Below are 54,178 nucleotides of genomic sequence, written 5' to 3' on the forward strand. Positions count from 1 at the left end.
TGATCAATATAGATCACAGCTATGATAATTAATGAAAGGAAGAAAAAACAGTTATTCACTGAAGAGATTTTGTTAATGCTACTGATTTCAAAGGCATAATCCTAGAATAGTAAGCTATTACTTGCTTGGACAGCAGCCCAATCCAAATGAAAGCGGGACAACCGCTCTACCACGGATCTTTCTCTGGCCATGTTAGGGCGAACTAACGTGAGCATCTCCTGCTTCCAATCTGTGTATTTATAATTATGAGTCAAGGAGAGAGACCACAGCTTCGTGGCTTTAGTAACAGAATGTCCCAGAATCCCTGAGACAACATTCATCGGCTGTTTTGAGTCCAACTGTGAGGGACATCCTCTTCTTTTGGGAGGTTAAATGTTGCGCCTCAAGACTTTGGTCCCCTTTGCCTTCTTCCACTCACCAACCAGGCATTTCTCAGAATCACACACACACACACACACACACACACAGTCGAACTCTGTGACTGTTTTCAGCCACTGCCTGCGCTATCTTGATGAATAACATGAGGGATAAGGTGATAACAACAGCTGAGAGAAAGATGAGAGCTGGAATGAAATAAGCCATATGACAAAAGTCATCTATTTGTAAAGAGATCTGCTTCTGTCAGCAGCAGAGCTTAGACTAGAGATGGTGATCAATCTGGGTTTTTGTGTAACATCAGCTAAATGAGCCGAGACTAAACTTGTTTTGAAATGTTTCCTGCCACACAGTTTAAAAACCAGAACTACAGCTACACACTTACATAACTCACACACCAATAAATCCAGAGGGAAAGTCAGCAGGGGGTGTGATGTATGTCCCTGTACCGGGGAGCGGGGAGGGGGACCCTGACAGTGACACATTATTGTTGTACTGATGTTTAGGAATCCAGTGTATTTGTGGTTACAGTGAGAGTACAGTCTCAGAAAATGGGAACAGAGACATTACAAGAGAGTTCTGAAATTAAATCTAAAGAGAGTTCAGCAAAAGCAAGTCTGGGTTGGAAATTTTTTTTTTTTAAAACACTGTTTTTAAGTAGTTTTTAATCACATTTGGCTGCTGATCTAAGATATGATGGTTGTTATTTTTAAATGTTGCTCTGATGACTGAAATTAAACTCAGCAGACAGTGATTTTTGCATAACTATTTTTAAATCCCTGTGGAACAGGTGTTGTGCCAAAAAGTGATTTCCAATGTTTCCGTGTATTTTTTTATGTGTAATATCTTTATGCATGTTGGTAAATAGACTTCGGTGAACAGCGTTTACAAAGGGATTATATAGAATTAAAAAATTATCTGTTTTTTCAAGTATCTTTACAGCTCTGTGTTATTGTACTTACATTATAACCAATCCGGTCCTTTATCCATCCATCCATCCATCTTCATCCGCTTTATCCGGGGCCGGGTCGCGGGGGCAGCAGCCTAAGCAAAGAGGCCCAGACCTCCCTCTCCCCAGCCACCTCCTCCAGCTCATCCGGGGGAACACCAAGGCGTTCCCAGGCCAGCCGAGAGATATAATCTCTCCAGCGTGTCCTGGGTCTGCCCCGGGGCCTCCTCCCGGTGGGACATGCCTGGAACACCTCACCCAGGAGGCGCCCAGGGGGCATCCTTGTCAGATGCCCAAACCACCTCAGCTGGCTCCTTTCGATGTGGAGCAGCAGCGGCTCTACTCTGAGCCCCTCCCGGATAGCCGAACTTCTCACCCTATCTCTAAGGGAGATGCCAGCCACCCTTCGGAGGAAGCTCATTTCCGCCGCTTGTATCCGCGATCTCGTCCTTTCGGTCACTACCCACAGCTCGTGGCCATAGGTGAGGGTAGGGACGTAGATCGACCGGTAAATTGAGAGCTTCGCTTTTACACTCAGCTCCCTCTTCACCACGACGGACCGGTGCAGCGTCTGCATTACTGCAGCCGCAGCCCCAATCCGTCTGTCGATCTCCGGCTCCCTTCTCCCATCACTCGCGAACAAGACCCCGAGATACTTGAACTCCTCCACTTGGGGCAGAACCTCATCCCCGACCCGGAGTGGGCACTCCACCCTTTTCCGGCTGAGAACCATGGCCTCAGATTTGGAGGTGCTGATCCTCATTCCCGCTGCTTCACACTCGGCTGCGAACCGCTCCAGTGCGAGCTGGAGGCCCTCACCCGATGAAGCCAACAGAACCACATCATCCGCAAAGATCAGAGATGAGATCCTGAGGCCACCAAAGCGAAAGCCCTCCGCCACTTGGCTGCGCCTAGAAATCCTGTCCATAAAAATTATGAACAGAACCGGTGACAAAGGGCAGCCCTGGCGGAGCCCATCACCCACCGGGAACGAGTCCGACTTATTGCCGGCAATGCGAACCAAGCTCTTGCAACGGTTGTATAGGGATCGAATGGCCCGTAGCAATGGGCCAGACACCCCGTACTCCCGCAACACCTCCCACAGGACACCCCGAGGGACACGGTCGAATGCCTTCTCCAAGTCCACAAAACACATGTAGACTGGTTGGGCAAACTCCCATGCACCCTCAAGTATCCTCGAGAGGATGAAGAGCTGGTCCAGTGTTCCGCGACCAGGACGAAAACCGCATTGTTCCTCCTGCATCAGAGGTTCGACTAGCGGACGAACTCTCCTTTCTAGCACCCTGGCATAGACTTTCCCGGGGAGGCTGAGGAGTGTGATCCCCCTGTAGTTGGAACACACCCTCCGGTCCCCCTTCTTAAAGATGGGGACCACCACCCCGGTCTGCCAATCCACGGGTACTGCCCCTGATCTCCACGCAACATTGCAGAGGCGTGTCAGCCAGGACAGCCCTACAACGTCCAGAGCCTTCAGGAACTCGGGGCGGACCTCATCAACACCAGGGGCTCTGCCACCAAGGAGTTGTTTAACTGCCTCAGTGACCTCGCCCCCAGAAATTGGCGGGTCATTCCCCTCATCCCCAGACTCTGCTTCCTCCTCGGAAGACGCGTCAGTGGGATTAAGGAGGTCCTCGAAGTATTCCTTCCACCGCCTGACAATTTTCTCAGTCGACGTCAGCAGCGCTCCGCCAGCACTATACACAGTGCAGGTAGAGCACCGCTTTCCCCTCCTGAGACGCCTGACGGTTTGCCAGAACCTCTTCGAGGCAGTCCGAAAGTCTTTTTCCATGGCCTCTCCGAACTCCTCCCACACCCGAGTTTTTGCTTCAGCCACTGCCCGAGCCGCGTTCCGCTTGGCCTGTCGATACCTGTCGGCTGCCTCCGGAGTCCCACAGGCTAACCAAGCCCGATAGGACTCCTTCTTCAGCCTGGTGGCTCCCTTCACCTCTGGTGTCCACCATTTGGTTCGGGGATTACCACCACGGCAGGCACCAACCACCTTGCGGCCGCAGCTCAATGCAGCAGCTTCGGCAATGGAGGCGCTGAACATGGTCCATTCGGACTCGATGTCCCCCGCCTCCCTCGGAATGCTGTTGAAGCTCTGCCGGAGGTGTGAGTTGAAGATCTCGCGGACTGGGGCCTCTGCTAGTCGTTCCCAGCACACCCTCACTACACGTTTAGGTGCACCAGGTCTGTCCAGCGTCCTCCCCCGCCACCTGATCCAACTCACCACCAGGTGGTGATCAGTTGACAGCTCAGCTCCTCTCTTTACCCGAGTGTCCAGAACATATGGTCGCAGGTCTGGTGATACGATTACAAAATCGATCATCGACCTACGGCCTAGAGCGTCCTGGTGCCACGTGCACTTATGGACACTCTTATGTTCGAACAAGGTGTTCGTTATGGCCAAACTGTGATTAGCACAGAAGTCCAATAACAAAGCACCGCTCAGGTTCAGATCAGGGAGGCCGTTCCTCCCAATCACGCCCCTCCAGGTCTCGCTGTCGTTACCCACGTGAGCATTGAAGTCTCCCAGCAGGACAACAGAGTCTCCAGGTGGAGCACCTTCCAGCACCCCCCCCAGGGACTCTAAGAAGGCTGGGTACTCCGAACTGCCACTCGGCGCATAAGCGCAGATGACAGTCAGGACCCGTTCCCCGACCCTAAGGCGCAGGGAACAAACCCTCTCGTCCACCGGGAAAAACCCCAACGTACCGGCAGCAAGCCGAGGGGATATTAGAATACCCACCCCAGCCCGCCGCCTCTCACCAGGGGCAACTCCAGACTGAGACAGAGTCCAGCCCCTCTCCAGGAGACTGGTTCCAGAGCCCAAGCCGTGCGTAGAGGTGAGCCCGACTATATCTAGCCGGTACCTCTCAACCTCACGCACTAACTCAGGCTCCTTCCCCACCAGAGAGGTGACATTCCATGTCCCTATTGCCAGTCTTGGCAGCCGGGGGTCAGTCCGCCAGGGCCTCCGCTCCTGGCCGCCACCCGGCACACAATGCACCCGACCCCTATGGCGCCTCCTGCGGGTGGTGGGCCTGCGGGAGGATGGGCCCATGTCGCCTCTTCGGGCTGTGCCCGGCCGGGCCCCATGGACTAAGGCCCGGCCACCAGACGCTCGCCCTCGGGCACCCTCCCCGGGCCTGGCTCCAGGGCGGGGCCCCGGTAACCCTATCCCGGGCAGGGTAAACTGTTCCCTCTGTGTTTTTTTCATTGGGGTCTTCTGAATCGCTCTTTGTCTGGTCCCTCACCCAGGACCAATTTGCCATGGGAGACCCTACCAGGGGGCAAAAGCCCCCAGACAACATAGCCCCTGGGATCCCTGGGACACACAAACCCCTCCACCACGATAAGGTTGCGATTCACGGAGGTGAATCCTCGCTTAAAATATTTTTACAGAACTATTGTCATATTTGCTGCCATTTCTGCTGTCCTCTTGGCCAGCTTACTCTGACAAAATACATTTTTAATGTTAATGAGATTTTTTTTTAACTGCATAAATAAAGGTTATATAAAAGTCACTGCCAAAAACTGATTGGGGCTTCTACCTTGTTACAAGAATGTTGTTTGTGGCTCAATATGACTTTATGTCATCCATGAGGGATGCATTTGACATATGTTTCACATATTATAGCCCAACAAGTTAATTATAGCAGTTTAAATATGAGCAATCAGTTTTTGGCAAATACCGGAAATCACTTTTTGGCAGACAATCACTTTTTGGCACAACACCGGAACCGCGTAAGCTAGCGCAATAATTTTTTTTGCATATGAAACCGGAGAAGTTGTACTTACATCTTATGCCATCAGCTTGTCCTCGGTCACGGTTTCCTTCCACATATAGCTTTGCAAAAACTGCATAAAAGGCGCTTGCAGGAACAAAAACATAATATTCCAGAAACACGCTTTGCCGATCCGATCAGCTGTTCGTAACACTTCCCACATTGACACAGACATCAGCGCGAACGACGCATGTCCGCTATTTCCTGCCCGAAACCGGAAGTGACATCATTTTCGTGGAAAATGTAGTTTTTTACTTGTAGGCCTTAAAAGCCTATACTGGTGTTTTTATAAGTCATGTTTGACTTTATGCTTTTCTGAATAGTTTCTGGGATGCTTAGGACTCATATTGCACTGCTGGAAATGGTTTATTTTGATGCCCATGTTGTTGTTTTTTTTGCAAATTTGCATCATAGGATTGTTTTTTGTTTTTCCTGCAGTATATAAAAATTGCTGTATCTCAAAAATAAAACTATGAAGACACTCAAAATAAATTTCCTGTTGTTGTAAACTATTTTTTGCAACTTTTTTGTATTTAAAGTTTTGAGGGATAAGCCTCTTAAATTTCTCCAAGTAGAAATATATGTAAAAACAAAACAAAACCAATTTTCAATTTTTTTGGAGTTTATTGCACTTTTTTGCAATTAATGTAGTTACTATGGACTTATTGCATACATATTATTAAAATATGGGCTATAACAATTGTATTGATGTATAGCAACTTGAAATGCTCCCAAAAATGGCACTACAGCATGTAAAAATATAAACTAAGCTCTGGCGGACTTGGTTCTATGGTAGGTCTTAAAGGGTTAAAATAAGTATCCAAAGGCGAGATCCCAAATTCCTCAGAGTGCCACGATCTGTTTGTGCCCTTGGAGTCTGCATGTTATTGAGAACAATTTAAACTGTGGTAAAGATTTTGAGTTTAAGTTAATGTAACATACAAAAATTACCCTTTTAGAAAAGTTGCAATTTTTTTTCATTTTATATAAATTCATTAACAGTTTGTCTCTTTACCAACCACTCAGAAGAAACATACACATATTTGCTGCCATGTTATTTTTAACCTCCTTTTCTCTTGTTTTGAAAACCGATGTCCAGTATGTCCAGACGACTTGTCTTTCTTTTTATAGTTATATTATTGTATAGTTTTTTATAATGTGCTAAGTACGTGTGCACTTTTACTGAGCTGTTTTTAGTCTCATTATACTGTATATAATGACAATAAAGGCTTTAATTCTTTTTTTGTAGCTAGCCAGGCAGTTAGCGAGACTGACATACCCAGGATTGCTGACTTCACTTATCTTAATGTGGGCAATCAGGCTAAGCAGTCACATAAAGGTGGTTATCAACTCGATAAATTAATTCAGGGTTTATCAATCTAGCTATGAGGGGGGGGGTAGTGGAAGAACACACACACACATATGTATATATATATATATATATATGCAGGATCTGGTGGATTCTAATAGTTATTCCGTTAAATTAATATTACTCGTGCATGAGATGGTATTCTCTCAGCTACAGCTCCAGTGGTGTTTGATGATCTAAGAGAACAGATTAAATATAAAAACTTCTAAAAAATTCAAACATAGACTCATAAGATGTGCTTCTTGTTTTGGCCTTGAAGACCCTGTCCACCCTATCTGTTCCCTCCTTTTGGTTGTTTGGCCTCCTTATTTTTTCAAATGTTGAGTTCAGGAAGTTGTAATCTTTAATCCCAAAAGAAATATTTTTGATATAATTTATTTGAATGAATATTTCGTAAATTGCTTGTATATGTGTCGTGACCCTGAAGAAGGTTCCTGATCCCCTTGTTGGGTCTAAAATTACAGTATATGAAGTAAAATAGTCAAATCCTATAGACACATTAATGCTCTGCTGTCTTTGTTCTTTCTCGCATCTTTCACTTTTGCTATATTTAATTATATATATTCAATAACAGATTTAGATTGTGTACCTTTTGCATAAAAATGCGACTATGTTATTTATTTCTTCTCATTGAGTAGATTTAAATTGTTGCTTTGATCGTTTTCATGAAGCAAATGACCTGAAATATTTCTTTTTGTCACTGATTGACAGTAAATTTAAAAAACAAACAAACATACAGTTGTTTCAGACCCTTCTGTCATTCTGGGATAAACACTCTTCATAGCATACACACTGAGAGCCAAATACTGTAAACGTGGACAAAACACTGAGAGGCCAGCACCTGCCTTGTCAATCAGAGAAAAGCTAAGAAAACTACAAGGGGAAGTCTCCACAGTCCCAGAAAAGCATCCCAGCAGGCCTCCGCAGATTATGGTCTCACACTCAATGAATCCCCAGCGACCAATTGTGCTATACATTTCACCACAGCCCCATCATGTTAACATGCAATGAAGTAACATGATCAGATACTTAACAGCCAGGTCGGGGTGGTTGTGGTGGACTGGAATATTACATAGTGATTGCTGAGTGTATAATATAGCATCCCTAAACACACATAGACCAAAGGTCATGGTACAACACTGGTTAGACCGCTCACCGACAGCAGTAAGCAGCAGGTGCTGAAATTTGCTTACATGGCTTACAGTGTGTATGTAGTATTACAGGAACTATCACTAAGCTGCGACTTGCGCCTCATTAAAATTCCTCTTGTAATAACAGTGAGACAGAGTTATTTCCTCTTTGACTGTAATTATTAGGATGTGCCAATAAGTTCAATACTAAAATGTTGCTTACAATTATATATGTAAAAAAAAAAAAAAAAAGTTCCTTTTACCAAACATTATTTCCCCAAAATTGTATATTTAAAGAAAAGAAACCTTTTGGATTGTTAACGTTGTTTTCCACAAAGTGAAATATTTCAGGCTTTTGTCATTTTAATTTGAAGAATTATAATAAAAACAGATCTCTTGAGTCAGTGAGATCAGGTCCAGCTTCTAAAACTCCCTCACCATGTGGTCGGGGCTCCGTCACCATGGATTGTTGCATTGCTTTGAATGTTTTCCGTCCACTGAATGTGTGTTTTCATTGGTAATCAGGCCCATAGACAGAAGTCCAGGTTGCTTTGATAGCAACCCTCAGCTCATGTGTATTTTTGGGTCGGGTGTTCCTCATCTTCCTGTTGACAGTAGCCCATATATTCCATGTCAGGTCAGGCATGTGTGCTGGCCAGTCAAGCTACAGTAATAACATGGTCAGCAAGCCATTTGGTAGTCGCTGTGGCACTGTGCGCTAAGTCTTGCTCGAAAAAGAAATTGGCATCTCCATAAAGCTTGTCAGCACGTGGAAAGCTGAAGGGCTCTAAAATTGGTTGCATTGATTTTGGATTTGATAAAACCACCAACCAACCACCACCAACACCAGCTGATGATATGGCTGCAGACGTTGCAGAGCCTTCACAGATGGACTTCAGACATCATGGATTCAAGGCCTCCCTACTTTCAATCCGTTTCTTTGGACCAATGATTAAGGTCCAGTTCTTTTTCTCCTTCCCCGAGGTAAGATGCTTCTGGATCAGGAGTGGGTTGATATTAGGACAGAACCTTTAAAAGGATGCCTGTGCATGGTGTTTACAACAGTATTAACATATAACTCTACAACACTGTAAAAATGTGTCTTATCTTCAAACACAAAACAGTACACTCAATATACTAACTATAAATGTATGCTAATGTTATATTTAATTATTTAATATAACTGACAGGAAATATGAGTAAAATCTGGACAAACAGACTAATTAGAAATTAGAAATTGCTATTTACAAGCTTTGCTCCAAGTTCTTTGCCACGTGCGCTCGAAGCAACTGCAGATAGATGAGATTTTTGGGTTGACGCCAGCTCCCCGGTGGGTAGACATCTCCCACTCTCTGTACAGAAAATAACCCCCTATAGCTTGTGTTAGTCAGTTTAAGCTGCAGTTCATCGTGTTGCTGAGGTGACAGGACGAGTCCCTTATTTGCCATAGGGTCGCCATAGTGTATGGATCTACACATGTGACTTGGCACAGATTTTTACACCAGATGCTTCCTGATGCAGCCCTTACAGGGATTTGTGTCTCCTCCTGGTCTTTCATGTATTTAGTAGATGACTCCTCTATGATGCCACTACAAGGCTAAGCACTGATATGCCCTGTGGATGTGAGCATATGCCAATTAGCCAAAACATTAACAGGTTGCATGAATAGCACTGAGTTTCATGTTGAAATGCAATGTTCTGGCAGAAAATTTGCACGTTTCCAAATTCATCTTGATGTCATTTTGACATGTTGACCTCACCGCCGCCCTCCTACCATGGCAATGACACTCCCCAAAGGCAGTGGCTTCTACCAGAAAACAAACACAACAAAGTAGCAAAGATTTTGAGTTCCCGACCTGCCAAATCCAATAGATTGACAGAAGCCACATGAGGCAATCCACAGAACACAAAGTATCTGCTTGTCTACATGCGTGACACAAAGAGGTTTGGGCACATTGCTATATTTTTTCCCCCATCCTTTAAACTAGATACTTAAATTTCTCAGTGCTAAACTTTATGTAAGTTCTGGGGTTTACCTCGTGCATGTGCTCAGTCCATGTGTACGCAGATAAGCTTGCATACTTGGGATGTATTTGCTCATCTCCATCAAGCGATCCCAAGAAAGGATCAGGAGTTTCAAGTAACAGGACCATCCCTTTGGATGGCGGTACATCCAACCCAACTTCATGCACCTCCCCTCTCTACTGATTTGGAAGTTAATAAGAGTGACACTCCGGAGATGCACAGGCACTTTCACAGGACGTCGCCGATTGATGCCAAACTGCGCTGTGAGAAACACGAGAATCATGCCCGTACCCAGGAAAGCAGGTAGGAAATCAATCTCACCTGAGTCTTTATGAGCATCGTGACTTCAATATGTCTTTCATGACATTTGAACTGTTGTAGTCAATATTCTAAAGCACGAGTACATTACACTGTGATGCATTTAATGACAAATACGGCAGTTCAAATGTTTGACTTTCAAATGTAATGTGACCCAAATGTTTGTGTTTGATTGGTTTTTTGTGTGTTTTAAATTAATTTTTTTTAAATTTGTGTGTTTTAAATGTGTTTTATTTTTTTTTTATTATTATTTTTTTTTAAATGTGTTTTAAATTAATGCGACCCAAATGTTTGTGTTTGATTGGTTTTTTGTGTGTTTTAAATTAAGGTGACTCAGGAGGTAGAGCAGGTCATCTGCTAATCGTAAAGTTGGCGGTCTGATCTTTGGCTGCAGCAGTCTACATGCCAGATTATCCTTGATACTGAAGCCTGGGCTGCACTTAGGCACAAAAAAAAAGTGCTTTTGTGAATGAGTAAAAAAGCATTATCTAAGAACCAGTTCATTTACCATTCCTTATGGACTTTAAAAATTGTAATTACAGTCTGTCACAGTGTGTTATTACTGATTTATTATGTGTTTTATATGTTGTTTATTTGACGTTGTTAAGTTAACTCACGCTGACCATCCCTGGACGTTAGCTGGGAGCCAGATATCCTTCTTCACCTTGGATTGTGCCAGTTTGTTGTGGTCCATTAGTCATGTCAACAAAGAGCCTCTCGCCGGGTGGTGCTCGTTTCGTCAATGTCACAGCCTCGCCTGCAGTTTCAGTGCTCATATTTCTGTCCGTCTTTCTTGTTTCTGTCCCTAAGCAACGTGACACACCTGTCCAAACACGCCCACGTTGCTTCATTCTCTGTCTCCAGCTAGAGGAAGATATTTCATATCGATTCTCCATATCCTACCTGCTTCTTATGGATTTTTTCAGTGTTTCCAATTCCATAATAGCTTACATAACCCAAGTCACCCGCTCTCCCTCCTTCTCCATCCTCAATTGTTGCTAATCCCTCCTCTGGCTGCCACAGTGATGAAGTGTGAAATGCTGCACAGTAATTCTGGGACCAAAATGCAAACGCTCATCTTGGTGTTATTTATGGCCGTTTGATTTTGCCTTTATGTAACATATAGCACCCGCGGCTTCTGCAGTTTGTTGTCTCCTGGAAGAATTAGTGCCATTAAAAGTTGAATTTGTCACCATAATGTACATGAATGCAAGCGTAATGTGGCAAATCTAACTAACTAATGTGATTAGCTAATCTTTGATGCATAAAAATACTCTAAACATAATTAAATAATTCAAAATGGAAATTTGTTATGGGAGCCTACAGGAGCCCATAAATGAGGCCCTCTTCTACTTGTATTAGCCCTTCAAAAAGGCCTTTTCCTCCTGAGTGTACTTCATGTCCTTCCAATCTCCATCTCACATGTGCGCTCGTCACCCATAGGGCTTCTAGCCAGGAAGTTTTGACACTTGACAGGAACTAGAGGGATGATCCTGGATCTCCCTCCACCTCATCTCACTATCTTCTGATCTTGCTGTCTCAGTGGGATGCTCTGAACCCGATCTGTGCAGATAGCTCTGTCCCACTGAGAGAGGAATCTGGGGAGGGGGTGAAAAAAAGAGGTTTACCTCGTGACACTCCAAAACAAACACTTCTTGTGAAACACCGTGAGAGTCGCCGTTGACCTTTCCAGCTGGACTGAGCTGAGCTCGAGCGCTCTTGGGGAGGGCACCAGAGTTTTAAGTAAAATCTTTCAGGGAATCTTTCTCGTTTTAAAACGGTCAACTTGCTGAAACCCCTCCTGAGAAATGGCTTCCTCCAGATATCCATCCATTACAACCTGCAGCTTAATCATTAGCCGTCCCTTTTATGCCACACACCTCACTCTGTCCCCTCCATGTCTCTATTGCTGTTGTGTCAAGTCATCAATCTTCTGGGGAATCTGTTTATCCCAGCGGGGCTTTCTTGTTCATCTTGCTGAGTGTAGACAGGAATCCAGAGAGGTTTAACCTTCACGGTGCAGCCAGAGATCTGGAATATTTCCAGCAACCCAACTTACTTACTGCTAGCTTGATATCTTGATAGACAAGATTATCGGAGATGTTCAATTTGCCAGACAGTTGCCAGGGACATCATATTTGGAGTTGAATTTAATGACTGTTGGTCCCTTTTTAATCTGTCCAATAGCAATTCCAGTAAAAATCAGAATGAAGGCTTTTCTTGTATCGCGTCCCCATCCCACCTGCTGTGTCCCTTTCTGAAAGAGCTCAAAGGACGAGGGAAAGAAAGACCGATGAAGTGACCTGTCACCAGCGACTTTCTGCTCCCACAGTTTCCAATGATGACTTCATGGCCTTCACAATATCCTGCTTCGTCCTGCCAAATCTCTGTCTGCCCCATCCATCAATGGTGCAGCATTATGCGCAAGCATCAGTCTATTAAAATGTTTGAGCTTGTGCATTGTAAACTGGCAGGCTTGCTGTTGAAGTCAATCATGACATGTGGACAATATCCAAACTCAAACCTCGTCTGTAACTGAATCCTGCTACTCAGTAGGGCTTAATTAATATGTCTGCATGCTCAGCCAATTATCAAATTCGCTGGCCTTAGTGATGTTGATCAGGTAATTGTTCTTGGCGTAATGAGCTCCTGCAAAACAATACCGCAGCATATATTTAGGTTTTAATTAAAGCACTCAGTGACACACATTACTTTACCTATTGAGGAAAAGCCAACACATTTAAAGTTGGCCCACTCCTTTTCTGGAAACCCTACCCTACCTCGGTGCATTAGCCACAGTAAAGAGAAGTGCAAGCCAACACATTTCAGAGAAAGCAATGCCACCCCTTCAATTATATCTGATGTTTGCAGGTGTTATGCCAGGCCATCATTTGTCCTTCTGGTTGTCATGATGCTGGCATCCTCCCCAGTGGAGGGTCACACAGATCGTAGAGGTAAAGTTTCCTCAGGCTCAGATATGTGTCGGATTCTCCTCTTCAGACATAGGGACCCCTGTGGGCTCAGAAGTCACCTTTCTAAAGACACGGGATCCAGTGCATTTGCATTCCTGTTAATAATCTAAACACACAGGAGAACCATTATAATCAAAAACAGCTTTAAAGAGTTTGTAGTTCATCCCATTAACCCTTTAAGACCTACCATAGAACCAAGTCCGCCAGAGCTTACTTTATATTTTTACATGCTGTAGTGCCATTTTTGGGAACATTTCAAGTTGCTATACATCAATACAACCATTATAGCCCAAATTTTAATAATATGTCTGCATTAAGTCCATAGTAATTACATAAATTGCAAAAAAAAAAAAAAGAGCAATAAACTAAAAAAAAAATTGAAAATTGTTTTTGTTTTTTTTACATATATTTCTAGTTAGAGAAATTTAAGAGGTTTATCCCTCAAAACTTTAAATACAAAAAAGTTTCAAAAAATAGTTTACAACAACAGGAAATTAATTTTGAGTGTCTTCATAGTTTTATTTTTGAGATACACCATTTTTTACATACTGCAGAAAAAACAAAAAACAATCCTATGATGCAAATTTGCATAAAAACCAGCATGTGCATAAAAATAAACCATTTAAAGCAGTGCAATTTGAGTTCTAAGCATCCCAGAAACTATTCAGAAAAGCACAAAGTCAAACATGACTTTTAAAAACACCAGTATAGGCTTTTAAGGCCTACAAGTAAAAAACTACATTTTCGTCACTTCCGGTTTCGGGGAGGTAATGGCGGACATGCGATAGTTAGCACTGACGTCTATTTCAATGTAGGAAGTGTTCCGAACAGCTGATCAGATCGGCAAAGCGTGTTTCTGGAATATTATGTTTTTGTTCCTGCAAGCGCTTTTTATGCAATTTTTGCAAAGCTATATGTGGAAGGAAACGTGACCTAGGACAAGCTGATGGCATAAGATTAAGTACAACTCATCTGGTTTCATATGAAAAAAAATTAATGCGCTAGCTTACGTGGTTCCGGTTCTACCGGGATTTAAAAATAGTTACGCAAAACGGAGCGTGCCTGCTCCGACCAGCTTTAAAGGGTTAAATAATCTATATAACAAAAGAGGAAAAAAAGGAAAAACATAAGGACAATGATTAAAAAAATAAATAAATATAAAAATCAACTAAACCTGGAGATATATAAACTCAAAGTGAACATGTATCAAGCTGAAGCATGAATTTATTCGATTTATCCTGTCAAGTTTATGTCCTTCCTCTGTTTAGGCTTCCAAAATGAGCTAATGCTATTAAAGAAGAAATTACCACAAATTCATGTTCAAAACATCTTTGTATTGTGTTTAAGAGACAGTAACTGACTGAAGGTTAACTCAGCCAAGCTGTACTTTCATATGATTGCAGTTTGTACCACAAGAGGATGCAGCAAGTCAGTATCACCTTTATTTAAACAGGCAAAAGAACAAATGGTGGTGTGGGGAAACGCTGCCCCCTGTTGGTAAAACCTTTAGTTAAAATTGGCAGACGGGAACTACAAACAGTACCTTTAACAAATAAAGTTTACAGGTATATGAGGATTTTTATAAAACAGGATGCACTGTCGCTGCGTAAAACACCCAACAAATATTTAAAGGAGTTAAAATCAACTAATCAAATTACGTCATAATACTGAAGTTAAAAATACTCCTGCACTGGATGCTTTTATTTTCTTACATTATTTTTAATTCAAGACTTTTTATGAAGCCTGCAACTGGGACTGAATAAGTATACAACGAAGTAAAAGTAATGTAATTCTGGCCATTCAACAGATATTATACAGCTTTGATAAAAGCACAACTTTCAAATTAAGTTTTTATGTACTGACCCATACAAAGCTTCCGCTCTGCAGGAAGTACTAGATCACTAAAAGCTACAACTTATACAATTATAATTGAACAATCAACCCTTAATCTACATGTCCTCACAAAATGGCCAAGCCTTAAATCTTTACTATCATTTTTAGTGGAGATGAATGACAATCAGTGATTTGGTCATAATACTGCCATAAAACTATATTTCAGTCTGTTACAGCCTCTTATGGTATAAAAATGAGGGGAGGGAGAGCAGAGTTTAAGTAGGGTGAGGTTTAGTTTAATTAAAATGTCTTGATTTTTTCTTTAAAAGTGAAAGAAAGCATGTTTTATGACTTCTTCTCATTAAATTTTCATAGCTTTGAACACAGTTATATCCTCCATATAGGACTTCAGAAAAACGAGCCTGTTCTGTCTTATTTTGTTAGACACAAATAAGATAAATACCGCGATGTAACAGTCTGTTAAATGAGCGTGAATCATAAAATAATCGAATCGTTTTCTGTGTGAAATCTGAGAGACGGTAACTTGACATACGCAGAGGCATGATTGATGGCCGGACGGGTGAGGGATCACAGCTTTCTCTGAATGTCAGAAGACGCAGTGACTCACAAACTGGACGAAGAACAAACGGAGAGCCTGTGACACGATAAACACGCCCACAGCGGTGGGAAGGAAAAGCATCCCACAGAAAGTTTATTCTTAGAATCAGCTTCCTGTCATCAGTGGCCATGAACGGTGTTCCCAGCAAATGTATGCGGAGTCCCATACGTTGAAACCAGAACCTCGAAAAGCATGAGGGAACTCCATGAATCAGTGCTGAGCCGACATTTCACACATACCCCTGTGTGATCTACAGTGTGTTGAGAGCAGCAGGTGATTAACTGCAGCTGCAGTGCTGGCAGACACTATGAAGAAGGTGCAGCCTGTAGAGGAAGATGAAAAGGTTTAAAGTAACCGCCGCTGCCATCCTGGGCATCGAGCTTTCAGCTTTTTGTCATATAAGCTCATGTGAGAAATCATGTCTGAGGACAGGCTGTAATTCCATATACAGTGTCTGTAGTAGACAGCAGTGAAATAATGCTCTCGTTTTCTTTTCCAGGGAGAAAAAGCAGTGCTACAGAAGGTAAAAACCAGCATGGAGTCCCGCTGTTGTGAAGGCTTTGCATGTGGATATTAATGCATTAAATTAAATCAATGTGTCATTATTTATCCACTCTTTCCTGCTCTTTTCAGTAACACTGCCACCATATGAGCCCAATATCCCCGAACCAACCACCAGGGCCGACTTCATGAAATGTAAGGCTTTTTATTTTAATATGAAGCTCCTGAGTAAAGAAAAAAAGATGAATAATTAATAATTAAGTAATGTCACGCCATGCTAATTATTATTATTTGCTTTTTTTATTCAAAAGAATTATGGAGCAAACTTATTAAGACGATCAAAGATTAAAATAATAAGGGTCAAAGTTTGTACTGCATAAAAAGGTTAATGAATAAAAATGTAGAAAGTAGACTTAGATACTAGATCACTTAATACCAAATTCAATTAGTCTATTACACTTTTCAATATGTATTTAAAAGGTTATTACATGTGTCCCAGAACCAGTCACTAACTACATTATTAAATAAATCTGTAACAGCATATTCACAAATGTTATATCCCACAGAAACAGCGCACCACTTAAACGTCAAATGATTCAAAGTTGCCTCGTCACTTGCCAATAGTTGCTTCTAATGTTTATTATTACTATTATTATTATGTCTGTTTTTTTGGCTGTTGTTGTTTGGGGAGGGGGGCGGGGTTTAGACCAGGCTGACTGTTAAAATAGGGCCAGTAAATATTATTTACCCTGCTATACTCACTGCTCACACAGTAAGCAGCTGATTCTGAGAAAGACTGCAGGGGACTCTGCAGGGGGCTGACTCTCATATAACCCAACTTTTTTTTTAAGCTTTTCCAACCCTGAGATTCATTCACTCACATTGCTGAGTTAGATTACATCATCAGGTTACCGATGTTGTCAGCAAACATGTATTATAACATGATCCACATTGGAATAAATTATAAGTATAATATTGTATTTGCGCAGGCGTGTCCTCAAAGTGGATGTCAGTCGTACAGTAGGCCCACAGCATGCCTTAGTTTATCCTTTTTTCTTTTACTCAAATGGGACAATAATTTACAAAATAACTGTGCTGAATGAAATAAGACTTTAAAAAAAAATAGCGACTAAGACATTAAACGTTTCTCAGACATTACTACACAAACCTCTTTCTGCAACCTTAGACGATGCCCCTGCTGTCTGTTAGACAGAATAAAGGTTTATAGCACTGACTTTCTTTTTCAGACCCAGGAATTAATCTTTACCAAAGAAAGCTAGTAATGAGAAGCAATAATGAACGAAGGAAGGATACCGAGAAGGATGTTAAGAGTCATGAGGAGTTCAGAGAATCTGACGGCACTGGCACCAGTGTTGGGGAGTAACGGAATACATGTACCGCCGTTACGTATTTAAAATACAAAATATGAGTAACTGTATTCCGTTACAGTTACCGTTTAAAAAGATGGTATTTAGAATACAGTTACTTTGTTGAAATAAATGGATTACACGGCGGTACTTCCCTGTTTCATATTGTCGCGGGTCAGGACTGTTTGGGTTTTGTTTGACAGCTACGTTCTGTTGTTCCAGGCGGCAGCGTTACGGTTGCCATGGTTACAGGGTGACGCTCTCTCTGCGTGTTTCCTGGGTGAGAGAGGCCTTTTTGTTGTTGTGCTAAGCTAATAGGCAGAATGCTACAGGTATAGCTCTAAAGAATGTAGCATCATAGGCAGTGTAGTCCGTGCTGCAGGGAGAATGGACTGCCATACCCGTTATGTGTCTGTGAGCGAAGGAGGGAGAAAAAGGAAAAGTACGAGCTGTCATCGAGCAAAAACGGGAGCTGGAAGCATGTAAATATAATAATAACCACTGCAGCCAAGAAGAGAGCCTGACGAGCCCAGTTGTAAGTAAGCTATTAAGACTCGACTGTACACCGTGTTCGTGTTTTCCTCCAAAAACAATAAGTTCTGTTGGAGCAGCCTTTCAACGCCTCTCTCTGTCTCTGCTAGCAAAGTTGACCCAGACAACAAAGTAAAGCTAGTTTTCAGCTACGAGCCCGACACAGAACCCACCGTATTAGTCAGAGGTCTCTTTACTACGGTTCGGAGCCGCGGACCTTCAGTAACAGTAATAAATCACAGCAATAGTACATTCATGTAGTTGTAAACAGCATGATAATATATTAAGTAATCAAAGTATTCAGAATACGTTACTCTCATTGAGTAACGTAACGGAATACGTTACAGAATACATTTTAGGGCATGTATTCTGTAATCTGTAATGGAATACATTTTAAAAGTAACCTTCCCAACACTGACTGGCACTTCATGTTTGTTTGCTTGCTTGTTAAAGCATCAGCCTCAGCTTTAGCTGCTCTTCCTTGGGTCCGACCTACACACACACAAACAAGCTGGTTCTACTGGTTCACCTCCACCTGTTTAACTTACCATATCATTGATCATCTAATGCACAGCTAATGTGGGTGATTTTACTCTGCAGGGTTGAAACTACAATGTCCCAAAAATGGATCCCAAAAACTGCCTCTTGAGTTCTTACCATGTTGTTTCATGTAGGCTGTATAAATGAGAACCACATCACTTTAATACTAAGGAAATTAAAGGAATGCCTGTCACACTGTCCACACACACTTGGGATGATCCAGTGTGATTCATGCCTTTTTTTTTTTTTAAAGGCATTTTGTGGATAAAGTTAAATTAATTATGCTAAAAGGTAAGGTGGGATGGGTGGATAGGTAAGTAGGTAAACCTATGTTTGCGGTGTTCGTAGTTCACCTGCCAGTTTAACGTAGCCCGTCTTTGAAGGGTCACTTGTCACATTAATCAAGTCTTTCCTCAACTCTCGCTCCAAGTATCCCCAAAATGTGAGGATTTTTCACATTTACCCAGGTGCTATTCATTAATATAAACTACTAATACTCCCAATAACACACTGGATTTGACAGAGCTACATGGTAATTCACAATATTTTCCGAATCCTAATCACTCCAGGAGCACTGAAATGAAGATTTTCTCTTATAAACAATCAAAAAACAGCTAACTCAGCTATAAAAGCTTGTATGTAGAAACTCAACACAACAAAAATTTACACATGTTAGAAAATCTGTAATCACAGAAACAAAAAGAAAAGTGAAAAAGCAGTGGAGGAAGTAAACTGCGCAGCAGTGCTCCTAAATTGACATCATGGTCAATGCGCTGCTTGTACAGTTTAACTCTGAAAAATAGACTTACAAGTATTGCACAGGGGTGGTACTGGGCTTTTCACTGAAACTGGGATGGAAGATCTTATGTGGCAGTTCAGGGAGTGCAAGAGACACTGCAAAACATCAGTGACAGAAAACTCTCGCTGGCTGTTCGGAACAAAACAGCAGGAAGCGCATTCTTCTGTCAGATGAAACCAAGATAAAGTTATTTGGCTCAGAAGAGGTCCAGCGTGTTTGGCAAGAACCTAGCCATAACTTTCACAATGAATGCATAACAGTGCTGACAGTGAAGCATCGAGGTGGGAGAGTGCCAAAGGTTCTGGGGACATAGCATTTCTAGATACCCTTGGATAAGATTCCAGGAGCCTGTCAGAAGAGGAACGGTCCAAAACAAAACAGTTTCTATGTCATAAAAATATGACATTTAACATCTTTGGGTTACTTAACAGAAAAGTAAAACAAAGAGAAGCTGAACACAGCTGTCTATGAATAATGACAGAACATCTGTCCAGATGTTTGGTGAGATGGCCTGAGTCTGTTTTAATAAAGGCAAAAGTAGTATTCAAGCATTCATGCAAGTGATTTGAACTTGGGGCAAGTACATGCACAAGGATACGGTGGCTGGGAAGTGCAAATTGCAACAAATTAAAAAAACGCAACAAATTACAAAAACCCACAACAAATTACAAAAACCCTGCAGCAAATTACAAAAAACCTGCAGCAAATTACAAAACCCCGCAACAAATTACAAAAAACCTGCAGCAAATTACAAAACCCCGCAACAAATTACAAAAAACCTGCAGCAAATTACAAAACCCCGCAACAAATTACAAAAAACCTGCAGCAAATTACAAAACCCCGCAACAAATTTTAAAAAAAAACCTGCAGCAAATTACAAAAACCCACAACAAATTAAAAAAAACCCTGCAGCAAATTACAAAAACCCGCAACAAATTTAAAAAAAAAACCTGCAGCAAATTAAAAATCCTTGACGGAAAGGGATTGTCTGAAATACCGGAAGTGACACAACTGATTAGCCTTAGTTTTAATTAGTTTTCTGTCTTCATTTATGTTGGAAGTGATAGCAGAGCTGTACGTTTGAATTTGTTTCCAAAATCCCTCATTTAGATGGAAGCTAGCGAGCTAACTTCCTGCTAATTTCTAACTCTGTTAAATGTCATAAATTCCGTTTTGTTTTCATGGTTGCCTGGATGATAAACTCAATTGTTACACATGGTAGAGCAGAACGCTGATCATTTTATTACAGATGAAAGACTTTAGATAGTTTTTCAACTCTCAGTGATTTATGGACCTGCAGCGGCGTTTGAGCCCAGACACGGCTAGTGACGTCAGACTTAAAGACCGGATAAAGAGTGATATGAACATATCTATAACTTACCGGAATTAAAATGTCTGGAGCACACCAACAGATATTTGGAGATGGAAGAGAACTGGATATCAGCTCGTCTCACAGCTGCTATCCAGACTAGACGCCTTCTTTTGATAACATCCGATACATGAGCTGCCTCATGTTGCTTCCAGGTGGGGAAAGAATGAAAAGATAAACCATTTTCAACCTTATTCCCTTGCCGGTCGTGCGATCTAACTTTACAACCGACCGCACAGCAAGTACGAACCATAGCTGGTGTTATCCGTGTACGTTCGCTCCTCTTTCGCTAGCGCTTTGTTTGGCCCAGAAACATGGCGCCTCAACCAAAAATCCTGGCCACGCCCCCTCTCCTGACATCACGCTCCAAAAGCGCTATTAGGCTAATCAGTTGTGTCACTTCCGGTATTTCAGACAATCCCTTTCCGTCAAGGATTTTTAATTTGTTGCGGGTTTTTTAATTTGTTGCAATTTGCACTTCCCAGCCACCGTACAAGGATGTACTTACGATGACAAAATAAAGTTTATGTAGTGGAGGAGGGAAAATTACAATAATGTGGAATAAATGCAAAAATAGTCAATTAATATTACTATTTTAGGTTAGTGCCCCCAATTAAATCCAAAGATATCAGTTAAACATACTTTAAGCCAAAAATCAAACAGAAAAGTTGCACATTAATACTCTGAAAACTGCAACAACGGAAATTTAAGATCAAGGTTTTTGTTTTCTTTCTCAAAAATCGAATTTCTGAGTTGGATTCAGTAGATCTCGAAACTTAGACGTGCAATTTTAAAGTTGAAAGTCTTTAATTTTCGGTTACTCTGAAAGACAGCCACCAGTCCATCACCAGCCTCCCGGCCTTAGTTTGTATTTTTGCCCTCCCCTTTCCTCAGATTGGATCCCCCTCTCTTTCGATGACAGAACTGCAGAGAAACTGTTGTGGATTTCAGAGGGCGGCTCTAAGGTGGCTCGTACATCAGATGCAGTGTGCCCTTATCCCCAGAGACCTGAGAGATACGACCACTCACCACAGGTAAGCTTGGGGGCCCATCAAAGAGGCAGGAAGTAAAACGAACAGGAACCAGAATTTTATTTAAACTTTTGGTCTTGGAACCAACATGTTGGTGTTTTTTTCCTGTATGTTAAAATCAGAAATGACTCGAGCCTTCCAAGTTAATATCTTGATCTGACAACAACAATTAAGAATCCAAAGACAGTTTACCATAATTAAAGACAAGCAAATTTAAAAGGTTCAGAAGTGCATCTACTGGGAAAAAATGTATTAGGAACATTACTTCATCAATTGTCTGCAAATCAAATCAATAATTCTGCTCATCATTTAATTCTTTAAGCCATTTTTTTGTTGCTAGCTTAATTTCCTACTATGGCTCGTCTAACCTTTAGGTGCTGTGCAAGGAAGGGCTGCTGGGCCATCGAGGGTACTGGGAGGTGGAATACGACGGCTGGGTGGTGATCGGGGTGGTCAGCGAGAGCTCACCCCGGAAGGTGCAGGACGGACCCTGCGGCATCGGAGAGAACGAAACCTCCTGGGGTGCCGGCTGGTCTGGCTCCTGCTGTCAGATCTGGCACAATGCAGTGAACGTGGACATCGAGCTGCCCCTGTCCTCCACCATGGGCGTCTACGTCGACCAGCCCGCAGGCATCATAAAGTTCCTCTTGGTGGAGGGAGATGCTGAGAAGGAGGTGCGGCTGATTCACAAATTCAAAGAAAACCTCCAGGAGAAGGTCTTCCCTGGATTCTGGGTTGGCACCAATTCATTCTGCCTTATTCGGAAAAAGGATCAGTGACACAGTAGAATAAGCAAATCGGGGAAAAGGGAGGGAGGGTCACGTATCAATTTAAAAAGCAGGGGGAGATGGGGATCTTGTGATGTTTGGGGAACAAGTGCTGTAACCATTTCTGCTTTCTCTAGTGCATGAAGAAAGCTTATTGGTTTCAGACCGTCCCCAGAGACGCCCAAATGTCGTACTAACGGGCATTTATCTGTTATTTAAACTTAGAAGAATGGGCATTTAATGGTATATTTCAATCCAGCTGGGACTTTTCATGAGCTAGACTGCCTGTTTTATTCAGTCTGGATGTTTTGTATGTGCCAAATGTAGTCAATAAACTCTCCTATTGTGTAATAACACTGAGCTCTTCTATTATATCTGTGCGACTGCTGCCTGGCAGACTTAAACAGAGCGCTGGTACACTCTAGAGGCCTTTTATAAGAATACATCTATAATGACACAGAAAGTCTTTTCTCTTGGTGTTGCTCCTTTATTTGAAACATAAAAGTAGTTAACGGAACATTTGTTGGTTTTTTCGAAATGTCACACATGGACATTTATCTTTTCAGATCCACTCTACCTCTCTTTCACCCTCTCTCACACAGTCTTCTCATTCATTCAATCTTTTCAACAACATATCAGGAGCAAAAAAAAGAAAAAGGAAAAAAAAAAAGAAAAAACCCATCTCCTAAAAATCAGTTTTGATTTACAATCATTCTATCAGTCAGTCATTCGTTGGCAAAAGTAAAAGTAAAAATAGGCATGTTACGACGAGGTGCTGGTGTCCTCTGCTCTCTGCTCACATTATCTAAAGCCACAAGCTTCATATCAAAGCAACCACTGGTTTCTACCCCTTAGAAGGAATAGACTGGTTTCTATTGGGGGCAACAGCAGGCCTCTTGGTCATCTTACCAGGTAAATGATGGGAGAATACAGAAGGGGGAAAAAAAAACAAATGTGGCAACTTTAGCATGACGGCGAGGCCCTGCAGTTAAATCTGACCTCGTCAATGATTAATGACCAACAGATGCAAACGTTTTCTGCGTTTAAACCCACAGATCTGTGCGGATCTTATAGGATTTTTTTCAGGGGAATGTTGGATTTATGTTTTCTCCATAAAAGTTGAGACTCTCCCTGCAAGTTTTAAACTTTAAAAAGGACCAATTTGCCTATTTACCTTTGAAACACAAATACCTTTGCAGGTGTGAACTGAGAACCAGAGGTTAAATAGCACAGGGGCTGGCTCGCTCTTAAAAGTCACTGATTAACATGCATCTAATTTGTTTACAGCAACGATTTAAAGACAGTTTCGTGTGCATAGTAAAGTTACTAAGCACCACTACCTATTGCAAATGATTTAGACCCATGTTAGTTTCCTCCTGTAATTCTGAGGTGAAGGTAGGAACCATTTTTAGCACCATATGCAGCCAAAATTGCGTAAAGAACTACAGAACCTCTTATAAAATTTACACCATATGTCAGGGTAGTTTCACAGTACAACTTTAAACAGTTTCACTGTAATGCTGACAGTGAAAAGAAACACCCCTGAACACTCCTAAGCTGAAATTATGGCCAATGTATCCATTTTTCCTTGTTTGTTTACATTTGTAAAGCTAGAAATGCTGCACAGTCGGGTGCTGCTGTGAAGGGCTGGATAAACTAGTTACAGGCCTCGATCCCTCTGTTGGTAAAGACGCGGGTTATAACATGTTAATTTTTAGCTTTGGTGGGGCTGATAGGTTGAACTGAGTCCATCTAGTTTCTGGTGTGCAAAGCTTTGCCAAACTGAGACGAGCTAAGCTAACAGTCTCCGGTTATGCCTCCACATTTAACAGACTTGAGAGTGGCATCAATCGAAAAAAAAAAGTTTAACTATTAACTACCACATATTGCCTCATCTTCATAATAAAGCTAATACAACTCAAAGTTGGAACTTAAGCACAAAGAAGCAGCATCTATGATGAAGCGGGTACAGGCGGCTCTTCCCCAAAGTCTCATCACTTCACAGGTAACCTGACCAAAAGGCAAACGTCCAAAAAACACCAGGTACATGATTACACACCCTGTTTTAGTGACTTTTAGTCAGTGCAGTGGGTCGCTACACAAACATCTCGAGGTCCAATTGTAATGTAGTGTCGTGGAGCTAGTATTGACGAAGTGGGAGGGGGCAGGGGTAGTGTTGAAACGTTATTAGTGTTCATAACCACATTTCTTTAGGAAAGTTACTCCACAAAGCATGTGCCGTTAATTTTGGTTAGTGAGAAATAAATGGAGGTATTAGCTTTTACACTGTGTCACATACTGTACGTCACATTTGCCAGAAAATCCAGGGTTCCTCCCGTCACTCCTCTCCACATTTCCTCCTATCCCTTTATCACTCTCCCTCTTTGTACTTGCCTCACTCCCTTTCCTTCCCTCCCTACACCCTCTCCTTCCGCCCTTCACTCAGTGCTTGAGAGAGAAGTCCCCTGTGTTGAGACGGGGTCGAGGCAGGGCCCCAAACATTTCCGTCCCATCGGTGGCTCCAGGGGCCAGCAGAGCCTTCATACTGGCAGCGATGTGCTCCAGGTCAGCACAGCCCGACTAAGAGACAAACACACAGGGAAACAAGCGGTTAACAAGGGATATGGACTGAAACTAATGAGTATCAAATATTGCCTTTTCATGTTCATTTCCTGTACATTTCTGGTGTTCGACATTCCCAGCTCGACCGTAAACACTCTTTCTGTCAGTTGTGTTCGACAGTGCCGTTGGCCATTAATGGGTGCAAATGAATAGCGTCTTTGTTTTAGTCTTCAGACAGCATGAAATATGGCAGGATGGACTGACACCAACGGGCATGAACGCTAAAAACAAAAGCCTGCTTAATTATCAAAATGTCATGACCCATTTCTTTTCAGGAGGTCTGTTTATCTATGCCCATCGAGCTGTTGGATCAGAGCTTAAACTGGCTGTTCTTAAACAGATTATAACATTCGTGTTTAAACTACCGACCAGGCATTACGTCTGCATTCATTCTGAATCAGAAAACCTCATTCTAACATTTGATACCATTAAAATTTGTTAGTTACAGATAGTACCACCAGATAAACCTCAGATCAGCACTGAGTTTAACTCATGGTAAGTTATCCAACAATTCATTTAAAAAAAAAAAAAGTGAAATCTGACATGAAACGAGATCAAACCATCAAAAAATGTGTTTATTATTGTTTAAACCTTTTTAAAAGCACCACATGACTGCACTAACTATTCACAGCTGTTAAAACATTTCAGTTCTACTTGAATGTACCACATCTACATATTCCTAATTATATCTCTGTCAATATAAAATTGTACTTAGTAGTTAGGGGTGGGGGAAAAAATCGATACTGTGTAGTATGGTGATATTTTGTTTGCTAATAATGTATCGATACAGGGACAGCAGAAATCGATATTTTGTTACCAAAAAAGGTTTTTGTGCTCTGACTTCAGAGCATGTTGATCCTTTTTCTGAGCAAGAATCCTGACATTCCTTCACTGTCCAAATGTGTTTAACTTTTTTATGGCAGCAATAAACATGACAGTTTACTTATTTTAATTTAAGACATGTTTTATTTTAATTAAGTTCAAAACTTTTTTATTTAATGTAAAATTATATTTTGTTTTAATTTACTTTCAAATTCTTCAGTTGCTGAAGGGGCTGCATAGTTTTCATAAACTGCATAGTTCAGAATAGCTATAATTGTACCAGATGGTAAGTCGGACTAGACTGTAATACAAACTGTTCAGTTTGTCAACAATCAAACTGAAATGAGAGAAAGACTGAGTGTGAGACTTTGATATTAGATAAAATGAATATTGATAAAGTTTACCTTTATGTACAGAATCTGAATATCGCAAAATATTTTAAAAAAATTGCAATAATATCGTATCGTGCGTTAAGTATTATGATAATATCGTATCGTGGGATGTATGGTGATTCTCACCTCTATTAGTAGTCAGTATAATCTTTTAGTGATATAAGTTTGCATATTATAGAATACTGCATGATGACCCTTTTATGACTTAGACTGTTGTTGGAATCAAGACTTGCTTTATAAATTCTTTCTAACAGTGATAATAGCTGAGCAAGCTGTTATCATTTCACTCCTGCCAGGAAGAGGGGAGCTGGATGCTTTTATCTTCAAGAAGAGGGGCCACGTCCTTCAGAATAACACACACACATACACCTGAACCACTTTTATCTTCACTCCCTACATACTAACATTCCTCTGTTAATGAATAGACGTATTCACCGTTGTATTACTTTTGTATATAAATAAAGGCAAGTGCAGGTACAAAGCGCACATCACAGGGCCCCCACTCTGGTGTGAGCGTTCTGTGATCATGCCCTTGCAAGTAAAAGCTGCAGCGTCTGTGTGTTTCTACCTTTAGATTCTTAGCTGAAGAAATGTCTTTAGAATAAATCTCTTGACAATCTCCCACTATCCCCAACATTTAAAGAAGAAGTTAGAACCAGTCTGAACCGTATCAACCTACATAAGCACAACAAGACTGCAGCTGTAACTGTGCTGCTATAAATTCAGCATATTCAAGATGAAGTAATGAAATACGTTAAAATGACTCTTTAAGAAGTGCAGCGCTTGCACTTTTGGTGCAGCTCACATGCAAAGAACACACATCACAAACAACCATAAACTGGTGTTTCAGCTCAAGCAAAGCAGGCATCAATCATCTGCACAGTTGATAGTTTCTCATATCTGACCTCTAATTTGTTCCCCCTCCTTTCATTTATGGCAATGAACAGGGGTTGTAAAACACGACACTCTCTGTGCAGCTCCTACACGTCACTCTTTGATGCATTATGCATTTACTTATGCAAACTATTATTTGTTTAGGCATGACAGCGTGTAGATAGATGCATGCCTGAGTTTGGCCCAGCAGAAACTCCACTTTTTCCTGGACTTGCTCTCCCAGCTGCCGTTCTGTACTACATAACTTAGATTATCTAGTAAGTTAAAGGTATCAGCCTCCAATGTACGATCCATCACACGAACTTAACATTACATGAGTGGAGGCCATAGAGCTACAGCAGCAGACACCATCTGACAAATTTAATTGTGGGGTGGCCTAGCATGTTATCTGTGATCGACACAGACGCACTACAAATAAATTCATGAGAGCTGCTGAACGTTGTTGTGATGCGCTTTGATAACATTAGCACACAGATTCGTTTGATAAGAGCAGATGTGAGGTCACTGACGGGCAATCAAAATGAAATGCATCATTCGATTTAATAAAATTGAATTCTCTTTGGAGTCGAATGTTATTGGACTGTTATTCAGGATTATGTAAGTATATTAGTGGGTCTACTGCATATTTATTAAACTGTATAATGCTGAAATGCTTAAAAACAAAACATTAAAAATGGTTGAAAATGAAACACTGCGAAAGGCACCACTAATTTAACCTACAATCCAAAGTTTCTGCTGGTTTATACTCTAAACTATCACTTTTTGCGTTTTATGTAATGTTTTGGTCCCAGTAAGGATTCTAACAATTTTTCCAGTTACCCGATTGCTCAGTAGTCAGTAGGGGTGGGGGAAAAAATCGATACTGTGTAGTATCGTGATATTTTGTTTGCTAATAATGTATGGATACAGGGACAGCAGAAATCGATATTTTGTTACAAAAAAGGTTTTTGTGCTCTGACTTCAGAGCATGTTGATCCTTTTTCTGAGCAAGAATCCTGACATTCCTTCACTGTCCAAATGTGTTTAACTTTTTTTATGGCAGCAATAAACATGACAGTTTACTTATTTTAATTTAAGACATGTTTTATTTGAATTAAGTTTAAAACTTTTTATTTAATGTAAAATTATATTTTGTTTTAATTTACTTTCAAATTCTTCAGTTGCTGAATGGGCTGCATAGTTTTCATAAACTGCATAGTTCAGAATAGCTATAATTGTACCAGATGGTTGCGTTCAGTTAAGTTGGACTAGACTGTAATACAAACTGTTCAGTTTGTCAACAATCAAACTGAAATGAGAGAAAGACTGAGTGTGAGACTTTGATATTAGATAAAATGAATATTGATAAAGTTTACCTTTATGTACAGAATCTGAATATCGCAAAATATTTTTAAAAATTGCAATAATATCGTATCGTGCGTTAAGTATTGTGATAATATCGTATCGTGGGATGTGTGGTGATTCCCACCTCTAGTAGTCAGTGCTGCTGACCCCTTTGGACCTGAGTCTGTATGTAACCATCCATGGTGATCAACACTTAAAAGAAGTTAAGAGTTAAAACTAGTTAGTCTGAGCTGTAAATGACTGACTGGCTGCCCACCGATCTCCATGTGTGACACAGAAGGTCAGATCATTTGGCCTCAGTGTCCGAGATGTGCTCACCCGTTCTCCACTGTTGCTGTCTCCCTGAGCAGCTCTGCCTCCTCTGCAGCCCCACACAGGCACAGATACAGGCAGGGAGCGGGCCAACGCCATGGGATGGGACTGACGGGATGAATACGCACCCTGACCCACAGCCATACCGCGCGATGGCGGAGGGGCATCCTCACTCAAGGAGCCTGAAACAAATTTAAAAAGAAAGAAAATCAGCTCATGCACATGTGTGCACGTGTACATATGATGCTCAGCATATTGAACGCTCACCATCCGTGCTCTCTTCCTCTCCATCAGATTCAAAGAACGGCTCACAGTCCCGAGAAACAGAGTCCTCATCCATAGAGAACACACCTGAAGCAGAAGGCAAACTTTGAATTGGAGCAGTGGTTCTTAACCTGGGTTCGATCGAACCCTAGGGGTTCGGTGAGTCGGTCTCAGGGGTTCGGCAGAGCCTCCACCGTGACATGCACGGCTCATTTTGTGCACCAATAAAAACATATCTATGTCTTGAATTTGAAAAAAATCATATTTTATTTTTCACTAAAGAGGGGTTCAGTGAATGCGCATATGAAACTGGTGGGGTTCGGTACCTCCAACAAGGTTAAGAACCACTGAATTGGAATAAACACAACACGTGCATTACAAATTGATTTCTCGTTTTCTTTTCCTAAATGTTTTTTGCACACATTTCAACACCATCGAAATGTTTTAAAACTCTTCGTTTTAACATTTCTGTTGCAGAAAGTGAAAACGGAACGAATGAAGCGTTTTAATGATCAAAAAACTGAAACAACCTGAATGATGAGCAACCTCCTCATTATCTAAAGTGTGTGTGGCTGGAAAATATGGCCAGCTCATAAAAGCTCATAAAACGAGCAATTAAATAGTCAGAGGATGGAGAGTAATGGTGCCAGAGAGCCTGCAGGACTAAATGAGCAAATCACCACCAAGTCACATGTAGATATTTTGGGTTTGCCCTGGGATTTTCCTTTTTTGGATGACAATTAGAGACGGAATGAAAAAATGAAAAATAATTATTATTATTATTATAGGATATCAACAAAAACACCTCACACCAACTGAGCACGGTGGTGGAGGAATGATGAATGATGCTTGTTTTGCACCATCATTTGCGGGACATGAGCACCTTGCAGTCATTGAGTCAAGCATGAACTCCTCTGTCTACCCAAGTATTCTACAGTCAAATGTGGGTCCATCTGTCTAAAAAAAATAGCTGAAACTGGATCATGCAACAGGACAGTGATCTTAAGCACAACAGAAAATCTCCAACAGAATAGCTTGAAAACAAACAAACAAACAAACAAAAAAAAAGAACCAAGATTTCACAAAGGCTCAGTCTGGACCTCAACATCACTGAAATGCTGTGGAGGGACCTTAAGAGAGCTGTGCATAAATGAATGGCCACAAATACCATCTTTAGTAAAACAGACTAGGTAAAGGCAACGTGTTGAATTTTTATTAAAATAATTCAGCAAACATAAAGTCAAACTACAACTGAATAAGTGTGGACGCTGACGTGGTTTTCATGTGTCCTTTTGTGAAACCGATTGTAGTTTAATAGAACTTATATGTGGGCATATATTATGTATTAGGGCAGGGCTATATCATACCGTTCACGGTAATACCGGTGTAATTTTGGGCAACGATAGGAAAATGAAATATCGCGATAGAATATGGGTAAAACGCGCATGCGCAGTGCCTCTGTTTACATACGCACATGGCGGCGACGCAGAATGAGAAGGGCGAAAGCGGAAAAACTGTCAGCAAGGAATTTGCACTGTTACATTTTTATATAACTTTAATGCACATAAAAAACAGCTGCTTGTTTAAGTAAAAATACATTGATGGGTTTTTTGCACTAATAAAGTTGTGGAGTTGTAAAGTATTTTGTCTAGTGTCAATTATATCGTCAGTCATATCGTTATCGCAAATTTTCAAATGTATATCGTGATAAATATTTTTGGTCATATCGCCCTGCTCTATTATGTATTATAATAATTAAGGTTTTTTTCTTAAATTAAAAGAAAATGGATCAGGGACACAGCAACAGCTTACGGTGTCGTTCCTCACCTGCACTTTCATTCCCATAGGGTCTCCTCTCATCCATGTCCTCTTCCTCTTCTTCATCCTCACCCTCTTCTTCTAAATCCTCAATCCCAGACCTCTGTCGACCTCGCTCGGCCTCCATCGCGCTCTTCTCGCGTTCCCTCTCTCCGGTACCGTTCTGCCCGCCGCCCTGCCCGGTCACGGCTCCTGAGCTGTAGATCGACGGGTAGTTTTGGGAGTACAGTCTTCCATTAGGACTGACTCCTCCCACTACAACGTCACTTGTTAAGCTCTGCACCAACAACAGAGAATCAAACACATTACAGATGTGAACTTTCTGAGTCAATACCGCAGTTTGCTATCTAAAGCAAACAGTTCACTCACCCCCCTGTTTCCAGGGTCAGAGGTCAAGTCAACCACTAGCTTGGTTCCTCCCTCTCCTCCAGCTTGGCGTGTGTGCTTTTGGGCTGTTAGCATGGTTGTGGAGTGCAGCACACCGATGTCATCCATGTAGCGACGCGCCGACTCAGCCAGAAATCCCTGACCCCATACATTATAAGAGAAATCGCACTCCCTGGAAAAGGCACTGCCACTCTCCCGCTTCCTCCCCACTTCTCCTTCTCCAGTCACCAACCGGAACTTCTTACAGGCTGTGAGTATGGCCAGGTCGCAGCCAGACTTTTGGCAATACACTTCTGCTGCAGAAAGTAGTGCCAGCCAGCTCTCTTTGTGGTTGTCTGGGATTTCGAGCTCGGATGACTGCGTGATGGAGGCCATAATGGTGCTAAATGCTGTTTACGGATTTCTTTGATGAGCTGATTTGATGAGACAACTGAGTAATACTAAGAAGTGATGAAGAGCTTTGAGGACTTGGGGGCACCAAACTTAACAAAATACTGACTTTGGTAGCTGTGGCGTGTCTGACTTTGCTCAAATGGCTGAAAACTTACAGTTACTCACTTGCTGGTGTATGGATAGTTTTTGCACTGATGAAGATGAAGGGGAAGGGTAGGACCTATTAGGCAGAGAGGCACTGGGTGACTTTGAGATATGACATACAAGGTGGTGTCCTTACACACTGGAGAGCCAGGGGAGAGAAGAGGTGTTGTCAAGTTGCTGGTGATACCTAAAAAAATATATAAATAAATAGAGTTGGGTTAAATCACTGCTGTTTTTTTTTTTTCATGTGAACAATAAACACAAAAAAGTTGGAAGAACTTTAAAAAAATGCAGACAACTGATTACAAAAAGACTTAAAAGTTCTTCAAGCACAATCCAACACTTTAAACTGAGATCATAGTGGAACTGCCTCTAATTACATTGAACATCTGATGTTTAATGACAATTAAAGGATTCCAATTATACTTTAACCCCTTTAACAGCCACCATCAAATAACGTAGGGGTTGAAAGAGTTGCATATTAGGCAACAGCCACCTAACACAGGAAAGATTACCTAAAATTCAGCTTCCACTGGATTGTAAGAAAATACATAAATCATACAGAGTACCAGTGCTTGTTCCTGTTACTGCATGTCACAGACATTAAAAACAGACTGATTTTGCAGGGGTTAGATGGGAACATTTCTCACAATTCACTAATTTTATATGGGTTTAGCTCCATAGTGTAGTGATTAACACATTCACTTGGCAAGCAAACGGTCAGTGGTTTCACTCTAGCCCGAAATACAAATCCCTTTGAGATATCAGCAGGAAAGGAAAACTCTTCCATATCAAAATAAGTGGTGAAGCCATTTACAAGTACCTGTAAACTCCTTAAAAAGGAAAAGGTGACAACCTAACCCTACCCCAACTCACTAGGTGGATGTGAAGAGGTTAACTGGGGTTTAGTCAACCTAGAAAACACTCCCAAGTCAATCACAGAAAGTTGATTCTGGACGTAGTTTTGTCAGACTGAAAAAGTCACTTGTGGGGCAACATGTGAGTCTCACAAGGAATGTAGCAAAAAAAAAAAAAAAACAGTGTTGATCTATGGATGTACCCCTACTGGCACCCAAAGATGGTCCCCAGACATTACAGCAGCTGAAATAACATACCTTAGCTTCCCTTTATGCTTACACGAAGTTGTAACAATTGCATTCAAATAAACTGTTGTATATTTGTTCTTCGTGTGATCAACCCCAAACCTTCAACCTGCGTAGTTTATTTTATTAAGTTAAATATAATAAAATGCCATCCTAATGCCTTCCACACTGTTGCATGCAAACACGCTCTCTGACCCACATTTGGTTTTATGGGACCTGGTCTAATTTAGGTGTGTGCAGGTTAACGTGTAAACCTGCATGAATTAGTCTGACTGTCGCAGCCCCCACCAGTTCTGTGGGCTGCATGACACCTACCGATGCTAACTACTGTAGCTACTGCACCGCTTTCAAACCACTATGCTCGCTCCTGCTTCCATTTGCTGCCACCTCTGCACTGATTTATGTCTCATTTCTGAACTGCACGCTGTGGGCATTACTGCACGGTTGCCACCACTGCTGCAGCTGTTGTTGTTGCTGTTGGTGTTGTTGTTGTTGTCGCTGATCTTGTTGTTTAAGCAGTGTTGTGTGCAACCTCCTCATGATGGAAGCACACTTCACCTCCATTTTCGGGCTTTAGTAGGAGTCAAGATTTGGAAAGATAAATTACAAAAACGAGGTGAGAGCTTCACCTACCTTGTCAGTTTCTTTCTTCCACGCTGCCAGATGTTTATCGACCTTAAAGTTGTTTGAATCTTTCGTACTGTGCCTTCTGCCACGGTTTCTCTCCCCTTGCTAGGCTCGACACCAGCGAGAGCAAGCTAGCAAGGACTAATAAGGCCTTTTCCGGTCAAGAATTTCGCAATAAAAGCCTGTTTCGTCAACATAAAACGGCGTGCATTTTTTTTTTATTTAAAGTAAAATAAGCTTGAACTCAAAGCTGTTGGTAAAAAATATTACTTTCGGAGAAAAAGTATTTTTTAAACTCTTACTTTACAGGAGGAAAAATCAGTATACAGTTACCCATTGTTTTTTTTTTTAATGGGTTTTCAAATAAATTTAATACCTGCATTTTTTTTTTAATCTCTCAGTGTGCATTTAAAGTGAATTTAGATTAAGTTTCAACATAACTTATCAAATAAGCGTCCTAGTGTTTCAAGGTTGGCCAGACTTGCTTTTAAGGATTTTTGTGTAAACTTGGATAACTTGTTTATTTACTTCCTAATAACTTCCAAAACTTTAAATTATTTAATTATAGGTAGTTACATAAATTACTTGAGTTTATTGCCAGAGAGTCGGGTGAACATGCGTGGTCCTCAAAAGGAAATGTAAATCAGTTAATAAAATGTTAAAAAATAATAATAATAAAAATCCACTGGTCCTACTAAAGATTAAGTTGGGGTACTATTAAAATGACCTCACCCTGACTACATGATCACACAACTTTTCTAGAAAGCTCTAAGCCATCGTAGTCCACTGGCCTTAGTGTGCGCACTAGCCGCCGGAAGTCCTAGAAAACACAGAAGAACTGAGGCCAATTTAAAATCCTAAACACAAACAGAACAAAGCAAGCCCTATACTGAAAGTACAACTCAATGAATGACAGAAATTCAACACCACAGAGCCCAGGTATATGGGTATATGACTCCTGAGGAAATACTTTAAAACGAGTCTCTCTGGAGGAAAACCTATCCCCAGTTATTACTCAATCAGCTACAGTAACTCATTCAGGAAACAGTAGATCTACTGCACACATACAGATTAGAGTACTGTGTTGAATCAGCTTCCTTCTCTGAGCAAGACGAAGCGGCCTATTACACTTGGTCCTGTGCTACCTTAGCATCTCCCACAAACACAGTTCTTACAACTGCTGAATCTCCTAAGCACCAAAGGAATCCCTACACTACATATTTACTAACTAAATGACAAAAAGATAAGCACTTGGGTTTAAGTTAGGTTTAGGTTAATAGCAATAAATTATTTATTTATTAAAAAAAAAGATAAACCATATTATAATCCCAGGGTTTGTGTTATATATAGCATTTTACTTTCACTTAATATGCCAAATGTCAAGGTGATGCTAATGTATTTAAATTAATCAGTAAAGCCAGCTTGGATTCTGACCCGGTTTTTTATTTTATTTTATTTGTTTATTTATTTATTTTGTTAAGAAAAAAAATCGAGACGTGTATGTAAGAAAGCCGTCCTAGAAACAAATCTTTCCACTTCATCTAAATTAGTTTAAATTTTAATTGGAGAAAAGAAAGAAAGAAAAATACATATATAGAAACACAAGTCAAATCCCTGGGTAAAAAAAAAAGTTGAAATATTTTTAAAATATGCTTTGACAAATTCTTTTTTACCACTATCTCTGCTCTTTGAACTCAGGACTCTCTCTCTTTCTCTCTGGCTCTTATCCGTTTTTTAACTCTGCCTAACTTGACGCCTCTCTGACGTCACCTGTTTACTGACTTCCATTCGAGAGCACGTTTCACACGTGACAGACGTTTGGGGCCGGGCTCGTGCTCGCTCTGCTCTCGTGCACATGGAGCTATCCCCCCAAGCCTCATTAAAGCCCACCTGCCCTACCAGCTACTCGGAAGTTATGGGCCTGCGTTGTTTCTGCAGTAAAAGCTGGATCGCTCCAGCAGCTGCCGTCCCTCCCTTTAAAGTGTCGTTAATGACGCAGCCCTCGGTGAACCAGCAGCCTGACTGATTTTGGAGTTGTGTGTTTTCTGCCACCTGGCGGTCACAATGAGAGCTTGCAACAGCACACTTGGGTGCCGAATAAACATCTATCCAATGATCAGTATGAGCCGCTCGTATTGCTGTGATTATTACACTGCTATGTGGAAACACCTCAGAGTAGTGTAATTATGTTAGCTGTAGTCTAGCAGTTATATTGAGAAAAAGTGCAACATCACTGTCTGAAATTGCACAATAGTAAAAAATAAAATGTGGGTCAGCACCTCTAAATGTGGCATTTCTTCCTTTCTTTCTTGCGAGGCCAGAAGAAACTAATTGTCAGCACAGCCCTGATATCATCATCATGTTCAGTAGCTATAGATCAGCATGAATTTGGAGTCATGTTTCTCTCAGCTGGCGCTCGGCAGGGAGATGTGGTCCTTTTGTAGCTAGATGCTCTTTTGCACTCTCCTCAGGATCTTCCTAGAGCTTTATAAATCTGTGTTTATATATTTCCCAAATAGACATTAACGTTGACATTTATCCTTTTAATAAGTTGCAATCAAATAAATATTGATTATAGCAGCTCTTGGTCACAGTAAAATTTTTCTAAACACATAAAAAGGTTGTAAATAGATGAATTATTTAAACCCCAATCAGCCACACTATTTTAGCAGCAGATATGGGGCTATCATACAAAAACTCTATTATTTCTCTGTGATATCCTCTGTTCTAATGTAATTATCTTGCTGGTGTAGAGGGGATGTAGGGATGCCTGAAACTGCGACTGCATCTGAAAGGTACCATCTGTTCATCCCCACCGAGATCAGTGCCAGAAATATTGTTTTTGAAATATCCCTGAAAGCAGCGAGTTTGTCTAAGGCCTGACGATCTGCTCTGGTTATTCAGCTGCAATTTGACAGCCAAGTAACCCAGAATCAGAATATTTTTATGGTCTTATGTGATATTCTTGGGCCACATTCACATTAAAATGCTGTGCATGCCCACATTTTCTGTCTTTGACACCAGTAAATTTTGTAACATCCTTTCTTCTTCCTTTAAGTGAGCTGAGTCATTGGTTTGTTTAAAAAAGAAAGTGCTGAAACCTAATTTTGAGTAGTCTAGAGTAGCTTTCATGTAATCATTTCCTCATTATTTTAGCTAAAGTTTACATCAAGTATACTTAACACATGTACTGTGTTTTGGGATGTGCACAGTCTTTTGATGTAGGTGTTCATCCTAACTGTGAGGCACTTTGTAACTGTGTTTGTTGTTGTCGTTGTTGTTGTTTTAGAATACAACTAAAGTTATTCTTTTTTTTTTCTAATCCAATGCTGTTTAGAGTCAGCGTTGTTTGCTGCCCTCTAGTGGTTGTCATGTACATTACATAAAAATTTACATTAAGGTATTCAGGCATAATAGGACACAGCCTGTAGCTGACATTAAAATCAAATCAAATCAAATAATACCATAAACTCTTACATAAATATTGGCCTCTGTAATAATATTAAAGCGTTTAAAATATAATTTAAAAACAAAGCAGTACAAATTACGTTCTGATTGGGTGTTTTCTGACATGACGTTTCCATGGGCGGGGTTTTGCATTAGCAGGAAGCTTGACGTCACGTTTGTTTTGGGAGAACGACGGAGACGACAGGAAAATGGAGCAAATCGCTGAGGATTATAAGGTACTCCTGAATTAAATGTTTAACACGTTTTCACTGGCTGTTTCTGTGAATGTTCGTAACTGTGCTGTTGAATATTGGGCAGAACTTCTGATAGCTGACTAATGGTAGCACCTAAAGCTAGCTGTGGATCTCCAGTAACGTTCGTTAAGCTCGAGCTGGGCTACGTGGTGCTTTAGCTCGATATAAGAGCTGGATATATTGTTTGTATAGTTGTGTGTATAACCACACAGACATGAAAGCTTAAAGTGTGTTCAGAAAGTCGCGAACTTAATTCAACTTTTCCTGTTTGGCTGTCTCGCTTTCACCCACTGACCTGAGCAGAGCAGTGACTTTATAGTCATGTGATGTGAATGTGTCACTTACCAGCTCTTTGTTATGATTTACCTGCCGGGTCAGCTGTTTGACTGGTCACGTGGTGCACGGGCTCGTTAATCACATTTGGGCACTGGGTGGGCTACATTTGCATTTATTTATTTTTTTATTAGTATCATTTAGTTTTTAATTTTAGTTTGCTGTCCAGTTTTCCAAAAGGTAGCCATCGTCAATCATTTTTCAAATGAGGTTTAATTTACCCAATTCTTGTTTCTCAGACGGTGAAAAATAACAGGAAAATACGTTAATCTTCTAAATAAGGTCTCGATGACCTCGTTTGCCATAACTATATGTTATTAAGGCGTTCGAGCTATTTCCTAGGAAATACCGAGCTGTCATTTAGCTTCCTGAGTTGAACCCACCATGGTTTTTGTGGGTTAATGCTTGTGGTGTTGACTGACAAAGACTGAAACTAAATGAGCTAATTTTACAGATTGAGTGTTATCATGTAAGTATTTCAGTTAGTTCTCATGATTTCTAAAGTTTACGTTATTTTTACAATGATCACGTTTTGTTTTTCTCACTTGACTACGAGTCAGTTTGTATCAGCTGTGTTAGACGTTAATTCTTGTATCCATCTGCCATGTGATAAGTTTATTCCACGTGGATGTTTGGGGTTTTTTTTTAACTGCAAGACAGTAAACTTTCTTTGTTTACAACCAACTTGCTGTCAGTGTAGTACCACCAATTAGCCCTAAGTCAGGAACACAGACCTGTTTGGTGACCACTGGTTCCTAAGGCAAAGTGGCTGCTGGAGGATTTTGGGTTGCCAGGAGGTCACTGACCAGTTTGTGTGTGTGACTGGGGCTGAAAAGACACATTGGGCTATGGGAGGACGCCAGAGTACGTGGAGAGAACCCAATCAGTTGTATTGAGAACATACAAATTCCACAATGATTGGCCAAAAACGGGCCTGGGCTAGCCTGAAATGCTGCTTAGATGTCACACAGAGTGCCTAGCCTTTGTGAGGAGGTGTGGACAACCTCTTTACCCTGAGAACACCAGTAGCGATAGGAATTCTGAGTATGCACAGGTCATTAAATCCCTGCTCTTTGTATATGGTTCAAGTTCAACTTCTGAGAGAAACAAGTGTTCAACCACACAAGGTATCAGTTATACTGTAGTTATTGATGACTGATTAAAATAATCTTTAGGCAAATTCTTATTACCTGCCTGTTTGAGTGACTGAAATTTGACACCAATAAAAAAAAAAAAAACCACCTTTAACTGCAAATATATTTTACACTTAATTTCTGCTACTTCATATTTCTGTGGGTCTTTTTTCTCCTCAGCTGATATTTGAGAAGGAGGGGGTATACCTCCACACAAATGCCAAGAGGAGTAACCAGGACACTAGCATCCCAGGGTTCATCCGCATTGTGGAGCGGGTAAGAAAGTCTGTGTGAGCTAAGACTGTTTAGGTCAAAGGTATGATCAGGAAAGCACGGGGGTAACCTATCATGTCTTTATTTTTTCAGGCTGGGCTGCCAGCTCTAGAGTGGAGTCCACTGGAGGATGACGGTCGCAACGCTCCTGCTGTACTCTACAGCAAAAAGGTTAGGAACCATCTATTTGCTACATGCTGAAGAATAAAAAGTATTTGTATTGTTATTAGCTCGAATGGGATTCTCATCCAATAATCTCCACCTGATCAGGATGGTGATGGAGGGGAAGAGGATACAAACTTCGACCCGGGGTATGAGCCAGACTGGGCAGTTATAAGCACGGTGAAGAAAGAACGAGAACACGTCCCAGTCAAAAATTCAGGTGCAGTCTGCTTTTCTGGTGATCCTAGCAAAGGCTCGTGCTCAGAAAACTAAAATCTCCTCCTTTTTTTCACAGGTCAGTGGGCGTTCTCGCTGCCTCTCTCAGAGCTGTACTCTCTTCGGAGGTCTCGGTTCTCCTTGGGTCGCAACTTTCTCGTGCTGACTAGTAGAGGTGGTCACCCACTGCCTCCTTTGCACTTCCACAGAGGAGGAACCCGAGAACTGCTGAGGGCACTTCAGCGCTACATCATTCTGGACCCGTAAGCATCACTGCAATCGTTTTAGCAGCAGATTACTAATTACAGTGGAATGCCAGCATTGTTTACATGCTGGAGAAACCCTGATTAGTACCTCAGTTTCAGATGCCCTTTACTTCTTTGTCAGCGTGTCATGTGGTTTCTGTTCTTGTTATCAGGTCACCACTTGACGGGCGGCTCTTCCTTGCCTACCCCCAGGACTCAGGCACGCTCCCTCAGTCCTTTGATAGGCTGCAGTTTCTTGAGGATGGAGGCAATGATCTTGTCTCAGTAAGTAGATTTTTTTTGTTGTTATTTTTTTAGAGGATAGTGCATGTTGGATTTCTAATGAGTAATTTTTTTAAGTAATCTCGCACTTAATCATTTTAAAATCTATGAATTACTAGCTTGTCCATTAACACCAGTGACCCGGTGATGAGGTCATCTTCCACCGAAGCAGAATCAGAACTTGAAAACAAAAGCTAATGTGGAAGTGCCATAATCTCAATTTCCTCTAAAAGCAGCTTGAGCTATGTAGATCCCCGATGTTAACACCTCCAACTGCAGAGTAGTAATAAACATGTTTATAGCATTTTTGCAGTTCAGAGTTTTTGGCCTCCAGAGCGAGTCTCCCCTCGGATGACGACTAATTCCGAAACCAATTTCAGATGTTTTTATGTTTAAAGTTGTTAGGTTTTGTAATGTTGATTGTCATTTCTGCTTAGAAATATCTACTTATATATGCTTAGAGTTTTATAATTAGTTTTAGATTGGTAGAGGTGTTTAATTAATTGTGTAGTGATAGGATGTGTGATCTTTAGCAGGCTGCAAAGGCTTGGTGTGCATTCCAGAGTGTTCTGGAATCCACACCTACATCCTGGGGGCATGGGAAGAGGTCGAACCTTGTTTTATTGTTTTACGGTAGGATTAACGTAGCTATATCTGTTTTAGTCTAAGTGCCTTTTGTTTAGGTGAACTGCTGGACTTTCCAGACCAGTAGGTTTAGGGAAGTCATTTATGGGGTCACACTCTGACCACACAGTCACACACACACACACACACACACACACACACAGGCAAGGTACTCTTTGTTTGTATGTAGACGTCGTATGTTAATGAACCTATGCATATTCATGTAACCTCAATAAAAGAGCAGTGTTACGGGGGAGCGGACGAGACCAACTGGGGTCAAGCGAAGGAACGGCGTTTGTCCGGTTCTCTCCCGTGCACGAGAAACATAAAGAACTTTGCCTACTTCGTGTCTTGCTTTGCTGTGTAATTACATTGTCTTCAACGTTCCAGCGAATAGGTTTAAGCTACAAACCTATCAAAAGTAGGTTGCATTATTTGGGCATGGTCACATTGACAGTTGGATGCCATCACAGGCAGATTTGTCCAGTAGCTGTTTACCAGCCTTCGCCTCAGCTACTCCACTAACTGTGCAGGTAATTGTACTAATAGATCACACAAAACAGAAATTATTAGCAGGTTTCTGTATCTGTGCACTGCTCTCATACAGATTATGCATAGAAAGCAAGATGGGATCGGCCAAAAACGAAACCATCAGAGCTTCAAACAGGTTCCACCAAGTCAAGTCAAGTCAAGTCAAGTGGCATTTCCTTTCAATCATATGCAGTGGTACAGTACACAGTGAAGCGAGACAATGGTCCTCCAAGACCTTGGTGCTACATATAACATATAACAGACAATCAACACAGGACTACATGCAGTGGCAGCGACAGTGGTTTCATCTGTCTTTTTAATCATAGCCTTTGGTACCAGCTAACATTAGTGAAGGAAACATCATACTTAAAACGACAGGTCTTCATTTGCATAAACATTCTTTTTTTTTCACCTATAACAGAGATTTATCCATGACCCGTATGCCACTACATTTGGTGGATTCTCCAAAGTCACAAATTTCTTCAGGGCAGCACTTCGGCCTCCAGAGTCCCCCATCCACACACGTACTCCTCAGGATCCCAGTTTGCCTCCACAGCCGGATGAAGAGCCCGGATTCGAACTCATCACCTGCGTAAGAGAAAGATACAAAAAGATAATTTGAGCGCGGATAGATGGAGTAAAAAGTAAGATATTAATGTTTGCTTTTATTTCTTTCATCAAGGGTGTGGAACTTGGTCCCAAACCAGATGTAACAAGGGGACAGCCTCTGGATAAGTGGGAGGAGTTTTTGGACTCTGAGGGGCGAGTGACTTGCAAAGAAAAAATCAAAGAACTTGTGTTCAGAGGGGTAGGACAGTAAATAGAGTTAGGCTACGTTCACACTGCAGATCTTAATGCTCAATTCCAATTTTTTGATCAAATCCGATTTTTTTGTCTGCTCGTTCACACTACAAATAAAATGCGACAGCAAACGCGCTCTAGTGTGAACGCTCAAAGCGGCCCGCATGCGCAAAAGAAGACGTCACACACAACGCGCTCTGTTTAGACCTGATGGCCCTTAATATAAAGACTTCGGACTTTACGTTTCCCAATTTTTGCTTTAAGTTATTTTGTTATTTACATAATAATGTAAATAACCTAATAATGATCCTTATTGCTGTTTTAGAGGAGCGCTGCTTCAAAGGATAGTTGAAGATTTCTGTCAGAATCTGCAGATTATACAGTACAAATAAAATGTTCACGTTTCTCCAACACTGTCTTCCCAGCAGTTTCATTGGATGGCCAGGAAGCGTTCACGATGTCTTCTCCGGCGCTGATAATTGGCGTCTGTCTTGTGTCAGTGACGTAAAAGACGGATTTAATGCGACTTGACCATTCAAACAGCAGTCGCTTTCTAAAACATCAGATATGTATCGGATTCAGTACCACATACGAAAGTGACCCAGATCGGATTTGAAAATATCGGATTTGTGCCGTTCACACTGTCATACCGTGATCGGATATGGGTCGCATAGGGTCAAAAAAATCGGATTTGATGCGCTTTCGCCTGCAGTGTGAACGTAGCCTTAGAGACAAACATGTGTTTCTCATGATTAACCAGGTGTGCATTCTTTGATGGGGTTTTTGTGCATCTTGCAGGGCATCACACACTCACTGAGGAAGGAGATATGGAAATTCCTGCTGGGGTTTTATCCGTGGAACAGCACTGCCAAGGAAAGAGAGGACATTCTTCGGGTCAAAACGTTAGTATAATTTCTTTTTCCTGTCATATCTTTATGATAATTTATTGAGGCTTTGGGAAACACTCTCATTGCCTTGCTTGGTAAATGGTAAATGGACTGGTTCTTATATAGCGCTTTTCTACTCCACGTGAGCGCTCAAAACACTTATACAACTTGCCCTGTTCACACACATTTCCTACAAAAGTGCTTTCATAGCTAATATTCAAACACACATACACACACTCCGATGGATACATCAGAGAGTAACTTTGGGTTAGTAGCCAGGGTTCGAACCACCAACCTTCCAATTAGTAGATGACCTGCTCTCCCTCCCTCCTGAGCTAACTGCAGCCACTTTTTTTTCTTTTTTAATGCTTAGCAGCGAGCCAGCGTATTTCCTAAACTCTTGAACTATTCACTTGCTTTAACAACCCTTCTGCGTGTGCAGGGATGAGTACTTCAGGATGAAGGTGCAGTGGAAGTCTGTCAGTGAAGAGCAGGAGATGAGAAACTCCCTCCTCAGAGGATACAGAAGCCTGATAGGTCAGTACGTCTAATAACAGAAGATCTGTTCAGCGTTTAGTCAGCTGCCCGTCAGAAGTTAAACTGTCTTTGTTCTGTTGTGACAGAGCGAGACGTCAACAGGACAGACAGACACAACACTTTCTTCTCTGGGAATGACAATCCGGGACTGACCCTGCTTCACGACGTGCTGATGACTTACTGCATGTACAACTTTGATCTGGGTGTGTATTTATGAACCGCTGGTAAACAGATGTGCACTTCATAAATTGGTCACCGGTACATGTGACTGACAAAAATATCACCTTTGGTAGTTTCCTGGTCTGGATCTTTCAGGTGTAATGCCACAATCTTCCCAGAAGTGGACACCCAACAAATTTGCCCCAAGGTCACACAGTGCAAGGCGCATAGAAATAGCAGAAAACCCATGAGCTAAGTTCATGACAATTATGGCTTGTTTGTAAAAGTTGCCAGGAGAAAGCCCGTTCTCTCTAAAAAGAACATGGTGCAGGTTTAGAAAGAGCAAACTACAAGACTTCAGGAACAATGAAACCAAAGTAGACGTGTTGGGGCATGAAGAACAGTGCCACGGCTTTGCAGTCACTGACTAGACCATGAACTCTTCTGTAGAGGTGGGAATCACCATACATCCCACGATACGATATTATCACAATACTTAACGCACGATACGATATTATTGCAATTTTTTAAAATATTTTGCGATATTCAGATTCTGTACATAAAGGTAAACTTTATCAATATTCATTTTCTCTAATATCAAAGTCTCACACTCAGTCTTTCTCTCATTTCAGTTTTATTGTTGACAAACTGAACGGTTTGTATTACAGTCTAGTCCAACTTAACTGAATCAACCATCTGGTACAATTATAGCTATTCTGAACTCTGCAATTTATGAAAACTATGCAGCCCCTTCAGCAACTGAAGAATTTGAAAGTAAATTAAAACAAAATATAATTTTACATTAAATAAAAAAGTTTTAAACTTAATTAAAATAAAACATGTCTTAAATTAAAATAAGTAAACTGTCACATTTGGACAGTGAAGGAATGTCAGGATTCTTGCTCAGAAAAAGGATCAACATGCTCTGAAGTCAGAGCACAAAAACCTTTTTTGTAACAAAATATCAATTTCTGCTGTCCCTGTATCGATACATTATTAGCAAACAAAATATCACGATGCTACACAGTATCGATTTTTTTCTCCCACCCCTACTCTTCTGTATACAAAAATATTTCAGAGTCAAATGTAAGGCTGTACGAGAGCTAAAGCTTGGCCCAAATTGGGTCATCTCACAGGACATCCTCTCCCAAGCACAACAGCAAATCTACAACAGAATGTTTGAAAAAGAAAATAATCAAGGTGCTGCAAGGGCCCAGTCGAAGTGTAGACCTCAGCCTGATTGAAGTGCTGTGGTGGGACCTTAAGAGAGTAATCCATTAAAAGCCCAATTAACTGAAGCAATGCTGTAAAGAAGAGTGGACCAAAACTCCTCCAGATACTGATGAAGTCATATAGAAACCCATCACTAGGGCTGTGCAATATGACCAAAATCTCATATCCCGATATAAGAATTCTATCGTCCCGATAACGATATAAATCACAAAAATGTAACATTTTCTGTAAATTCTGTGAATCTCGGGCAGCTCGACTTGCGGGAAGTGTTTCCAGCTGCGCGTCATGTAGCTGGAGTCGAGTGTTTAAACCGATGCATGAAACGATACATTTTTAGACATAAGTTGTAACGGCCGCCGTTTTCTTTGTGAGTATTTATTACAGGGCGTGCTGCGGGGAAAAGCCTGTTCTAACGTTTGAGTCTAAGGTCTATTTTTTAGCACCTGGCGACTCTTTTTTTTTTTACTTCTCATCCGTAAATAATCTGCTCTTTCACGTGATTCAGTTTATTTTGAAAAGTCTCAACAGGATCTTGAGCTTTACTGTGAAAGGTTTATGTGGAACATAAACAAGCGGACACGCGACAGTCGCTGTGTCCCAATTCAGGGTCTGCACGCTTGAAGTACGCATTTCAAGTGCGATCACGTCACCGCCACGCGACGACGGCTGTCCCAATTCGAAGTGTACTTCAAATGCATACTCCAAATGCGCCGTCGATTTCCCCAAATATCAAGCGTGGTCCGGTGCACGCTTCGTGGTCCCATATATCCCACAATTCATAGCGCGGCGGTGGGTGTGGATAATTTTGCCGCAAAATACGGCAGAAGGGAGCGGCCAAGAGTGAGCTGTCAAAAGTAAGTACTGAACATGACGTCACTTATTCATGTGCGAATGTTTAATAATGAAGAACATTAAAACATTGCTGTTGACCACATGTCGGCAAAGTTGTGTGACATTAGTGATGTTTGTACTTTCAGCATTAACTTGGTTTTGAAGCCTCTACTTCTAAATATATATATAGTCGACCTTAATCTTACAGAGAATCTGATGATTTTATGGATAATTAAAGTCAGTCATATATCCACAAACACAACAAGCTGAAAGTCAGTGAGATATATATATCTATATATCTATATATCTATATCTATATCTATATAGGTAGATATAGATATATATCTATCTATATAGATATATATATATCATAATAATCTGACAATACTATAATATTGGCCATATTATATTTACATTACCACAGTGAGATGACTTTAGTCTCATGACCAACATTAACTAATTATTATTTACTAGCTAATCTTAAATGACTGTTCAGTACAGAAATGAAGCCCTTGAATCATGTTTTACAGTCCTGTGGTTTCAGCCTCAGATACTCAACTAATCAAAGTGATGTCATGACAAAAATGACCAAAAAACTGACCAACAAAACAATTTTCTCCTTCATTTCTGTCAAACAAAGCTGTATGTAACGTGTCTCGCGGTTAGTATCATGGTTGCTAGGCAACCTGAACAGCGCGACGAAGCATATACCGTCCCATTTCACACGCCTCTCACTTCCGCACTTCTCGTACTTATAGTACGCACCGTACGTAGTACGCGTAGTGCGCGTACTTCAAGCGTGCAGACCCTGAAATGGGACATAGCCAGTGTTACCGTCGTTGTTGCTAACCACAACGCATAAAAACAGGCGCTTGTCCGTCCGTAGTGTGGTTATATTAAATATAAGAGAAAGAGAGAACTTTAAGAAATTAATATAGCCACTACAGTGACCATCAAAACGATGAAAAAATATTGCCGTAAACAGTTTATTTTGCGACACCACGAAACAAACGATAGCGTAAAATGAAACGATAGACGTTTTTATCGTCATCCGATATATATCCTTATATCGAACAGCCCTACCCATCACGTCAACCTATTGCTGCTAAAATTGGTTTTCTAAGTACACCACGTGATTCAGTAGCTTACTTTCACATGACTTCATATTGTTTGTATATGAAAATAAAAGTTGAACAAGCATTACGGTGCCAGTACAAGTGGCGTCTAGTGACCAGAAAGATTTGTAACAACAGGAGGAAAAGTATTCTACAGCTTCCTGTTACTTAACACTAGTTGGCTAATTTTCTCTACTTCCTTGTGTTCAGCAAACAACAAAATAAACAGTGAAACAACAGAGATGTCCATGATGTTTTAAGACCAATCAACAAAGGGTTTGGCAGCGATTCAAAGCAGTTTGAGTAAAGTATGTATGTAAATATGTTTGTAACACAGGTTTAACACAGGTCTCCTTTTTCATCGGTGCAGGTTATGTGCAGGGGATGAGTGATCTTCTTTCTCCTATCCTGTTCGTCACCCAGAATGAGGTGGAGTCATTCTGGTGTCTGACAGGATTCATGGAGCTGGTGGTTAGTAAAAACATCTGTTCTCTTTTTTGTTATCGTCTGTCACAAACCCGTGATCTTCTGTTGAGACACACAAGAGCTTTTAAAGCTGTTACTCTATATTTGAGTCGATTTCTGCTCCGAATGGAGAATAATTAACTCGGCAGCAGCACAAACATAACCTTTGAAAGTTTAAATGCACTTGGGCCAGTGAAGTGATTTTTGTGGAGTGACTTAAGACCTCATTAACATCTGATTTGAATCAATATAAAAAGCCCACACTTAAAACTGCTTTGGATGTCTCTCAGTGTGCTCTTCTGCTAACTCGCTGCTGTCTCCAGTTGTGAAGCAACCACAAAAACACTCACTGGATTTTGGTTTGTAGCCTGAGGCTGTTTGCCAGCAATCACAAGCATTACACCTTATTAAATGTTAAATAAATGCACATTCTCTCTCTTAAAAAATCTGGTTCTATGTTGTGCTGAAATGTGATATTAATCATTGAGATCTGAGGAAGCAGTGAAAGAAAAACTAACGAAATTAACGGAGTGTCAAAGCAGAAACGTCCAAAAGATAGATGTATTTGTAAGAAGTCGTAGACGCCAGCTGAAGAACAGGTCTTTGTTTTTCTTTCCTGCAGCACCAGAACTTTGAAGAGTCTCAGGAGGCCATGAAGCAGCAGCTTCTTCAGCTCAGTATCCTGCTGAAGGCGCTGGACCCAGAGCTCTGTGACTTCCTGGGTAAGTGAGCTCCTATTTAGCCAGGCAGATTAACAGTAGAAGTGAGAGTGTAAAATGAAACGTGCAAAGTAAAGCTGGGCAAGATAAAGAAGTTTTAAAGCTACCTCCTTCATTGTTGTGTTGATTTGCACCTCAGCACTAATTTCAGTTCCCATCACTCCCCAGAGGTCTCATTCTGACCACATGTACTTGTATACATGTGCTTCTGTCTAAAAGGAGCAACTTGTCAATTTGCATGGCATTTGGGGCAGAAGATAAAGTCACAGGGAGAGACTGGCGGATGAATTTACAGTTTGAGCTTGGGTCAATTTGACACCGAAGGCGAAGTCTAACCTTAAATATAGCAGTAATGCAGAAAGATGACCAGAGGTCAAAGGAAGACATTACCGTGTTTTCTGTTGAATCTGACCTCTCACATATAAGTTTAGATATGCTGAAGGTGACATACATGTCATGCATATGTATGAAACTGAGAAAACTCTGAATGTGCAATAATAATTTCTTTTTTGTAAAGAACTAAAATTCCAGTTCTCCCTTCCTTGATTGTCCTTCAGACTCTCAGGACAGCGGCTCGCTTTGCTTCTGTTTCCGCTGGCTGCTCATCTGGTTCAAGAGAGAGTTTTCCTTTGAGGATATTCTCACACTGTGGGAGGTGAGTGCTTGACTGTACCAATTTAACATATTTGTGTCTTGAATTGATTTTTGTTATGAAACTGAATGCTTCACCTTTAATTGAAATCCCACATTCAATTTTTTTATATATTATGTGCTACTATTTTACAGTCTACAGTAAGGATTGTTTGGGCTGCATCTTGACATCGCATTTTATAGCATCGTGTTTTCTTCCTCAGGTCCTCTGGACTCGTCTTCCATGTGAAAACTTCCACCTGCTGATCGCCTGTTCGATCCTCGAGTCCCAGCGAGAAGAGCTGATAGGCTCGAACCATGACTTCAACACTATTCTGAAGGTGTGTGTCTGGATTAAAGATGACGGTTATTTTTTTTTCTGTAATCATGCAGATTTTCATCTTCTATAATGTTTTTCATCTGCAGCACATTAACGAGTTGACAATGAAGTTGGACCTGCAGAGCGTTCTGCGTGGAGCCGAGGCCATCTACCTACAGCTGTTTCTGTGCAAGGTAAGACAAAGGGCCACTTCATACCTCATGATTCGACATACAGCCAGTAAAATATCTGTTGGTCCAAGTCTGAGATTATTATTTTTTTATTATTATTATCAGAATATAATAGGAAAATATTATATATATATAAGATTATTATAATATTATAAATTATTATTATAATATTATAATAAATTATAAAATTATATAAATAAATTAATTATATATAAATATAATAATAATAATAATATAAATTATAATAAATTATAAAATTATAATATTATAATAAATTATTATTATAAATATTATATATATATATATATATATATATATATATATATATATATATAATATAAGAATGGCTAAATCATATATTTATTAGTCTCAGATTTAGCCATTCTTATATTTTGCTTGTTTTATGTTATTGTATTTTTGCACAACTCTGTTGCTTGTGAAGCTCGCACACAAGAATTTCACTCGCATGTACTGTACCAGTGTACCTGCACATGTGATGTGACAATAAAAGTGATTTGATTTGATTTGAAAACAATTTATCTTGTGCTATATTATGTTAACTGATAATTTAACAACTTGCTTGCTTTGTAACTTCCCCTTTTTCCTCTTCCCTCTCCACCCCAGGAGCTTCCTGTTAAGGTGAAGCAGGTCCTGGGCCTCTACGTCCCACCCAGCTCAGAGGAAGAGAGCCCAGACTCACAGGCCAGCGAGACACAGCGCCTCCTCAGCCAATCACAGGAAGGAGCTGCAGCTTCCAATTCAGCGTGTGGCCCCAGCTGCCCTTAAATCTGATTATCAGCTGGTGGACTGACACTCGCTAAGAGATGTGTAAAAGACATTTATATATGAAATATGTACTAAATATTATTATATATGGAGTGAAGACTGTTGTTACTGATGGTCAGAGGCAGGGGGCACTGTGGAGGCTCTTTTCTCTCACTGTGTGTTCATGAAAGTTACAATCCAACGTGTTTAAACACTATAGCCGTACTTGCAGTGCTGTTTTTGTGTGTATGCTGTCCTCCTCTGTTTCCTCGTCACTTGTTTACATCTCCTGTTTTCATGACACTTTTGCTTCTGCTTTTACTTATTATTTAACTATATTAATTCGTTTATCCCTTGATTACGTTTCAGTTTATTTTGTGTTTTCTTACGGTCCTCTCACCACTCCTCCTGTAAAGGGAAATAGACGAAGCATAAACTCACTGGCAGTATTTTGCTAGTACTGTAAGATGCCATTCCAGCCCTATGCAAAGGTTGTGCATGCCTTATAGGTTCCACATGCCACTTTGGTAATATTAAGCCTTGTAACTATATGTATGATGTTCTAGCATTTTCATCTCGTTATTACCAAATAAATGGTTGAATCATAACAAAACAGTATTTAAACTCTACTTTATCATTTGTAAAAACTTAAGCAGAAGAAGTTCAAGATAACTGAACTTGATCCCCCTGTGGATAAGAATCAGGTGAGGAAGGAACAGACGATAACATCCTCCCCAAGACTTGAAAAGGATTCATTTATCAAATGGTGGAGGTGAGCGTCAGTGTGCAGGTCTGAGTTTACCTGCAGATCCACAGCAACAATAATACACGAGGCGACCGTGGCTCAGGGGGTTGGAAGCTCATCTTGTAAACCGGAAGGTTGCCGGTTCGATCCCAAGCTCTATCTTGGTTGTTGTGTCCTTGGGCAAGACACTTCACCTACCGCCTACTGGTGTTGGGCAGAGGGGCTGTTGGCGCAATATGGCAGCCTCGCTTCTGTCAGTCTGCCCCAGGGCAGCTGTGGCTACAACTGTAGCTTCCTTCCACCGGTGTGTGAATGTGAGAGTGAATGAATAGTGGGATTGTAAAGCGTTTTGAGGGTCTTGAAAAGTGCAATATAAATGCAATCCATTATTAATACACATATCAGTGAGGAGTAACTTCACACCGGTCCTATAAAGTTACTTCTCATGCATAAACTCACCATAACAAGGTCCTCTCTCTCTCCCTCTCATGCTGTTATGTTTGTTTTCTTGGAGCTGGCGAGGTGTGTGGGTGTTCCTCGCCTCTCGCCCTGTGGTAGCTGGGATAGACTGGGATAGGCTCCAATATGTAAATATCTGTATATTTACATATTTAAAATATCTCTAGTTATATATCTTAAACTATCCACATGCAAATGTTTTAGATGTAGTTTAAAAACTGAAAAAAATGGGAAATAGTTGTTTGAATTTTACATGTAAATACATAAAGATAGAAATTGAAATGAAAAGCTGCAGAATGCAGGAATCTATAAGAAAGATTCCTGCTCAATCAATGAGCTGTTTTAACGCCTTCCTTTATTCTGATTGGTTGCCCCTTGCAAACAGCAGTTTTGAACAGCAGATGCATCTCAGGTCCAGCAGCCAACGCTGTGTACCTGAGATGACTACTTTAGGGATATCAGCTCTCACTGACATCATAAAGAGCCAGGAGTAGAAAAGAAATACCTAAACTGAGTGTTTAGAGCACTCTGAGCTTTTTCCTCACGGGGATTAGCTGCACACCCTGTCATTTCATTATTTGAAACTTTGGCCATATTTAATACGACCATCAAACATCGTAACTGTTTATAACAGAGGTAATAGCTCCCCTTTAGCGTAGCACCCAAATGCTGTCAAAAACTCAACTGATAGTCTCAAAATTGTGATAAACACATTGATTTAGTGAAGATGTTTCGCTACTCTGCGTCTGTGTAAAAACGATTCCAACGACTCGTTTACATTTGTCCGATAAATCTGAGGTCAAAGACTGACAGACTGTTACAGTAAACTGCACTCGTTTATGTCTTAACTTGTGAACTGGTTAAACTTTGCCCTCCCTCCCCTCTCCTCCCCCACTGGCCAGCAGGTGTCTGTGTGAGGTGAATAGCTCAAGGGGAAAATAGGGCCTCTGTTCTCCACTGTCCTGGGAAATGAGCTGGAAAATGAGGGGCGGGCAGCCACACCCCCTTCTCAGGACCTGCTGCACTCCTCCTGTGGCGGGTGGCTGTCTTCGAGCCCCTCGATCCATGTTGTTTGAATACAGCTGCGGTGTATGAATTTAGCAGGGTGCTTAAACAGCCCGACGATCTGTCACTCTCGCCCTCTCGCCCTCCCACCGTCCCACCCCATCCTGACCTCACTTGACTGGCAGAGCCAAACTTACTCAGTCCTTCATTCAAACTCAATCTGCTTTCAGCCCTTTTCAAAGCCTGTTTTATAGGCGAAGGCCTTGTCGACCGCTTTAAACCTAATATTCTCTCACTAATGCTACAATCGACTAAGAATTGCAGGATTATGTCTCTTCGTGTTGTCATTATGCAGAGTGTCTAAGAATAACCATCTCAGTTAGATAATGTGGCTGCTGATCTACTCCCTGTGCCTGAGATTCTCATCTATGAGTTGTTTATTATGAATTCAGTTACTCAGGAAAATTGAATGAATGGTCTAGGCTTGGAACACTGGACACAGGATGCACTGGCATTGTTTTGTACAGGTTTAAACTTTAACCTTGCATGAATATTTTAAAGGGAAAACATTGAGCTCTTGTGTTAATTAGTTGTAAACTTTGGGTAAGTTCATGTACAAGCCCTGAAATACCCTAAAAGAACTCAGAATTTCAGTATAGATTCAATGCCTGCATGTAGTGCATTCAAACGTGTTATAATATGTTTTTATCCACTGATTCTGATTTGGAGGGATTTTAGGTTTCAGTCTTTTTAATTACTATTATGTGGATGCCACATGTTAGACACAAGACTTGGGAAAATTACATCATGTATCACATTAAAAACACAGAACCTTTGAAAGCCTTCTTGTAATCGTCCAAAGTCTCAATAAAGACGTCCACGTCACAGTGTAGTTTCTATTTTTATTTTGGTTAATTAAAATGTTTTAAAACATCCAGTGTTAATTTTTTTTAGTTTAGCTTCAGTAACAACCATCATATGAAGAAGGAAAATGTTATGCATTTTCACAGAAAGTGGGACTGTTTAATCAGGTCTGCATTCATGGGGATACATGTACCGCCGTTACGTATTTAAAATACAAAATATGAGTAACTGTATTCCGTTACAGTTACCGTTTAAAAAGGTGGTATTTAGAACAACCCTGGCGGGTCAGGACTGTTTGGGTTTTGTTTGACAGCTACGTTCTGTTGTTCCAGGTGGCAGCGTTATAGTTGCCATGGTTACAGGGTGACGCTCTCTCTCTCTGCGTGTTTCCTGGGTGAGAGAGGCCTTTTTGTTGTTGTTGTGCTAAGCTAACAGGCAGAATGCTACAGGTATAGCTCTAAAGAATGTAGCATCATAGGCAGTGTAGTCCGTGCTGCAGGGAGAATGGACTGCCATACACGTTATGTGTCTGTGAGCGAGGGAGGGAGAAAAAGGAAAAGTACGAGCTGTCATCGAGCAAAAACGGGAGCTGGAAGCATATAAATATAATAATAACCACTACAGACAAGAAGAGTGCCTGACGAGCCCAGTTGTAAGTAAGCTATTAAGACTCGACTGTACACCGTGTTCGTGTTTTCCTCCGAAAACAATAAGTTCCGTTGGAGCAGCCTTTCAACACCTCTCTCTGTCTCTCGCTAGCAAAGTTGACCCAGACAACAAAGTAAAGCTAGTTTTTGGCTACTAGCCCGACACAGAACCCACCGTATTAGCCAGAGGTCCCTTTACTACGGTTCGGAGCCGCGGACCTTCAGTAACAGTAATAAATCACAGCAATAGTACATTCATGTAGTTGTAAACAGTATGATAATATATTAAGTAATCCAAAGTATTCAGAATACGTTACTCTCATTGAATAATGTAACGGAATACGTTACAGAATACATTTTGGGGCATGTATTCTGTATTCTGTAATGTAATACATTTTAAAAGTAACCTTCCCAACACTGATTATGTTGGTGAGTCTCAGATAAGTGGTTGTGATTATTTTTTATTTTCCTGACTTTCATCAAAGTAGCTCCTGCTTACGTTTACAATAGTGAAATTTAATCAAGTGCTTTATCGGAACATTACTCACAGTATAAGTACAGATTTCAGGTGCATGTTCTCCCATTGTGTATTTCCATCTTTTAAATCTTTCTTATGTTTGTTCAGTTTACCATTTTAGGACTATTGTTTTGTCATATTCTGTCTTACTGAGTTTTTTTATTTATTGTCTTTTGGTTGCTGTAATACAGAACCTGCCCAACTTTGGAGATAAATTAAGTGTTCTTTTTTTTCCCTCCATAAAAATACTGTTTTGGGTTACATATGAAACTGAATCACTTCTTTGTCACAGCAGGTATGAATTATTGATGCTCAGCTGAAATCAAGTCGTGGTGATCCACGGCATGGCGTTCGTATCTCTGT

General features: G+C 41.0%; 3 protein-coding genes across 3 annotated transcripts; 2 read left to right on the forward strand and 1 right to left on the reverse strand.

Moving 5' to 3' along the window:
• Nucleotides 1–9,867: 9,867 nt before the first annotated feature.
• Nucleotides 9,868–22,652, forward strand: zgc:195001 (tripartite motif-containing protein 16). The gene is made up of 5 exons (XM_006803052.3): nucleotides 9,868–9,960; nucleotides 15,899–15,922; nucleotides 16,033–16,095; nucleotides 21,401–21,540; nucleotides 21,912–22,652. Exons 1-5 carry the CDS (start codon nucleotides 9,906–9,908, stop codon nucleotides 22,314–22,316), a joined length of 687 nt encoding a protein of 228 aa, XP_006803115.1. The 5' UTR covers nucleotides 9,868–9,905; the 3' UTR covers nucleotides 22,317–22,652.
• Nucleotides 22,653–22,767: 115 nt separating this feature from the next.
• On the reverse strand, nucleotides 22,768–33,575 carry akt1s1 (AKT1 substrate 1 (proline-rich)). The gene is made up of 6 exons (XM_006803051.3): nucleotides 33,433–33,575; nucleotides 31,142–31,883; nucleotides 30,782–31,049; nucleotides 28,958–29,041; nucleotides 28,697–28,872; nucleotides 22,768–24,884 (listed from the first exon to the last, which is right to left on the reverse strand). The coding sequence occupies exons 2-6, from the start codon at nucleotides 31,532–31,534 to the stop codon at nucleotides 24,747–24,749; spliced, it is 1,059 nt and encodes a 352-aa protein (XP_006803114.2). The 5' UTR covers nucleotides 31,535–31,883; nucleotides 33,433–33,575; the 3' UTR covers nucleotides 22,768–24,746.
• A 3,453-nt stretch (nucleotides 33,576–37,028) lies between these two features.
• tbc1d17 (TBC1 domain family, member 17) lies at nucleotides 37,029–50,191 on the forward strand. Its single transcript, XM_087840029.1, has 17 exons — nucleotides 37,029–37,109; nucleotides 38,774–38,869; nucleotides 38,960–39,037; nucleotides 39,137–39,248; nucleotides 39,324–39,507; nucleotides 39,663–39,774; nucleotides 41,348–41,518; nucleotides 41,609–41,734; nucleotides 42,526–42,629; nucleotides 43,057–43,151; nucleotides 43,238–43,354; nucleotides 46,860–46,960; nucleotides 47,577–47,676; nucleotides 48,231–48,328; nucleotides 48,528–48,644; nucleotides 48,730–48,816; nucleotides 49,438–50,191. The coding sequence occupies exons 1-17, from the start codon at nucleotides 37,083–37,085 to the stop codon at nucleotides 49,597–49,599; spliced, it is 1,887 nt and encodes a 628-aa protein (XP_087696155.1). The 5' UTR covers nucleotides 37,029–37,082; the 3' UTR covers nucleotides 49,600–50,191.
• Nucleotides 50,192–54,178: the final 3,987 nt, after the last annotated feature.

This window comes from Neolamprologus brichardi, chromosome 4, assembly GCF_056152115.1.
Source record: "Neolamprologus brichardi isolate AB-2024 chromosome 4, ASM5615211v1, whole genome shotgun sequence".
Taxonomy (NCBI): Eukaryota; Metazoa; Chordata; class Actinopteri; order Cichliformes; family Cichlidae; genus Neolamprologus; species Neolamprologus brichardi.

What these genes read in the sequence shown, in the direction of transcription:
- akt1s1 (XM_006803051.3), bottom strand. Translation starts at nt 31,534, where the DNA reads ATGGCCTCCATCACGCAGTCATCCGAGCTCGAAATCCCAGACAACCAC. An exon ending in CTATGGGAATGAAAGTGCAG is followed by an intron (nt 29,042 to 30,781) that starts GTGAGGAACGAC and finishes CTTCTGCTTCAG; the next exon opens with GTGTGTTCTCTATGGATGAG. An exon ending in ACAGCAACAGTGGAGAACGG is followed by an intron (nt 24,885 to 28,696) that starts GTGAGCACATCT and finishes TTTGTCTCTTAG; the next exon opens with TCGGGCTGTGCTGACCTGGA.
- zgc:195001 (XM_006803052.3), top strand. Translation starts at nt 9,906, where the DNA reads ATGCCAAACTGCGCTGTGAGAAACACGAGAATCATGCCCGTACCCAGG. An exon ending in GCCCGTACCCAGGAAAGCAG is followed by an intron (nt 9,961 to 15,898) that starts GTAGGAAATCAA and finishes TTTCTTTTCCAG; the next exon opens with GGAGAAAAAGCAGTGCTACA. An exon ending in CAGGGCCGACTTCATGAAAT is followed by an intron (nt 16,096 to 21,400) that starts GTAAGGCTTTTT and finishes CCCTTTCCTCAG; the next exon opens with ATTGGATCCCCCTCTCTTTC.
- tbc1d17 (XM_087840029.1), top strand. Translation starts at nt 37,083, where the DNA reads ATGGAGCAAATCGCTGAGGATTATAAG. An exon ending in CTGTACTCTACAGCAAAAAG is followed by an intron (nt 39,038 to 39,136) that starts GTTAGGAACCAT and finishes CCACCTGATCAG; the next exon opens with GATGGTGATGGAGGGGAAGA. An exon ending in CATGTACAACTTTGATCTGG is followed by an intron (nt 43,355 to 46,859) that starts GTGTGTATTTAT and finishes TCATCGGTGCAG; the next exon opens with GTTATGTGCAGGGGATGAGT.